Source organism: Pinus tabuliformis, chromosome 9 (genome assembly GCF_031772625.1).
Source record: "Pinus tabuliformis cultivar Carrire ecotype Pingquan chromosome 9, CPIR1, whole genome shotgun sequence".
NCBI lineage: Eukaryota > Viridiplantae > Streptophyta > Pinopsida > Pinales > Pinaceae > Pinus > Pinus tabuliformis.
Genome location: NC_142307.1, coordinates 559,409,204 through 559,481,292, shown reverse-complemented (window position 1 = coordinate 559,481,292; position 72,089 = coordinate 559,409,204). Strand labels below are relative to the sequence as shown.

Here is a 72,089-nt window from a genome sequence, read left to right as displayed (position 1 = left end):
GCTCAAAATCCCTATTATGACCTATTTTCAGAAATGGAATGAGAGCTGATTTTAAATCAGCGATATCTCCCTCATCCGGACTCTGATTCGACTGATTTTTTTTTTTTGAAATTGGGTATTTTTCACAAAGAATCCAAATATACAATTAGGATTTGTAGATTTTGCCCCAGAACGTACAGATCTGTGCCGCAAACTCGCTGCCCCGCAAAAATGTCTACAACACCACTAATTTTTAGATCAGCGATATCTCCTTCATCCGGACTCCGATTCGGTCGATTTTTGTTTTTTAAATCGTGTATTTTTTTCACAAAGAATCCAAATCTGAAATTAGATTTTGCATATTTTGCCCCAAAATGTACAGATCTACACTGCAAACTTGCTGCCCTGAAAAAATGTCTACAACACCATTGATTTTTAGATCAGCGATATCTCCTTCATCCGGACTCTGATTCAGCCAATTTTTGTTTTTTGAAATTGGGTATTTCTTCACAAAAAATACATATCCATAATTAGATTTTGCAGATTTTGCCCCCCAATGTACAAATCTGATCTGAAAACTCGCCGCCCCAAAAAGTGCTTGCAAAAAATAAAAAAAATTCTCCACTTTTGCCCAAGAAAGTGCTCTGATACCACTGGTTATAGATCTAATATGAAAATATATGAAAATAATACCAATATACCCAATAATTGCAAATAATCACCAAAAATAACAAGATCTAAATATAGAAATGTCTTCTCTATTAATCAAAACCCTTATGGTAGGGCAACACCATACATTCACTCCTTAAGGAAGGAGAACACTCCATAAGCTATATGCCTGTTCATACAATAATCCTTGACACCTCTCAATGTGGAGTCTCTAGCCTCTATATAGGCCTTATACATACAATACCATGGGTCATTACCATGGTTCCCTCAATACAATCTATCTAATACCATAGGCCCATTACATTATTACTAACTACTTGTGGTCCCTTACATGATATGGGTTAACCACCTTATTTATTACTATGGCCCATCCCATTATTACATTATTCCCTTGGGTACCTCCCTTTGTACACCATATAATCCCCCTAGGTATATAACATTATGAGATACTAGGAAGAATGCTATGACCCAGACAAAGAAAAAAATTTGGCAGCCCCAATGTGGGTTAGGTTATTTGGCCTCCCAATGGACTTCTGGGATCTAGAGATACTAGAGGGCATAGGAAACATGATAGGAAGGTTTGTCAAAATAGCAATTACGACAAAAAAAGGAAGATATACTTCATATGCTAGAATATGTGTTTACATGAATATAGCTGAACCCATCCCAGACTCAGTAGAACTAGAGTACCATGAAGAGGTCTGGCAACAAACCCTATACTATGAACATATCCCATTCAGATGCAGAAGATGCCATGAGTATGGCCACATATTCAAGGAATGCCCACTGAATGTAGAAGAGGGAGAGAGCATGCATAAACAAAAGAGGAAAAATCAAGAAGACAAGGACGGGTTTCAAGAAGTGAAAAGCAAAAGAAACAAGCAATAGAGGATACCAGCAGGGGGGAAATAGAAAAACAGGCCTAGCCAAGTAGAACAAACAACTTTGATGTACTACAAGAAGAAGAAGAAGATAACGAGATCCAAACAATCGACTATCAGGGGGGAAAAGGAAAGGAAAATAGCTCGAGTCAAGGCAAACAAAAACCTAAGAGGAAAGCCCAAAGCAAGACAACAGAAAAGGAGGAGAAGAGAGATAGAGAGAAGATGGATAATACTACAATGGAAATAGACACAAGTAGGGGATAAGAACTAAGCATGGAAGAAGAGGTGCTGAGGAAATTATTGAATGAATAGAAACATCTAGATGAGCGATTCATTCCAGAAGACCAAAAACGACTATACAAAGAAACATTCGAACAATATCATGTTAAATAGGGATAGGGGAAGGTGGAAATGGCAGAACAACTAGGGTTGCATTAGGACATCGACCAAGATTATCCAAATAAAACGAAAGGTGGGAAGAAAAGAGGCCAAAGAAACCTACAGGAATCTATACAGATTATGGGAGAAATGCTAGTGAATACAAGGAGGGTAGTACTGCTATCGGCGTTATTCCATCAAATAAACCAAGTAACCCAATGATAATTACATCTTGGAGTATAAGAGGCCTAAATAGTAAAGGAAAACAGAGACACTTAGTGGAAAGGCTAAGAAAAGAAAAACCTCAACTCATGTTGCTACAAGAAACAAAAATCACAGGAGGGAGAATGGAGGAAATATTAAATAAAATAAAACCAAGGTATGAATGCATGACCATAGGTGTGAAAGGCAGTGCGAGAGGTATAGCAATACTGTGGAACCCAGTAGAGATCATAGTAGATTATTGGGTGGGCATGAAAAGAATATTCATGGGATGATTTCGGCTAATTGGAAACAAAGAATGATTTCTAGTCTCTGCAGTATATGACCCTCATATTCCAGTGGAAAAAGGAAACTTCCTCCATCAAATACAGAAGCTAGGAAAACTTCATGAGGAAAAACTCTAGCTGATAGCAGGGGGCTTCAATGTGATAAAATCAACAGAGGAGAAAAAAGAAGGATTGCAAAGAGAAGAGCCCAAAATGGAGAGTTTCAAGGATCTTCAAGAAGAACTCAAATTGGTAGACATCGCAACCATAAATGGAAAATATACATGGAACAACAGAAGGGGAGGGAGTAGACAGATAGCCTTCAGTGTAGACAGATTCTTGGCAACAGAACACTTCATTGGCAAGACATATTCTATGAAGCATCAATTCTTCCATGTTTAGGGTCAGATCACTAGCCTATTAAACTAGAAATTGAAATGAATCAAAAAAATTAGAACAGACCCTTTAGGTTTGAGGCATTTGGTTAAGAAAACTCACCTTTATAGATAAAATGAAGGAATGGTGGAAAGGGAATGAGAAAGAGATGGGAGGAAGAAACTAAATGCACACCTTTCAACTCAGACTAAAAGATCTAAAAGGGAAGATAAAGAAATTGAACAAGGAAGAATTTAGTAGCATATAGAAGGAACAAGAGATAATTCAGACAAAGATGAAGCACATACAACAACAGATAATCGAGGAGGGTAGAAGTGAAGAGCTCACAGAAGAGGAGGGGCTGCTGATTAACAAATTGAAGGAAAGGAGACAATAAGAGGAAATCCTATGGAAACAAAAATCAAGAATCCAATGGTTAAAAGAAGGAGAAAGACATACAAAGTTCTTCCATAAAGCAATGATATGGCATAGGAAACATAATAGAATCTTCTCCGTAATGGATCAGCAAGGTAATCGGTTCACCCAAAAGGAAGAAATGGAGAATCTACTAGTTCAGCACTTGAAAGGGATTCTGACAAAATCAAACATTAGAAGGGGGCATAACATTAACAAAATCATTCAACATATCCCCAAATTGGTGAGCAGAGACCAAAACCTGGCTCTACTAAGAGAAATAACTAAAGCAGAGGTGGAGGAGGTAATTAAGAATATGGCGAGAAACAAAGCACCAGGGCCAGACAGATTCACTTCAGAATTCTTCCAAGCGACCTGGGCCTTCTTAAGTGAAGACATAGTGAAACTAGTGAGGAGTCCAGATGTACTAAAAGAATGCACTAGGCCCCGAATTCAAAAATTCTAGCCCTAATCCTGAAGGCAGAGCACTCGGAAGAACTGCAAGGGTTCCAACCAATAGCACTCTGCAATGTCATATACAAAATCTTGGCCACAATAATGGTCAACCGGTTGAAACCCATACTACCTGGCTTGATATCTTGAGAGAAAATAGGGTTTGTCAAAGGTAGACAAATAACAGACGGCATAGTGGTGGCACAAGAAGCAATCCACTCCTTAAAATAATAAAAAACCAAAGGAATGCTGGTAAAACTAGATTTGGCCAAAGCTTATGGTAGATTGAATTGGGAGTATCTACAAAAAATACTGAAGACATTTGGCTTCGATGAAAGATGGATGAACTAGATAATGTCCATGGTAACCACCCTAGTTCTATCAATTATGTTCAACGGATCCCCTACAGAGGCATTCAACGCCACCACAGGGCTCACACAGGGTGACCCACTATCGCCCTTCTTGTTTATCCTAGCAGCAGAAGGTCTAGGAAGATATATAAAAGCGAAAGTCTGCAATGAACAATATATGGGCCTAAGACTATGGGGGAATGACCTTCCACTAACCCACAAGAAATTCGTAGACGACGTAATGTTATACGAACATGCATCACTCAAGGAATCCAGGAAAATTATGGAAATCCTCACAGACTTCACTAGTGCTTTAGGGACAGAGATAAACAAAGAGAAGTCAGATATCTATTTCTTCAACACCCCAACACCCTCTCAAGCCTTCCTAGCAAGATCCATGGGATTCAGAATAGGAAATTTCCCTATGAAGTATCTAGGAATTCAGCTAAATGACCAGCAGAACAGAGTGGCTAATTGGAAAATCTTGTTGGAAAAGATCCAAAGGAAAATGAAAAATTGGACATTCAGAATGTTGAACATTCCAAGTCACGTAATACTGCTAAAGTCAGTATTACAATCCATTCTGATATACCAACTAACTAGTCAAGCGACCCCTAAAATAGTTTGCGAGAAAATGGTAGACATGTTCAAAACATCCTTATGGCAAGGACCCAACATGGTAAAAAAAGGGGCACTTCTATCCTGGAGCTGGCTCAGCAAACCCCTAAAATAAGGAGGCCTTGGACTCCATGACCCTTACATTCTGAATCAGGTAATGGGAGAAATGTTGTAGTGGAGATGGATATAGGGAGGGGTAGATATTTGGAAAAAACTATGGTAGAGGAAGTATGACATGCCCAGGTCTCTCTAAGGAAAGCTGAGAAGCCAAAATGATAAGAAAGGCTCCGCACTATGAAACCTAGCCAGTGCCAGTAGGAATCTGATCAGCAACCATAGCTTCTAGGAAATCAGAGGAGGGGATAAAGCCAACTTCTTGGAAGAAATCCGCCAATTCACCGATCTCCATGGGGGAAACACAATACAAAACTTCTGGTGCATAGAACCAGGACGATACTGGAGAAAGTGGAAATAACAACAGGATTGGCCAGAAGCGCCAGAAACACCCCAATGGAAGCTATACAAAAAGGAAATGGCAATTAGGAAAATAGCGAAAAAAGAAGGATCAAACATCCTAAGATGGGGCTATAGAATCAAAGGAATGTCTACAATTGGAGAAGGTTATCAATTAAAAGTAGAACACATCAAGCATCTAGAAAAAAATAATTGAGAAAGTATATGGAAGGAAAAAACATGGCCAAAGATCGCTTTCTTCGTTTGGATCATGAGCCACGAGCGAGCATTAACATGGGACCAACTGCAAAAAAAAGGGATGAAAGGCCCATCGATATGTGTCCTATGCCAAGAACAGGAAGAGACAATGGAGCACCTTACCAATGCTTGCAAATATAACGATAACCTATGGAAACAACACCATCAAATTTTTGAAATCAGTGACAGGAATCCAAATAACATTCAAATAACAATAGAGAACTGGAGGAAAAAATCATACCAGAACATAATCCTGAACCATGCTTGGAGACTCTCGTTAGGATTTGTCCTATGGAATATATGGAAAGAACGAAAAAAATTGATCTTCAAGGAAGAAGGCAGAGAAAAAGTAGAAAAATGGAACCAGATAATCCAAAATATTTGAGAGACTATTCTGATAGAGAAATGGTTCGAGGAGGACTGGAAAACTAACCCGAAGGAAGAAAAGATAATGACCCGCCTGAAACTAAAACCAGGCATGCTGCATATATCTTCATGGAAGAACCACACCACCAAAGGAGAGGAAGTAAACCAATTCAGAAGACCACATAAGGAATTCATCAAACTTAACTTTGATGGTGCTGCAAAAGGGAATCCTAGGGAGGCAGGGACAGGAGGGGTATTTAGAGATGATAGGGGTAAGACACTCAGAATCTACGCAATGGATTGTGGCAACGTGACAAATAATCAATCAGAGCTTCATGCCTTGAAAAGGGCTGGAAATCACGATAAGAGAGCAATTTCAAAAATTATAGGTAGAAGGAGATTCAAAAGTGGCAATTGAAATAGTAAAAAAGCTACAACAAGGAACACAGTGGGAGAAGATCAGCCGAAGCTGGAGAATTGCTTAGCTAGTTCAGGAGATCAGTAAACTAATTAGACAGATAGACTACATCCTCCCGACACACGTTCGAAGGAAAGTCAATGCGGCAACGGACAACCTAGCAAATTGGGGAAGCGGCTAGGTAGGCAGAACTGTAGACATAAACGCGGAAGAACTACATCAGATGGAGGAGATGGAAAACTTAGTGAAAATCCTAGAAAAAGACAAGGAAGGGGAGGAGAACCCCCGATCAGGGTGTAGCACAATGGAGGAAGTGGGACAGGGGAGATGGGACTGGGAAGTGAGAAGCAGCGTCCAAGTGAGTGAAAGGACAGGAGAGGGAAGTGGAGGTAGAGGACAAGGGAAAGGGAAAGTGGACAGATAGGGAAGGAAGGAATAGATCTCGAGAGAAGGTTGGTGGAGACCATAAGGAGGACGGCGAGGAGAGCAGGAGGACCAGCAGGAGGGCGGGTAGAAGGATGCCAGCAAGTGGTAGGACGAGGGACGAGACCATACGACAAGAACAGCAGGGAGTAAGTGAGTGTTAATGAGAGAAAGTGTAAGACAGGATGGAGGGTCACCATTCCAAGGTGATGACGTAGGGATCAGTGAGGGGAGTAATGACGATTGACAGGTGGACAAAAAGGGAAAGGACATAAAGGGGAGGGGAATAAAACATAAGGGAAAACAGTCCATAGGCAGATGCACGCAGAGGGAGGAGACAAGAACCAAAGAGAGGAAAGGTGGCTGAAGAATGACATTGCAGCTTGAGGACAGAAGAGGAAACAATTCTGCAAGTTGGTATGTTTCTCCTCTAGCCCTCAACATCTTAAGGAATAAGATGTCTTTCTGCATTAATCTAGGAAATTTGTACAGGATAGGGATTGATTCTGATATGGAGGAACCCAGGGATTCCTGGGACCCTGGATAGTCGAAATGTATAGAATGTGTAATGAAAATCATGGGGAGTAAGCTAGGAGAGGAGGGGGTAGAAACCAGGAAAGGAGATGTCTCCACCACAGTAACCCCAAGAAATGAAACGCGAGAGAGTGAGGCCATAATGACTCCTGTTGGGTACTTCTCAAAAAAACCAGAGGGAAGAAACAAAGAGTCTCTGAGAGTAAAAAGAACAGAGAGAAGATGGAAGCAGGGAAAAAATAATAATAATAAAAAAAAAATAAAAAAAAATAAAAATAAATAAAATAAATAAAATAAAATAAAATAAAAAATAAATAAAAAAAAAAAATAAAAATAAAATAAAATAAAAATTCCACTAGGGGTGGAAGAGAATAGGGCCAGGGTTCTGATGCCTAGACCCCTAGAAAACATCCCCACGGCCAAGCCTCCCTGTGTCACAAGGAACAGTAACCTAGTCTATCCTAGAGGCTATCCTAAGCGGATTCCTCTGTCGTGCTATCTAAGTGATGGATATCATCGAGATAAAAGCACGACGGTAAGAGAAGAAAGGATTAGAAGAACCCAAAACTATGAGAGGAGATGGGAAAATCTAAAAGAAACCATGAAAATCCTTAGTTTCGGCACTGAAAGGGATAACAAATGCTACACAGGTAAATGGGAAATTGTTTGGATGTTTGTTCATTATCAAACTGCCAATTGTAATGGTTATGTGATAGGTATCACCTCAAAATAAGCCCAGTACAGTGAGAAGTACAACAAATAGAAAGAAGAAACCAACAACAGGTATGCAGACAACATGGCAACGAGGAAGGGTAAGAGAGACAAAAAGATGGAAGTGGGGGCGAGCGGCTCAAACAAAGAGCAAAGAAAGAGAGGGCAAAAGTTTGGATGCAAACACATGAAAACCCTCATCGACGCTTACATGGCAGGGAACTCACCAAAATTCAGGGCTCAAATTGCTGGCTGGGAGCGAGAACTAAACGACAACATAAGGAACCAAGACATCCCCATGGAGGAATGGGAGAGCATGGTTCTAGACACAGGGAACTCCCGAGGATGGCACTCTCTCTTCAGACAGACAATTAAATAGTATTGGGCCATGAAGAACATGGTGGCTCGGCCTATGACTCTCAATCAGGAACAAGCAGCAAGCAGAGGACCAAAGGTAAAGGAGGACACCAAGGAAAAGGATCCCGTCAGGGAAGAACTCCTCAGGGAGATTGCAACAACCCAGATACAAACTTATAGAAACAACTTGGCACTAGGAGAATTGAACAAACACTTCAAGACATGAAGAGGAGCGAGATGCTGGGCTCAAGTGCCAAAGCACCAAGCCCAGTAATATCCTCGGATGGGGATTGAAGTAGAGGTCTAGTACATTTTTCTTGAAGTTTTATGATGAATAGTTCTTACTTGTTTAAATGGAATAGTAGTATAGATAGTAAAGACAATGCTGCTAGATGGATAGAGAAAGACCTTTTTAAATTTTGGACAGGGTTTAATGCAGACAAGTGGCTACTTGGTTTCCTTCGGGCAAGTAAGACCACCTGGAACAAATGGAAGATTTAATTTTGAATAGTTAATATCAATAGAGGAAGCACCACCAAGTTTACAAAGAAAAAACATTAAAAATATACAATATATATATATATATATGGAGGGCAAAGAAAAGTCATAACATAAGAAAAAAAAAATAGAAACAATTTTAAATAATTAAAAAAAAAACTAAAATTAAATTATAAAGATAAAAAATAAGTAAATAAACATTATAATAAAAACTAAAAACAAAAAGCAAAATTAAATTAAATTAGGGCACAAGCCGATTCTCGGAATCGACCTTCCAAGCCCGAGGTCGTTGGGTTGTTGGGTTGGGCTGCCTTGGCAGCTGTACAGGCCACCAAGCCCAATGACCCAATGACTATAGGCTAGCTAGCCAAGGCCTCCCAACCCAACGTCCCAATGTAGCTGGCTGGCTGATTTCGAGAATTGGCCAGCCAACCCAGGGTTGTTGGATCGTTGGACGGCCTTGGCAGCTGAGCATTCAGCTTCCAAGGCCGCCTAATTCGGCGACCCTAGGCTTAGCAAATAGGCCTAAGGCCCAGGCCAATTCTCATCGGTCTACCAAGTCCAAGGCTTCAAATTTTTATTTTATTTTTTTTATAATGTTCATAAATGTTTTGTTTTTTTTTTAATTATGTTTTCTTTAATGTCTTTAATTTTTATGTTTTAATTATGGTTTTTAATTTTAAAAAAAAAAAAATTATAATGTTTTCTATTTATTTTTTTCTCTATTTAATTTAATTTTTATGTTGTTGTTGTTTTTTTTCTAATTTGGTTCTATTTTCCCTTTTTTTTGTTATTTTTATTTTTTTTTAATTATGTTTGTTTTGAAAGATTTTTTTTTTGTATATTTATTTATTTATTTTTATAGTTTTTTTACTAGATATCATTTTTGGGATTCAACTGCGTTAAGTAAGTAATTCATCTATGACCATTTCCATGAGAGGTAGTCGTAACTGACTAATTTCTCATGATTTTTGAATAGTCCACTTAGCGTTCATACCATTTCCATGAGAGGTAGTCGTAACTGACTAATTTTTCATGATTTTTGAATAGTCCACTTAGTGTTCATTGCATCGAGTGATGCTCACAGGGGTGGAGAAGTGAGATTGAAACTAGTGAAATGAATCACATAGCATCAATCACTTCCAAGGCTTGCACCCGGTAACTAGGACTTCTTGGGAGGTCACCCATCCCAGATCACCTTTGGCTCAAGCGCACTTAACTGTGGAGTTTTCCCCACATTCAAGCCCCCTTACCTTGCTACCCCATTTGCAAAACGTTAGCAAGTATTGTGCCTCATGAACCATTCAAGTAAACCTCCCTTCACTCCTTTGAGTTTTTTTCTTTACTTTTTTATGTTAATTTTGTTTTTTCTGTAACTTTTTTATGTTTAATTTATTTTTTGTCCTTTTCTATATATGTTTTTATATTTGTGTTTTTTCTTTCCATGTTTTATACTTTTTTCTATGTTTTTTAATTTTTTTTAATGAATTATTATTATTTTAAAAAAAAAATGTGCTTTTCTTTTTGTTTTTATTCTTCTCAATGTTTAATTTTTTTATTTCCTTTTTTTTGTCATGTTTTTTTTTATTCTTTTATGTTTTAATCTATATTTTATTTACTTATTATTATTTTGTTAATTTTTTGTGTTTCTGTTTCAATGTTTTATTTTTTGTTTTAATTTATATTTATTATTTTTATTTATTTTATTTTTTCCTACAGGGTTTGTGTCAATCCTTGACTAGTAACTTGATCCCATTATATCTCAATTTGATTGTTTATTTTAAATTTTTTGTTATAAAGGATTGAGTCCCCTCTCACACTGTGCAATTTAATGGTTGGTATTTAAGTTCTCATTGCAATGGGTCGAGTTAGCTTACACGGTGTGTAAATTTGATGGTTAACTTATAAATTTTTGTTGCAATGTGTCAAGTTGTCTTAGGCTAAGATTTTAAAGTCATCATATTTTTAGAATTTAAAAAAGAAATTACTCCTCGTATAATGACTCTTTCATTCAAGTGTTCATTTTAAAAGTTTTTTTAGTCAAAAAAAATTTCCATAATGTTATGGTTGAAAAATTGTCAAAATTTTAAGGTTTTCTGACATTCCAACATCGAAATTTTTTGTTTTTAGGTTTTTCTTCATGCTTTTTTGGGTTTTTTTGCTATAGTTCTCATTTTGAGTTTACATTTCTCATTTCAAAGTTTACATTGTTTTTACCTATGTTAAATGACTGTCACACCTTTAATGAAGATGAGATGCAGTAGCATCGCAACACATTTACTGTGCAACATGTGATTTCACAGGTTGAAACGCTCGACACCTATGACATTCACTAAAAATAGGCCTTTTTGAGATATATAATCTAGGATTCTTATACTTAATGAGAGGTCACTTTTCCATCTTTCTTAGGGATTAATGACAATAGTTCTTCAGATGGAGAAGGATTTGTATTTAGCATACTTTTCCTGAATACGACAAAATGATGTGTAACATAAGTTATCTTTTTGATGGCGCCAACATTGATTAGGTTTGACTTCATCAAGTATATATCTATCAAGTTTTCTTTCACATAAAAATATGATTTTATGGCTTATAAATCCAAACTTGGACTATAAGATTGCCCAAGATTTGGATCAATAAATGAAATGGATAAAACTTATGAAAATAGAGAATATAAAGAAATACAAAAACACCATCCACATATACAAAATATTTTCCCTCGGAAACCCTTGTGAGAGAAAACCCAACTAAGGTGAGGTTTCTCTACTCTCTTTTCTCTGGTATGGAATATGCAAGTACAAGGGAAAAGGAACTTTCTATGGAGTTAACTAATACCTATGGCAAGTAATGTTTCTATAAATATTTAAGCCATATTTAATTTTTTCTTTAACCACCAAATCCCAGTTTTCGTACTCAAGTATGGAAGAACATACAATAACATAGAATGGAACCCCTACTCCTCCTAGGCCTAGCATTTAACATATCCTGATATCCAACTAGGGGTGAAATTTGAATCCCTAAACCATTAATTAGAGTTATGATCTTAGATCTTCTAGAGTATTATTCAAACCTCACATGGGGCTAGCCCCTCACGCATGAGTAATGGGGGTTGATGTGGCATCTTCTCATGCCATGGTGTTAATATGATAAGTCAACTTGTAGGAGGCATAATGTTTGCATACAAACTATGTTTTATTCAATTCTTACGTTGTCAAAAATGTCTTTGCATGTAGAACAACAATAAAAAGTCCTATGAAATTGTAATTTTCTTCACCCTATAAATCTTCATTTAATGCCTCAAAATGGCTTTGGAAGGTTTTAAACCCTAGTTCTCCAAATTGGGGCTTCTTGTTAAAATGACCCCAATTTTTTCCAATTTGAAAGAATTAATATAAATGAAAAATAAAATAATGATCCCATTTAGATCATTCATTCATTAGTGAATGAGTGAGTGTCTCCTAAGTTGTTTCCCAATTCAGACATCTACAATTCTTTATATAAAAATAATGCTAAACATTTGGTTCTTAATTGAATTACAATGGTGTTATGAGACTTGTGCCTTAAAAATGATAAGACGATAATTAATATAGTCTTGTTCGAGGGGGAAACATCCTTTTATAATGAATACAATGTACAAGACAATATTTGATGATTTTAAGACAAGGTATCCTTAGTATATATGTAAGAGAGAAGGCTATAATTATAATAAAATGGGGCCATGATTGGTTCTAGCCTACATAATAATATAACAATAGAAATGACATCACTCAATATGTAAGACTTAATAAAGGGTTTCAAGGTTAAAATAGGGCTTAACATGATCCTCCCCTTCAAAAAAGTGTTTTGCTTGTTGATTTTTCAAGTGAAATAGATACAAACACTAATTTCTGAAACTAATAATTACTTCTAATGATATAGATATTATCTTTAGGACTTCTAGTTAGTCATTATGAAATTATGCTTCAGAAATTTAATCATAAAAAGTAGTAGGATAGTATATATCACAATGAAACAATGATGCATAAAGATAATACAATATTTACCCTGGGAAAATCCACTTGGGGGAAAAACCTAGCAACCTTTTCCTTAGAGAAATTATTCAATTAAACAAGAGATACTTCTAATCCTTCTAGTCAAAATTCAATTCAAATTGACCGACAACAAAGCCTTGGTCAAACCTTGTCAAATTGCCTTCTTATCAAGTCAAACTTTGGTCCAAAGAGTTTGGTCAAGTCTAATATGCTAGGTATGAATTTCATCTTTCTTCTACACCCAAAAAATCCCATCTTGTTGCCTAGTGATATGTGTAGAAACTCAATGTGTCTTCCACACGTGTGAGATCAATGCTAAGGGAGAGAGAGAATCCACAGATGCGATGTCAAACACAGAGAGATAAGTTTCTTGGATTACCCAATCAACTTTTTCCTTCTTTTCTTGTGTTTCCTTTGCATAGATTAGCAGAAGATATTATGCCTTGAGTAAGATTCAAATTGTGTCAAGAAGAGGAGAATTATTTCCTTATTTATAGTCTTTTGGGAGTCTGAATGGGTGCCTCTACAAGTTGGGTCAACTTGAACACTTGGGGGCTTGACTTGATCTTCTTGGAGCCAAAAATTCATTGTAAATTATAAAATCCCTCTTTTGAATGTAGGTTTTAACCCCATACAGAAATTACCTGCATACTAATTCTAAAAACAGAATATAAACAGTGGTGAGAGGATAAAACATAAAACATATATACAAAAATATTTTCCCCTAGATCCCAAAACAAGGACTACTAGATCGATTTTTCATTATATTCCTTTCAATGTTAAAATACATATATATACATGTTGAAGCATCCATAAACCCCAATCCATTAACCCTGGATTAGAACATAACTGTAGTTCCCTTGACCGGATCTACAAAATACCATGGACAGAAAACCATCATGCCCAAAACCATGTGAAAAATTCATGCACAAAACCATAGGTAGGTCTGCCCACCCAATATAGGGTCCAAAAAAAATTATGCCCTGCACCCCATGTAGGGGGCTATTGCCCCCTTGTTGCGCCTGATGCAACGTACAAGGGGCCTTCCACCCCCCCACGATTGCGATAGTCATAGGAAGAATATAACACACAGCCAACATTCTCCCACTTATTGTTTTCTTTCCACAAGGGACCACAAGAGAACTTAGTCATTGGTCCAACCCTGCAACACCCATTGTTTCTCTACACCAAGAGAACTTCTCAGTGCTCACGAACTTTGTCAATGCATCTACAGTATTCTTCAAAGTGTCCACCTTTACCAGAAACACCTTTTTTTCCTCAACCATATCCCTCACAAAGTGATACTGAGCATCAATGTGATTTGTCTTTGAATGATAAGCAAGGTTTTTTACCAAGAAAATTGCACTTTGGTTGTCACAGTCTATCCTTATAGCTCATTGTACTAACCCCATACTTAAAAAAATTCTCTGCAACCAAATTGCTTCATTGCTTGCATGAGTGGCTTCCATGTATTCTACCTCTGTAGTTGAAAGTGCCACTACAGCCTATCTCTTACTCATCCAACTAACGGTACCTCCAAATAGGTTAAACACATACCCACTTGTAGATATTCTTTGATCCAGATCTCTAACCCAATTTGCATTAACAAAGTTATGGATGTCCAAAACTCTTTCCAATCCTGGTCTTCCTTGGTATCACAAACCATAATCACTAGTGTCATGCAAATACCTGCAAACCCACTTCACTGTTGTCCAATGCTCCTTCCCTGGTTTTTACATAAACCTACTCAATACTCCCACTGCATGTGATACAGGTATTGTCCTTGATGGCAACTTACTCAAATGAAAGATCACAATACAGCAAAAAACAGCAAAGAATTACAGATCAGTCTACACAGCATAAAGAAAGAGAGGTATATGCAGGTTCACCTTGAGCAAGTTGTGTATACACGCAGGTTCATTGACCACAAGTAGCGCATACGTACACACACACTTTCACTGAAGGAAAAGCACGTATACTTTGGAAAACTAAGTTTTTGGTCTGAAGTAATTGGTCAATGGTATTTTGATCCATGGTATTGGTCCAAGGTATCTGGTCCGAGGTATTGACCCTAGGTATTTGGTCCAAGGTATTGGTCCTAAGTGGCTTTGGTCCATGGTATTGAGAAAGGCCTAAAACTATAAAAGGAGGAGAAGATCATTAGGCCAAAGTGTGCAAGTATCAAATATCTTATGAAGTGTGAGATATAGTATGCAGGTTATTGGCTTATGGTGTTGTGCTTGATTTGAACCAGGGATGAACCTTAGCGATTGATGGTGGATAAGATCTAATGAAGGATCGTTATCTTAAGGCTTAAAATGAATTATCTTTATATGGTTTAATCATTTTTATCCTAGATATGTATACTGACCCATGCGTTGTTCTGTAAATATTATGATCTGGGTGTAATTGAAGTCTGGAATAGCTGCAAAATTAATATTTGCAGATGTATACGCTGGTTGTCTTTGAGAAAAGCACGTATACACGCAGTTTCGACACATGGAAGTAGCGTATACCTTATAAAATATGTTTCAGTTGTTTCTGTTTACTGTTGCTGAGTTCTGGGTTCTAGTTACTGTATTCTAGTGACAGTATTCTGAATGATCAGATTGATTGTTTGTCAAAGTGATTGATTGATTCGGTTATGGTTGGTTCAAAATGTGATTGGTTGATGCAGATGTATTTGATGATTGAATTACAGTTATGATGTTGTTGATGGATCTAGTCTGAACATTTATGAAACATGGTCCTTGGAGGAAGAAAGAAGGTCATAGCCTTCTGTAGGTCGCAGCCTACGTACTAGTAAATATATCGGCTAGTACAAGAGTTAGGGGGTTGTAGCTCCCTTCCAAGAGAAGCTGGAGAGTGAGAGAAGGTTGTAACCTTCTGCAGGTAGAAGCCTACGTACTGGTATAAGTCTGTACCAGTACAAAATTGTAAACAAATTTTCTTATTCTTAAAAGAAGACATAGACGACAGCAGCAAGTGGTTTTCACCCACATTGGGTTTCCACCTTATATCTTGGTGTTCATGTGTGTTGCTTATGTGTGATGCTTTATTCTGCTTTTATTGCATTGTCTAATAAATCTTTGATATACTGGCTAAAGTTCAATGCATGATAATTTGGGTAAATCAAAAGTTCTTTGCATATACGTTGGTTGCCTTAAGTATAGTCGCGTATACACACTATTTCACTTAGCTAAAGTACCGTATACAAATCTGTTTGGAAAATTAAATTATTGATCTAATAATATTGATTCACCCCCCCTCTCAGTATTATTTCCAACAATTGGTATTAGAGCAGGACCTTCAGAAGAAGCTTGATCGCTTGATGGGAGATCCATCACCATGAGTAATCAAGAAAGCATGGGATCCATCAGATCGCCAGTATTTGATGGGAGCAACTTTGTTTATTGGAAGATAAGAATCACAGCCTATCTACAATCACTTGGAACAGATGTTTGGCAAATCATGGAAGGAGGATATACATTTCCATTAGCAATTCCTACAGATACGGTAGGTAAAAGGCAATATGAAACCAATGCTAGGGCTGTCAATACATTATTGGGAAGTCTGTCATATTCAGAGTTTTTCAAATTTATGCAACTCAAATCAGACAAAGAAATATGGGACAAAATTGTTCTAAGCTACAAAGGAGACTCTCAGGTAAAACATGCTAAACTGCAAACTCTTAGAATTCAATATGAAACTCTTAAGATGCACAATGATGAAAGTATAGCTAGTTACTTCTTACGTATAGATGAGGTTGTTAATTGCATGAAGAATCTGGGTGAAGAGAAAAAGGAAGTTACCTTAGTTGAGAAAGTTTTAAGATCCTTGTCTGCTAAATTTGAATCAAAAGTATTTGCCATAGAAGAAAAACAGGATCTACAGATTATCACTATGACATAACTTCACGGAATCTTAAATACCTTTGAGATGAGAAATGGGGCCCATCAGATATGAGAGAAGCCGCATTTAAAGCTTCAAAAAACGGAAAGGAAGAACTGAATCAGGACATATTTTAGAAGAAGAAGATGAAGTAAACTTTGTCAAGAAGCTTCAACAGGGTTCCGGAAGATTTAGAGGTAAACTACCTTTCAAATGTTTTTCCTATGGTAGAGTCATTCATTATGCTACCAAATGTCCTCATAAAGATAAATATGATAAAGGGGAGGAATCTGCAAAATGGAATAGAAAACAAAGTATAAGTAAAAAGAGTTACTATACTCATGAAGATAGTGATGGTTTATCAAAAAGTGATGAAGATGAAAATAGTAATGACTATAGACTTCTAATGGCTTATGAAGATGATAATTTTTGGGATGCTTTAGAAGAAGATGACCTTCATGAAGAAATCTCTAAACTCAAAATCTATTTAGAAGAAAAGAATATGATTATAGATACCTTGACATACCAACTTGTTAAAAGAGAAAAACACAATGAAAAACTAGAATGTGAAATTGTGGGTCTAAGAAAGGATCTTGAGAAAACAAAATCTCTCAATCTTAGATTTGCTAAAGGATCAGAAACCTTAAATGAAATTATCAAAGTGTAGCATTCTCCTCTGATAAAGACGGTTCTTGGATATACTGAAGAAGCATCTCAATCACAAAAGTCGTCAACCTCCACTAAAAGTTATCTTGATGTAGCAAAGAACAGTGAACAGTATGACAATCGTCAGCAAAGGCATAAAGCAGATCACCAGGTAAATCAGGATCAATTTGCTTCAAGGATGAACAGAAGCCACAACCAACCTCAGGTAAATCATACTCAATTTGCTTCAAAGATGAATATCAATAGAAACTACAATCACAAGGTCAATAGATTTGATAATTGCAGGAACTTCTTTAATGGTCAAATTTTCTCATGTCATAATTTTGGACACAAAGCTGCTCAATGTGTTGCTTAGAAAACCATCATGAATAGAGAAGCACGAAATCAAAGGAATGTTCCAAGGAACAAGAAAAGTTCCTATAATAACTTTTCTCTTCTTGAAAATGAAATAGAATGCTCAATCTATAACAACTTTGGCCATGAAGAATCTGAATGCAGGAGTAAATTTTGGCAAATATCTCAAAAGGAGCAAACTCCATTAAATCCCAAAATATGGAGAAAGAAAGAACCACTAACAGAAATATGTGGTATAGCTTTATATGCAGAAGGACAAGAAAATTAGTGGTACATCGACAGTGGATGCTCAAAACACATGATAGGTGACAAAGAAAAACTTCACTCATATAATGCCTTAGAAAAGGAAAAGAATGTCTCATTTGGAAACGACACTCCTGCTATCATAAAAGGTAAAGGCTTTGTTTTCTTGAAAGAAAAGGTTAAAGCTAGGAATGTTATGTATGTAGATGGTCTAAAGCACAACCTATTGAGCGTCAGTCAAATGTGTGATCAAGAAAATGAAGTGGTGTTTCAATCAAACGGATGTGTTGTTCATGAGCTTGATATAGGAGAAACCGTGATCAAAGGTACAAGAACTCAAATAAGAAAAACATGCAGATTCCAGGCTGTTTGTGATCTTCCAGATATCAGCATTCCTGAAAATACAATATGCAAACCATGTCAATTCAGTAAGCAAACCAGATCTCACTTCATTGAAAAAGAAGGGTCAGCTAGTAAGCCTCTTGAAATTTTTCATACTGATTTATGTGGACCATCAAGGAAAACGTCACCTCATGGAGAAGAATACTTTATATTCTTCATTGATGATTTTTCTAGAATGTGTTGAATAGGTCTTCTAAAGCATAAAGATGAAGCATTTGAAAAGTTCAAAGCCTTCAAAGCTTTGGTTGAAAATGAATCAGATCACAAAATCAAATGCCTCAGATATGATCAAGGAGGGGAATTTACCTTGGATGAATTCTTTGACTTTTGTGAACAACATGGAATAAAAAGGCAGTTCTCCACTGCAAGGGCTCCTCAACAAAATGGAGTGGTAGAAAGAATGAACAGAACTGTTCAAGAAATGGCTTGAGCTATGCTAAATGAATCTGGAACTCCTGCAACCTTCTGGGTTGAAGCTGCATTCACCGCCATCACTATTCTCAATCAAGAAAATGTTTGGGTAAACAACACTCAAACTCCATATGAACTTTGGTATGGTAATACTCCTACTGTAAAATACTTTAAAGTTTTTGGAATCAAATGTTACATCAAAAGGACTGATGAAAAACTTGGTAAGTTTGAACCCAGAGCAGATGAAGGTATTCTTCTTAGTTACTCTTCCCAAAGTAAAGGATACAAATTCTATAATAAAAGACTTGGGAAAATTATTGAAAGTATTGATGTTGTGGCTGATGAAGCATGCAAAAATCCAAAACGGATAAAAACCAAAGATTATGACAATGAAGAAGATGGGGATTATTTTCCCACATTAAATCACACTGATTCTGAAGAAGAAACCAATGAAGCACTAGAAGAAGAGATAATGGTAGAAGAAAAGACTCTATCCAGGTATGTCCAAAAATATCATCCAGAAACTCAAATTTTATGGGAAAAAGAGGTAGGTGTATAGACAAGAAGAACTATTACAGAAACCTCAAGCTATCTAGCATTACTATCCTCCATCGAACCTCAAAATGTAAATGAAGCATGCAAAGATGAATGTTGGGTCAAGGCCATGAATGAAGAACTTGAGCAAATTGAAAATAATAATACTTGGGAATTAGTTTCTAGACCTCATGATAAGAATATCATAGGAACTAAATGGATATTCAAAAACAAGCTGTTTGAAAATGGAGAAGTTATTAGAAACAAGGCCAAACTTGTTTATAAAGGATATGCTCAATAAGAAGGTATATATTTTAAAGAAACTTTTGCACCTATTGCTAGACTTGAAGCCATAAGGATGTTTCTTGCTCTTTCTAGTTTTCAAAAATTCAAAGTATACCAAATGGATGTAAAATCTGCCTTCCTTAATGGAGACTTAGATGAAGAAGTCTATATTGAACAACTAGAAGGATTCATTCTTGGAAATGATGCAAAACTTGTATGTGGACTCAGAAAGCCTTTCTATGGTCTAAAATAGGCTCCAAGGGCCTGGTATTACCATCTTGACAAATATCTCCACCAACAGGGTTTTTCAAAGGGGTCAGTAGATAGCAATCTATATACAAAGATTGACACTGATAAATTGCTAATAATTGTTGTTTATGTTGATGATATCATTTTTGGTAGCAATGAAGAATCTATGAGTCAGAATTCTGCTTCAGTAATGCAGCAAGAATTTGAAATGTCCTTGTTTGGTGAGCTTAGCTATTTTCTTGGTCTACAAGTTCAACAAAATAAAGATGGTATTTTTCTTTAACAAACCAAATATCTCAAACAGATATTGAAAAAGTACACCATGGAAGATTCTAAACTAGTATGTACCCCAATGGTAACAGGATGCAGTCTCGGCCCAAATGATGAATTAGAAGTAGTACATCAACCAACTTACAGATCCATGATTGGCAGTCTGCTTTATCTAATAGGTACCTAACCTGACATCATGCATGCAGTAGGAATAGTTGGAAGATTCCAAGCAAATCCAAAAGAATCACACCTTCAAGCAGTCAAAAGGATTTTCAAATATATTCAAGGAACATAGAACTTTGGTTTATGGTATCCTAGAGATACAGATCTTACTCTTCATGCATATACAGATGCAGATTGGGTAGGAAGTGTTGATGATAGAAAAAGCACTAGTGGTGGTGCATTCTATATGGGTTCCAGGTTAGTGTCCTAGTTCAGCAAGAAACAAAGTTCAATTGCATTATCTACATCTGAAGCAGAATATGTGGCTGTTGCATCTTGTTGCACACAACTACTTTGGATGATGCAAACCTTGCAAGACATTTAGATCACATGTACTCCACCCATCTCCATTCTATGTGATAATACAAGTGCCATCAGTATTTCAAATAATCTAGTCATGCACTCCAAGACCAAGCACATACCCATCAAATATCATTTTCTACATGAACAAGTGCTTGAACAAAAGGTCAAATTGGAGTATGTTCCCTCCAAAGAACATTTTGTTGATATATTCACTAAACCACTGTCCAGAGAGACATTTGAATATCTCAAACAAAATCTGGGAGTAGTTGTTGCATCATCCTACTATTAAATCCTATTTTTCAAAGAAAGGTTGTTATACACAATTTTCATGAAGCGTAGTCGCATACATATGCGAGTTTCTGTGGGCACAGTCGTGTATATGTTGGTTTGAGGAAAAGCAGTGAGCCAGACTCAGGAAAAAGGGGTCTGATATGGTTCTGTCAATTATCTACTCTGTTTGATGATGGTTACAATTTGCTGATAACATGTGGAAATATATTGGTCCTCATAAAGTTGTTGATAACTTGATGTATATCTGATTGATGATGATGCTTTGATATTTCTTACTGATATATGCAATAATCAGATCTGACAATAAACATCTGGCACAGGTTCAGGGGGAGCATATGCTTCTAATAATGCATTGTTGGCATTATTTTAGAAGATCTTGGCACAGATCTGCATAATTGTTTTGATTCAGGTGACTCTTTTGATGATGACTTTGTTGATCCTGATGTTGCTGATGGTATAGATCATATATGGTGTATGATAGTTGCTGATGACTATCATGGTATTGTTGATGTCCTATTATAAATGTCATGCATATCATTTAATGTAAAGGTTCTTGAAAATACCTAATTTGTAACCCCACTATGCATCGGATGGATGATGTAATATTTCTTGTTTTTGTCATGAATAAACAATTGGTATATCCCAACTTGGTTGGGTGGATGAGTCAAATTTGGTATATCCCCAGTTGGTTGGGAGATGGATGTATGTATGAGTCATTGGTGATGTATGTATTGAGTCATGTTATTCTTTTAGAAAATCTTTTTGCAGACTTTACTTGTGCTCAGGGGGAGCATGGACTCAATCATGGGAGCTCAATCAGTACACTTCAACATATTAGAGAATTCAACATGTACTCAGGGGGAGCATGACCAGCATAATGTATGTCAGAAGGGGAGCATGACCCTTTGCCCTTGATGTCAAAGGGGGAGAGTGACTTGGAGTTGTTGTTGCCATCAAGTCCAAAAGGGGATATTGTTGGCATTATGATACAGGTATTGTCCTTGATGGCAACTCACTCAGATGAAAGATCGCAGTACAGCAGGTTAACAACAAAAAATTATAGATCAGTCTACACAGCATAAAGAAAGAGAGGTATATGCAGGTTCACCTTGACCAAGTTGCATATACACGCAGGTTCACTGACCACAAGTAGCATATACGTACACACGCACTTTCACAGAAGGAAAAGCGCGTATACCTTGGAAAACTAAGTTTTTGGTCTGAAGTAATTGGTCCATGGTATTTTGATCCATGGTATTGGTCCAAGGTATTTGGTCTGAGATATTGACCCTAGTTATTTGGCCCAAGGTATTGGTCCTAAGTGGTTTTGGTCCATGGTATTGAGAAAGGCCTAAAACTATAAAAGGAGGAGAAGCTCATTAGGCCAAAGTGTGCAAGTATCGAATATCTAATGAAGTGTGAGATCTAGTATGCAGGTTATCGGCTTATGGTGTTGTGCTTGATCTGAACTAGGGATGAACCTTAGTGGTTGATGGTGGATAAGATCTAATGATGGATCAGGATCTTGAGGCTTGAAATGAATTATCTTTATATGGTTTGATCATGTTTATTATAGATCTGTATATTGATGCATGTGTTGTTCTGTAAATATTATGATCTGGATGTAACTGAGGTCTAGAATAGCTACAGAATTAATATTTGTAGATGTATACGCTAGTTGGCTTTGAGAAAAGCACGCATACATGCATTTTCGACACATGGAAGTAGTGTATACCTTATAAAATATGTTTTAGTTTTTTCAGTTTACTGTTGCAGAGTTCTGGGTTCTGGTTTGGGTTCTGGTTACTGTATTCTGGTGACAGTATTTTGAATGATCAGATTGATGGGTTGTCAAATTGATTGACTGATTCAGTTGTGGTTGGTTCAAAAAGTGATTGGTTGATGCAGATGTATTTGATGATTGAATTACAATTATGATGTTGTTGATGGATCCAGTCTGAAAATTTATGAAACATGGTCCTTGGAGGAAGAAAGAAGGTCGTAGCCTTCTGGAGGTCGCAGCCTACGTACTAGTAAAAATATTGGCTAGTACAAGAGTTAGGGGGTTGTAGCTCCCTTCCAGTAGAAGCTGGAGAACAAGATAAGGTTGTAACCTTATGCAGGTAGAAGCCCACGTACTGGTATAAGTCTGAACCAGTACAAAATTGTAAACATGTTTTCTTATTATTAAAAGAAGACAGAGACGACAGCAACAGGTGGTTTTCACCCACATTGGGTTTCCACTTTATATCTTGGTGTTCATGTGTTTTGTTTATGTGTGATGCTTTATTCTACTTTTACTGCACTATCTAATAAATCTCTGATATACTGGTTAAAGTTCAATGCATGATAATTTGGGTAAATCAAAAGTTCTCTGCATATACGTTGGTTGCCTTAAGTACAGTCGCTTATACACACTAGTTCACTTAGATAAAGTAGCATATACAAATCTGTTTGGAAAATTAAATTATTGATCTGATAATACTAATTCACCCCCCCTCTTAGTATTATTTCCAACAGCAATGTCTGGTCTAGTACAGACCATTGCATACATCAGGCTACCAACTACACTTGCATATGGAACATGGGACATGTCCTCTTCTTCTTCTTGTGTCTTGGGACACTGTTCAGCAGATAACTTTACACCTACAGGAATAGGAACCTTCACCGATTTACTATCCTACATATTAAACCTGTGCAGTATTGTCTCGACATACTTCCTCCGGTTTAACTAGAGCTTCCTTTTTGCCTGATTTCATTTAATTTCCATGCCCAAAATATAGTTTGCAAGACCAAGATATTATGTTGAATTTGAAGGAAAATTGGGTCTTCAATTCCTTTATAATTTCTTTGTTATTTCCAATCACAAACTTATCATCCACATACAAGACCAAATAAATAACATGGTCCCCAATTAATTTGAAATACATACAGTGATATGATTTTCTTTTGGTGAAGCCAAGTCCTCGTATATATGTATCAATTTTTTGATACCACATCCTTGGTGACTATTTTAACCCATAGATACACTTTTGTAAGTGCATACCAGTTCTTTCTTACCCTTCATTGCAAATCCTTCAGGTTGCTTCATGTAGATCTCTTCTTCTAGATCCCCATGAAGAAATGTTGTCTTCACATCCATCTGTTCTACATCAAAATCAAAAAAAGCAGCAACATATAAAAGTAATCTAATAGAAGCTACCTTGGCAACATGAGAAAAAATATCATCAAAATCAATTCCCGACGCCTGGGAATAACCTTTTGCTACCAACCGATCATTTTATTTCTCCACCTTTCCTTCTGCATTCATCTTTTTCTTAAACACCCATTTGTTGCCAATGGGTTTCCTTCTAGTAGGCAACTCAACCAGATCCCATGTCTCATTTTTGTGCAAAGATGCCATTTTATCAACCATGGCATCTTTCTAGAGTTTTCCATCCTCAAAATCTATTGCTTCCGTGACAGTTCTGGGATCATCATCAGTAATAAATAAAGAAAAATTCGAACAAAAAATAAATGGACTATACCTTTTTGGATTCCTTCTTTCTCGAACTGATCTTCTCTCAGCTGTAGTTTGTGGCTCTTCATCTTTTGATTCCTCTTCTGCTGTAGAGTCGAACTCCTCCTCCTTTAGCTCAAACTCTATCTTCTTAGGTTCCTTTGGTAGGAATTCATGTTTAATAAAATCTTTCACCTCTCTAAACACCACATCGTGACTATAGACAACATTCTTTGTTTCCAGGTTCTAAAGCTTATAAAATTTTAAACCATCCTTATACCCAATAAAGATACACCTTTCATATTTACTATCCAACTTGGTTCTTTTCTCCTTTGGAACATGTACATATGCATCACAGCCAGATAACCTCAGATGTGAAAGAGAGGGTTTCTTACCAGTCCATACCTCTTATGGAGTCTTATCCTCCTACACTGATGAAGGTGATTTTTTGACCAAGTATGCAGTCTCCACTGCCTCTGCCCAGAATTCTTGTCCTAACCCAGCACCACTGAGCATGCTTCTTTCCTTTTCCATCAACGTCATGTTCATTCTGTCTGCAACTCCATTTTTTTTAAGGCATGTATGGAGTAGTCTTATGTCATGCCATGCCACACTTCTTACAAAATTCTTCAAATTCCTTCTTGAAAAAGTCTCCACCATTATCTGTCCTCAACAACTTTATCTTATTCTCTGTCTGGTTTTCCACCATAGCCTTAAATTCTTAAAACCTGTCAAAGACTTTAGATTTCTTCCTAAGGAAATATATCCAAGTAATCCTTGAGAAGTCATCTATAAATGATACATACTACACATAATTACCCAGTGTTAGAACCAACACAAGTTCAAACACATCACTATGCACAAGCTTTAATATATGTTTCACCCTCTTAGCACCAGAGGGGAAGCTCACCCGATTCTTCTTCCCATATACACATTTTTCACAGAAATCAAAATCCATAGAGAAATTAAACATACCTTCTACCATACCATTACCATGAAGTATTCGAAGGGCATTCTCTCCAATATGTCCAAGCCTTTGATGCCATAGCATGGTCTTTTCTCTAGAGACCAATATATTTTATGCTATACTTTCAGGAACCACAAAATTTTTGCACTCATCCATAACAGTGCTACCCTTAAGCTTGTACAAATTTCCAATCCTAACTCCCTACATCAATACCAGTGCTCCCCGAATCATCTTTCAGGTCTCTTTCTCGAACATTGTTTTTACACTTGCATCATCTAGCTTGCTAATAGAAATTAGATTTTTGGCCAATGAAAGAATATGAAGAACACCTGGAAGTGTTATAATCCTTCCACCTTGCAACTTCAACTTGAATTTTGCACAACTGATGATTCTAGCCTTCCTGTCATCCCCTGAGAAGACATCACCACCATCATATTTATCATACTTGCAGAACCACTCCCTGTGAGGAGTGAAGTGGAAGGATGAGTCAATCAACCATGCCTCATGATCTACATGTGTACTTGAAGAAGAAGCCAAGTACACATCCCCACCTTCATCTGAGGTGGTTTTCACCTCCGCAAAAGGAGCATCATCAAATCCCTTTCTTTGTTAGAAGCTTTAGATCTACAATCCTATTTGAAGTGCCCTTCCTTTCCGCATTTGCATCACACCTTTACAAGTTTTCCAGGAGATTTATATCCCCCACTTGAGGACTTATTTTTTCTCTCTGTTCTGAGACTGTCATCGTACATACAAGGCATCGCTATTCTGGCCCTCCATAGTTTTTCGTCTCATCTCCTCCGACAACAATGATGAGACTATTTCATCAAACTGCAAGGAAGTTGCATTGCTACCTATTGCAACAACCAAACTATCCTATGAATTTGGTAGAGAACACAACAAACTGATGCACTTATCTTCATCTGAAATTTTAATATCAACAGATAACAATTGGCTTACCACAATATTAAAGGCGTTCATATGCTCCATCACCAAGTCTCCATCCTTCATCCTCAGGTTATACAACTTTTTCCATAGGAAAATTTTATTTAGAAGAGACTTAGATTGGTACAAATACCCTAACTTGTGCAACAAATCCTTCACTGAAGCTTCCCTTGATACATTCAACAATATTGAATCTGAGACACACAACCGCATTGTGCTCTTTACCTTCTGATCCAACTTCTTCCAGTCTTCATCGGACAATGTCATTGGTTTAGTACCCAGATCTACCATGATCCATTATCTTTATCCACTAGCAGATCCTCCATCTTGAGTTTCCACACCTCAAAACTCTGACCATTAAGTTTATCAATCTCTATCTTTCCACTACTCACCATCTTCTTTCACGACAAGAATCGATCATGCAGATCTCCCACTCAATAGGGTCTACCACAGGCCCGAGAAAAACCCCTCCACAACAAAGGCATCCCCTTGAAGCCGAAACAACTCTGATACCAAATGTAGGTTTTAACCCCATACAAAAATTATCTACATATGAATTCTAAAAATAGAAAATAAACAATAGCGAGAGCATAAAACATAAAACAGATATACACAAAGATTTTCCCTCGGATCCCAAAACTGGGACTGCCATATTTCTCTTTCATAATATTCCTTTCAATGTTACAATACATATATATACATGCCGAAGCATCCATAAACCCCAATCAATTAACCCTGGATTAGAACATAAAAGTAGTTCCCTTGAAAGGATCTACAAAATACAATTGACAGAAAGCCATCATGCCCAAAACGATGTGCAAAGCCCATGCATAAAACCATAGGCAGGTTCACCCACCTAATATAGGGTCCAAAAAAAAAATTCCCAGGGCACTGTTGTCCTCCCTGCTACACCTAACGCAATGTACAGGGGGGGCTTCCACCCCCCCTGTGACCTCCCTGCATGTGGGGTATTCATGGAAAGAATATAACACACACCCAACATTGAAACCAACATGAAAAACATACTTTTTACTTATTATTACATATAATTTGGAGGGTTATATCATTAATTATGAATACTGACCATAACTACAAAATTCAACACTCCCTCTCACCGTGAGAGGAATTCTCAACAATCCAAGCTTGTCCCTAAAATATAAAAACTTTGCTATGGATAGAGGCTTTGTGAGAATGGTGTCTATCTACTCATCTATCCTGAAGGTTCCTAAAAATTGTTCCTTTCTTTCATGAAGGTTTTAGATTTATCCGCTTTTCCTTAGGTACATGAATGTAAATTATACATCTAAAAATCCTCAAGTTCTTGATCTCTAGTTTCTTGCATGTGAATGCTTCTTTAGTAGTCCTATCTTCCAAGGTTTGTTGAGGATTTCTGTTTTGAACATATATTGCTATTATGGATGCTTCTCCCCATAAGAACATGGGAAAATATTGAACATGAGTCATTTCCTTAACAACTTATTCAATAGACATGTTCTTTCTTTCAACAACTCCATTTTGCTAGGGGTTGTAAGGGACTATCAATTCCCTCTCAATCCCAGCTTATTTACAAAAGGCAACAATTTCCTTGGAAGTGTATTCTCCTCCATTATTTGATCTCAGAGTCTTGATTTTTTCTTTGGTATTGAGTGCTCTACATAGGATTTGAACTCTTGAAATTTGTTGAAGAATTCATCCTTAGCCTTCAAGAAGTAGATCCATGTCTTTCATGAGAAATCATCATGAAAATTTCATAGTACAAAAATACACCTAGAGATGATATAGACATTGGACAACTCAAATTAGAATGGATTGGATCTAATATTTCCTTGGACATGCTATCACTACTTGGAAAATATCCCTTAATGTTCTTACCTAGAGAACAACCTTTGCATACTTCCTCGTGTTCTACCTAGAGCTCTATATAACGGTCACAATGTTCCTCAATGCTAGGAAAGCCTTGTATTGTATGTGAGCATATCTTCTATTCCATAATTCACACAAATCATTTCTATTATGCACTAATTCTAGAGTTGGTAATCCTATAAGTCTATACAAACACTCATTCATAGACTCCAATTACTTTAGCATAATCTATACTTGAGCCTTTGGTCCATACAAGGACTTGACCATCAACAAATGCTATTCTATATCCTTTATCTTCCAAATATGAAGTAGAAACCAATTTTTTTTCTCAACCCAGTATAGTATCTCATTTAGATGAATATTTCCACATGGCTCTAGTTTGAAATATGTTAACCCAACACCTTTAGCCACATATTCGTTGTTGTATCCAAGTTCCATTTTCTGTGTTTATTTATTCTCCACCAATTTTGTGAGACTATCATGATCTCCTCTCATATTTCTAGATGCACCACTATCTATCAACCACATGTCATTGATGTCAATAACAATACCTGTAAGTGAAGAAAAGAAGAAATAATATGTATCACCTATACTCTCATTCTTGGGTTTCTTTTGATGTGGAAATTCATTATCCATTTTTGTTGTTGAAGCATGTTGCTTTCATTTCCTCTTTCTATTATCCATTCCTTCGGGACATTGGTTTTTGTAGTGACCAAATTTGTGACAGTGATAACATTGAATTTTAGACATATATTTCTTTTCTTGAGGAGTATGTATTCTACCTACATTTCTTCTTTGGAAGTGAAAATTCTTCCTTCATCCAACATTCTTGTGTTGCAAATGCTTGGGAGTCATTCTCTTGAGGCATTTGAATATTTCCTTTTTGATATAATTCTAGAAATTTTTTACTGAATGAGGCCCATAGTTCCTCAAGACTTGTAATTTCTTTGCTACCACAAATAGTAGATGAAAATGAGTCCCATGATTCAAGAAACCCATTAATAGTATTAGTCACTTATTTTGATCCAGAAATAATTTCTCTAATGGATTGAAGTTAATCTCTTAAATGATTTGTCTTCATAAATTAAGAGGCTATAATGTTTGTCCTAGACATTTGAATGTGATGAAGTTGATTCCTCAAGGACATTTTCTCCTAGACATTTAAATGTGATGAAGTTGATTCCTCAAGGACATTTTCTTTCCAATGTTGTCGATATAATATAATCCTACTAGGACATAATAAACTTGTTTTGAATATTGCAATTCTGAGAGAAATGAAAATAAGTGAACTTTAATGGATTCAATAAGAATCCTTTGTGCCTTTAATTCAGCCTTTCTGTACTTAAATTTTCGTACATCATCCTCTAGTTCAGACACCTTATCTTTTACATATTATAATACATCATTTTATTCAAGAACAAGATTGATTCCTTGAAGTTTGATGCACCTTCTATCTTGTTTCCTTTGTTACAAGAGGGATCCATGTGCTCTGAATTATTGGACATAGATAGAACTTTCGAAAAGGAGAGTCTTCTACTTCGAAGAGAGAGAGAGAGAGAGAGAGAGAGAGAGAGAGAGAGAGAGTCTTTAAAGATTGATATCAGTTTCCTTTCTTCACCAAAGATTTAATACCATGTTGATTTTTCAAGTGTAATAAATACAAACAGTAATTTTCATAACTAATAATTACTTCCAATGATATATATATTATCTTTAGCACTTCCATTTAATCATTAAGAAATTATACTTCATAAATTCAACCATAAAAAGAAATAGGGTAGTAGATGTCACAATGAAACAATGATGCATAAAGATAATACAAGATTTACCCTCGGAAAACCCACTTGGGGGAAAATCCCATAAGCCTTTTCCTTAGAGAAATTATTCAATTCAACAAGAGATATATATAATCCTTCTAATAAAAAATAAGTCAAACTAACCAACAACAAAGCCCTAAACTTGGATGAATTGTCTTCTTATCAAGTCAAACTTCTTCCCAAAGAGTTCAGCCAAGTGTGATATGCTAGGGCCAAATTTCAACCTTCTTCTGCACGTAAAAATTCTCAACCTACTGCCCATTGATATGTCCAGAAACTCATCCTATATTCCACACATGCGAGGTCAACACGAAGAGAAAAATTCCACACATGCAAGGTCAAACAAAGATAAAAATTATGCTTGGATTATTTGATCAATTTCTTCCTTCTTATCTTGTGTCTCCTTCGTGTAGAGGAGAAAAATATATTATCTATTGTGTGATACCTAAATTGCGTCTAGAGGAGGAGAACGAGTGCCCTATTTGTAGTCTCCTGGGAGGCTGAATGGGTGAATCTACAAGTTGGGATGACTTGAACACTTGGACGACTGACTTAATCTTCTTGGAGTTGAAAATTCGAATTTCAAAATTCCCTCTTTTGAAATCGACATGAAAAACATACTTTGTATTTATTATTACATATATTTTGGAGTGATAAATCATTAATTATGAAGACTGACCATAGTTAAAAAATTCAATATTCCTCAACACTTAACCATCTATGGGTGCTTCTACATGAACAAATCATCTTCCAGTGCTATTTCTTCCACTGGTAGGTTCTTCCATTTGATGAGGTACTTAGTAATTTCTCAAATTCTTGGCTACCTAGTCCTTATTTCTAAGTGTGTTTCTTGTTTTAGTATTCTTTTCCCTTCTTCATTAATCTTAGTCCTTGTTTCCATGAGTGTTTCTAGTTTTTGTATTATTTTCCCTTCTTCTTTAATCTTTGGTAGAATAGTTTGTACTAGGATCTTGTCATTAATTACCTTCCTTCAGCAAGAAACATGGAAAACAAGATGTACATGTGAAGATGGAGGTGACTCCAATTTGTAAGCCATAGTTCCAATCCTCTGCAACACCTTACAGGGGCCATAATACCTCAATGCTAATTTATTATACTTCTTTTGTTGCTTAAGGGACATCTGTTTATATGGTTGTAGTATCACAAGTACCCAATCCCCAACTTCAAATTCTCATTCACTATGATGTTGATTCGCTGCTTGTTTCATCCCACTTTGTGCCATAACCAAGTTTTCCTTTGATAGTTTAAGAACCTCTTGTTAGTGTTGTATGTAGCCCTTTCCTCATTGATTCTTCATAGTCCTTTTCAAGGGTGATGTGATGTATGGAGGATGATATCCATAAAGCTCAATAAATGGTGAATTTTTTTATGAGGTATGGAAGGATGTGTGCACCACCATTCTTCCAAAGGAAACCATTTTATTAATTTTGTCTATTATCATATACAAAGAAATGTAGTTGTCCTTCTAAACATTTACTTATAGTTTCAATTTTCCCATCAAATTGTGGATGGTAAGATGTCAAACTATGAGACAATTGATTACCCAAATAAGAAAATAATTCATTCCAACATTTTCTAGTGAAATTCCACTAAAATTCAAGCCTTTGTCACTTACAATAATCTTTGGTATTCCATGTAGGTTTTGAATTGTTTCCGTCCATGTTTCCACCATTCTAGTTGCTTTAAAAGGATGAGAAATAGAAAAAATCATACTTTGTAACTCGATATACCGCTACCACAATGACACTCTTTCCTTCATATTTGGGTAAACCTATAATAAAATCCATTGAAACTTCTTCCCAACGTTGTCTTGGTATGACCAATGGATGAAGAAGCCCTAGGGCATTGATTGTCTTTCTCTTAGTTTGTTGGTATACCATACATTTCACCACAACATTTTGCACATATGCTTTAATACCTTCCCGAGAAAAATATTTCTTGATCCTATGGTATGTCTTAAATAACCCTGAATGTCCTACAGGAGAAGTGTGTAATTTCAGAAGGACCTTCTGTTTGAATTGAGAATTATTACATAAATATAAACGATCATGATACCATAACGAATCATTTTTCCACATAAAATTTCCTATTGCATCGGGGTCCTCTTGTAGTTGTCGAATGATCTTGCATGCCTTCTCATCTTGCCCCCATTCTATCCTTGCTTCTTCCACCCTATTAAATTATGGAATGGAAATACCACATTGTAAACCATTTGTGTCTCCTTCTTTCCTTGAGAGTGCATCTACCACAATATTTTGTTTTCCCTTTTTGTAGATAATTTCAAATTCATACCCCTAGTATCTTTATGAATCATTTTTGTTTTCTCTTTTGAAGATAGTATTTGCTCCAAGAAGTACTTCAGACTATCATAATTTTCTTTTACCTTAGTGTTTTCTATTAGTATGTACACCATTTCTTAATTGCATGTAGTATGACCAACACTTTTTTTTTCATAGATGGGCAGTGAGTAAGTTCTTTCCATTAATGTTAGATCTAAGACTTATGTGATCCATAATGTAGATATCAGTCAAAGGCATCAAAACTACATCAATGCCATGGTCAAAGGCATCACAAACCACACTGGAGGTTTTTGTGAATTCAGGGGTTGCAAAGATGAGATTTTTACACATAGCCTCATGAAGCTCTTCGAAAACTTTAGTTTCTTATTTACTTGTATAATGTGCCACATACCCAATCCTTCAATTGTAATTTTGAAAGTTTTACCACATATTTTTGTATGTCTCCTAAAATCCTTGAATATTTCATAGCCTGAAAGTTCTAGAAAAGAAGATATAGAAAAATAACTAGCTGACCTATTTAAATTTTATTTCAATATCATTTACAAACCTTAACTTTCATAAGACATAACTCCAAAAATATAGCACACCAAATTTTGAAATTTGAATAAGATGTTCCCAGATATTGCTCCTTAACATAATCCAAGTTTCATAATTTGAAATCTCCTAGAAAAAAAGTTATTCCAAAAAATTCAAACTAACTTATTTGAATCTTATTTGAGGACCATTCAAAACCTTAAATTCCATAAAACATATATTCTAAATTATATTAAACCAATATTTGAAATTTGAAATAAATGTATCAATATTTATAGTTTACATGGTTCAAGTTTCACTTGAGATTTTGTTTCATTGAAAGATTCAAAACACCACTGTTTTTTATATACTAACAATTTGAACTAGTTATGTGAAAACATTACATCCATCATCAATAGTATCACATAACATCCATCATCAATAGATACTATTAGTACTAGATTTTTAGATATTTATATATAAAATATTACACTCAATAATAAAGTGGATAAAATATTTGGTAAAGTGGATGAATTATTTGCTTCATTTATAGATATTATGTTTCTAAAATTTAAACTTGTCATTTTAATCATCATTTTATTTTTAACTTCATTTTATATAATTTGTGAAATAAAAAATGTTTCATTTATAAGATCTTTATTTTTTTTTCCAAATCAACTTGATTTGGTTTATAAATAGCTCTCAAACCTTTCCTTTTTTGTTATTTATTTCATTAATTCTTTGAACTATTTATTTATAATCTTTGTTTTATAGTTGTTAACCAATAATCGTAAAAACATACTACTAAATAATAAAATTTTTATAGATTTTTAAGCTTCACATATTACTTAAGATTTATTTTGAACTTATTTTTATTTTTATTATGTGTTGTTGCATAATATTATTAGTCGCTGCCTGGGACAAATAGCGATCGATCGTTGACCATACATTAACCGGTTCTTTGACCAAAAAATTTGTGCACTATCAAAGTTTAACCAAAATTTATTTCTGCAAAAATCGGTGTAAGAAATTTATAACCAAAGTTACAAATTGGAGGTCTTATTGCAGGCTTCACGTGCCCCGATGTTATTTATGTTATTTCAGTGCGGACAAAATATTTTACCATTTGCACCCAGCGTACATGATTAGACGGCTGGGGCGGATGGCTTTCGCACCCCAATGGCTTTCGCACCCCAGCCGAGTTCGGAGGTTCCCCTTCGGATTTGTGACAGCTCTGTCGTATCTGCCTGGCTTCGGTCACATTTTGCCTGGCTTCGGCTGTATTCTGACTGGCTTCCGCCATATTGTAATCCTGAAGGCTGCGGTCATATATGAATTTTCTCTCTCAAAAAAAATATTTTACGATAAGTAGTTTTATGTTTTATGTTCAACGTGTGCATGTTCTTCTCCGTGCCCTGCATGAGCGCGTGCATGCAGCCAGTGCCAGATGTCTCTCGCTTTCCATTCTCAAATTGCAGTCGGTGTGGAGTTCTGTATAGCCCTGAAATCAATTTCCCCTGTTTTCCCTGTGTGTTTGAATGTTCTGTGCAGTTTGTTGAATGATTCCCATAGTGTTTTGTATAGAAATCCTGTTGTGTATTTTTTGTTAAACATAAATTCATTTGGGTCGTCATCAGATTTAGCTCTTTGTGTCCAGATTGAATCCCCAACTTGTCAAGGGTTCAAGGGTTTCAATTCAGTATTCATTTTCAAAAGAAAACCCTTGTGTATATCCAGATATAAATTCCCGCTGCTTAGATTGTCTTGTGCGTATCTGCAAGAACTTTCTGTTGGGTTTATTGACCCGCTGACACTCAAAGAAATCCCTGCTGGGTTCATTGTTTTGTGCATACCCACGTTTGAATCCCCGCTTGATTAAAATCTGTTTATACTGTTTTGATCAGTTATTGTGGTTTTTAACTGGATTCGGATAAATCCTTGCTATTTTTAGTAGATTTTGTTTTGTGATTCTCGAAATTCGCAATCATGTCTTTAGGAATGCCTCCTCAAATTGGCTCATTGGTATCCCCCGATAAGCTTTCGTATTCCGAGACGTCTTCTGATTGTTGCCTAGATGATGCTGGAAAGCATATATCAGCTCAATGGAGGCTTCTTCAGGTCTTAATTGCAAAACCCAGAGACCTAAAGTAGATTTTGATATGCACTCATTGCAAGTTTCTTCTCCCCCTGTAAGTCCATGTAGTTCTCCGTCTGCCGAGGAATGGTGGAGGAGGACTGTTCATAGCCCAAGAGGACAAAATGACGGGCTTCAGCCAGATTTGTCGGTGGCGTGCCAGGCATTTGAGGTTCAAACTCAGGCTGTCACTGCCACAGATGCGGAAGCCGGAGTTGGTGCCCAAATTGAGCAGAGTTTTGAAGAAAAGTTGCATGATTTGCCTCTGGATGCTGTGAAAAAGCATGGAGCGGGTGGGGTCCCTGTGTTTGTTATGCTCCCTCTGGATAGCATAAACCATAACAATACGGTCAATAGACAGAAGGCTATGAATGCCAGTCTTCAAGCCTTGAAGAGTGCTGGTGTTGAGGGAGTTATGGTGGATGTTTGGTGGGGTCTTGTTGAACAAGAGGCTCCAGGGCAGTATAATTGGTCTGGGTGCGGAGAGCTGCTGGAAATGGTCAAGAAACATGGATTGAAAGTCCAGGCTGTAATGTCATTCCACCAGTGTGGAGGAAATGTTGGGGATTCTGCCAAGTATGAAAGCTAAATTTTCCATTTGTACAGTCTATTGTTTCCTTGTCCATTTTATTAATGTGGAAATCATGTTTTTCATGCCTAAGAATGTTTCAGAACTTAGAATGATTTAGAACGTTTTTGTGATTTGTGATTGTGCAGTATTCCATTGCCAAAATGGGTTGTCGAAGAAATAAACCATGATAATGATCTAGCCTACACGGACCAGTGGGGCAAGAGAAACTACGAGTATATTTCGTTGGGATGTGATAATCTTCCAGTTTTGAAGGGAAGGACACCTGTTCAATGCTATGGTGATTACATGCGGAGTTTCAAGGAGAATTTTAAGGATCTTTTGGGGCAAACCATTGTGGTAAGTTCTTGAAATACGTCGTATTAGGGACAAGTGCTTCTTCCTTCCCTTTTATTCTCTTAATTAGTTTTGCAGTGTTAGTTCTTTTCTGACATCTGTGATCCGACAGCATATCTTGGTTTTTTATTTTCTTGTCTTTTTATAAATGCAGTAGGTCCGATCTCATGGAAATCTATTTTTAGGTTTTGATTTTGAGCTACTACCCTGCTTGTTATTTTTTCCATTATTTGATCTTTAGTAGTCTTTGAAAATATGTGTTTTAATTGAAAGTGCAGTTACTATGTGATAGGCCTCAAATTTAACTCTGTTCACTATCCCTTTTCTTATCAGTTGCTCATGTCTCGAACTTAACTCTATGCTAAATTGTCCTGGACGATCTCAGTGTGCCTGGACGATCTCAGTGTGCCTTGGTATTCACTGGATCACGAACTCAAAGGATGTGGAGAATCCACATCCTATTTAAAATTGAGATCTGGATCACGAACTCAAAGGTTGTGGAGGATCCACATCCTAGCTTAAATTGAGATATCCCTGCAACTGAGAACTCCAGAACCCCAGTCGCAGTTGTGGGTAGTTATTCTGACAAATTTATTGAAGATTTTGCAGAATGAAAGATTGAAGATTGCCCACGGTTGGGCAAAACTTGTCTATGGGAGATCCAAACTTCCCAAACCTTTCTCTATGGGAGATTCAAAACCTTAGTTGTGCACACAAAGATAAATATTGCCATCCAAGCTCAAATAAAAGGATCCCTGTGACTGCAGCTGGGCGATTATCTACCAAACTTGCCCAAGATTTGCACGCCCATCAAACTTGTCTCAGGGAGATTCAAACCTTTTATATGTTTGAAACATCCCTACTTTACCAGCTAATCAAGACCCTGATGACTATCTTGTCTATTTTGCCTCGTCCAAATATCCAACATCTCAATTTTTGGGCATATACTTGGCCTATCATGCCCACTCTGAAATATCACTCTGAAATGTTGCACCTCTTTTAAACCATAGAGTTTGCACTTCTTTTTAACCAGAGAATTAACATACTGATTTGTTTGCCACCAACCTCATATCATACAACCGACATCCTTTTTACTACAGATGCCTGTCCCCAACCTCATTTTTACCACAAGATTTTGCTTACTCTTTACACCCGGCCTATTTTTAACAGAGAGATCGGATTGACCATACATTAACCAGGCCTATTTGTGCACTATCAAAGTTTAACCAAAGTTTATCTCCGCAAATATCGGTGTAAAAAATTTATAACCAAAGTTGCGAATTGGAGGTCTTATTCCACGCTTCACGTGCCCCGATGTTATTTCAGCGGGGACAAAATATTTTACCGTAAGTTTTATGTGTTTTATGTTCAGGGTGTGCATGTTCTTCTCCGTGCCCTGCATGAGCGCCTTGCATGCAGCCAGTGCCAGATGTCTCTCGCTTTCCATTCTCAAATTGCAGTCAGTGTGGAGTTCTGTATAGTCCTGAAATCAATTTCCCCTGTTTTCCCTGTGTGTTTGAATGTTCTGTGCAGTTTGTTGAATAATTCCCATAGTGTTTTGTATAGAAATCCTGTTGTGTATTTTTTGTTAAACATAAATTCATTTGGGTCGTCATCAGATTTAGCTCTTTGTGTCCAGATTGAATCCCCAACTTGTCAAGGGTTTCAATTCAGTATTCATTTTTAAAAGAAAACCCTTGTGTATATCCAGATATAAATTCCCGCTGCTTAGATTGTTTTGTGCGTATCTGCAGAGAACTTTCTGTTGGGTTTATTGATCCGCTGACACCCAAAGAAATCCCTGCTGGGTTCATTGTTTTGTGCATACCCACGTTTGAATCCCCGCTTGATTAAAATCTGTTTATACTGTTTTGATCAGTTATTGTGGTTTTTAACTGGATTCGGATAAATCCTTGCTATTTTTAGTAGATTTTGTTTTGTGATTCTCGAAATTTGCAATCATGTCTTTAGGAATGCCTCCTCAAATTGGCTCATTGGTATCCCCCGATAAGCTTTCGTATTCCGAGACGTCTTCTGATTGTTGCCTAGATGATGCTGGAAAGCATATTTCAGCTCAATGGAGGCCTTCTTCAGGTCTTAATTGCAAAACCCAGAGACCTAAAGTAGATTTTGATATGCACTCATTGCAAGTTTCTTCTCCCCCTGTAAGTCCATGTAGTTCTCCGTCTGCCGAGGAATGGTAGAGGAGGACTGTTCATAGCCCAAGAGGACAAAATGACGGGCTTCGGCCAGATTTGTCGGTGGCGTGCCAGGCATTTGAGGTTCAAACTCAGGCTGTCACTGCCACAGATGCGGAAGCCGGAGTTGGTGCCCAAATTGAGCAGAGTTTTGAAGAAAAGTTGCATGATTTGCCTCTGGATGCTGTGAAAAAGCATGGAGCGGGTGGGGTCCCTGTGTTTGTTATGCTCCCTCTGGATAGCATAAACCATAACAATACGGTCAATAGACGGAAGGCTATGAATGCCAGTCTTCAAGCCTTGAAGAGTGCTGGTGTTGAGGGAGTTATGGTGGATGTTTGGTGGGGTCTTGTTGAACAAGAAGCTCCAGGGCAGTATAATTGGTCTGGGTGCAGAGAGCTGCTGGAAATGGTCAAGAAACATGGATTGAAAGTCCAGGCTGTGATGTCATTCCACCAGTGTGGAGGAAATGTTGGGGATTCTGCCAAGTATGAAAGCTAAATTTTCCATTTGTACAGTCTATTGTTTCCTTGTCCATTTTATTAATGTGGAAATCATGTTTTTCATGCCTAAGAATGTTTCAGAACTTAGAATGATTTAGAACGTTTTTGTGATTTGTGATTGTGCAGTATTCCATTGCCAAAATGGGTTGTCGAAGAAATAAACCATGATAATGATCTAGCCTACACGGACCAGTGGGGCAAGAGAAACTACGAGTATATTTCGTTGGGATGTGATAATCTTCCAGTTTTGAAGGGAAGGACACCTGTTCAATGCTATGGTGATTACATGCGGAGTTTCAAGGAGAATTTTAAGGATCTTTTGGGGCAAACCATTGTGGTAAGTTCTTGAAATACATCGTATTAGGGACAAGTGCTTCTTCCTTCCCTTTTATTCTCTTAATTAGTTTTGCAGTGTTAGTTCTTTTCTGACATCTGTGATCCGACAGCATGTCTTGGTTTTTTATTTTCTTGTCTTTTTATAAATGCAGTAGGTCCGATCTCATGGAAATCTATTTTTAGGTTTTGATTTTGAGCTACTACCCTGCTTGTTATTTTTTCCATTATTTGATCTTTAGTAGTCTTTGAAAATATGTGTTTTAATTGAAAGTGCAGTTACTATGTGATAGGCCTCAAATTTAACTCTGTTCACTATCCCTTTTCTTATCAGTTGCTCATGTCTCGAACTTAACACTTCGGGATTAGTCTTCCACAATCTCTCTTTTCTTATTAGTTGCTCAAGGTTCAAAATTAACTCAATGTCTCGAACTTAACTCTATGCTAAATTGTCCTGGACGATCTCAGTGTGCCTTGGTATTCACTGGATCATGAACTCAAAGGATGTGGAGAATCCACATCCTATTTAAAATTGAGATCTGGATCACAAACTCAAAGGAAGTGGAGGATCCACATCCTAGCTTAAATTGAGATATCCCTGCAACTGAGAACTCCAGAACCCCAGTCGCAGTTGTGGGTAGTTATTCTGACAAATTTATTGAAGATTTTGCAGAATGAAAGATTGAAGATTGCCCACGGTTGGGCAAAACTTGTCTATGGGAGATCCAAACTTCCCAAACCTTTCTCTATGGGAGATTCAAAACCTTAGTTGTGCACACAAAGATAAATATTGCCATCCAAGCTCAAATAAAAGGATCCCTGTGACTGCAGCTGGGCGATTATCTACCAAACTTGCCCAAGATTTGCACGCCCATCAAACTTGTCTCAGGGAGATTCAAACCTTTTATATGTTTGAAACATCCCTACTTTACCAGCTAATCAAGACCCTGATGACTATCTTGTCTATTTTGCCTCGTCCAAATATCCAACACCTCAATTTTTGGGCATATACTTGGCCTATCATGCCCACTCTGAAATATCACTCTGAAATGTTGCACCTCTTTTAAACCATAGAGTTTGCACTTCTTTTTAACCAGAGAATTAACATACTGATTTGTTTGCCACCAACCTCATATCATACAACCGACATCCTTTTTACTACAGATGCCTGTCCCCAACCTCATTTTTACCACAAGATTTTGCTTACTCTTTACACCCCGGCCTATTTTTAACAGAGAGGTCGGATATAGACTGTCCCTAGTACAGAGGTTGCATATGCTAGTGCACAATCCTGGCATATAAATTGGATGACTGGGGTATTTGTATTTAGCGCAACTTTAATGATCAGAGGGTTGATCAGAGGGATTCTTTTCCATCTGGCCACATATGATGGTTTATGAACAATTGCAATTTACCATGACCAAACTAATTTGGTACAAGACATATCATTAGGCTGAAAATGCCATAACTTATTTTGGCCGCAGCTTTTATTATCAGAGGGATTCTTTTCTATGTATCCATACAGATTTTGGTCCAATTGCTTAGAAGTAATTTTCTTGATCTAATCTCTTTTGATATCTCCAGTTTCTGAAGATATTATGAGGCTTCTATCTAGTGTGAACAAACGAATGGAGATTGTTCCATATTAGTGTTGTAGGGTGAAAGATTTCAGTATTAGTATTAAAACTGTCTGCTCCATGTGCTGCCTTATTTGAAGGATTTTAACATTTTCTTCCCTTATTTGCTTTCATGCTTACATATATGCAAACACATTTATGTTAAAAATGTTTTAACCTATGTCCAACTTGTTAGAAGAAGAAGCCAAGACTGTCATGTAGGTGTTTTGCATGCTACACATATTACATATCATATCAATTGAGTCTTTTATGTCCAAACTACCTGATCACCTGATCTGTATAAATCCTGCTTGTTATCACCATGCTTTCTTTTTCTTCAAATAGGATTGGCCCTAATGCCTGCTGTCTATCTGTCTGAGAGTTGTTTGAACTGTTATCTTTTGGTTGCTGTCAAAGCCCATAATCTGAACCCAGGGTAAAAAATCTGTCTAACATGTGTGCAATCTGTCCCATGATACAGGAAATTCAAGTGGGAATGGATCCTGCAGGAGAGCTGCGGTATCCATCTTATCCTGAGAGGAACGGTACAGGGTTTTCTTGCTTCACTGGGGATGCCATGGGGATGAATATGGTGTCCAAGGGTGTGCAGAATGTTTTAGATTTCCTTCAGAATGAGTTTCCCGACATGGATGTTATCAGTGTTTCTGGTGAGTCTGTCTACGCAATTCTGATTGGTATTCGACTTTTGGGTCATCTCTGTTTTGGGTTTTGTTTACTCTTGGTTCTCAATTCAGTGGTCATTTTCTGGGTTTTGCTGCCATGGGCTTTTTGTTTTAATGTCAAATTTTTGGTTTGTGGTCAGGTAATTTCTGTGCAGACAAGAAACCCACAGCTGTGAACTGGATTGAAGGGCGTGGGAAATCAGTAGTGTGTGAGGCTATCATCACTGAGGCAGTTGTTAGCAAGGTCTTGAAGACTACTGTTCCAGCTTTGCTGGAACTGAACATGCTCAAGAACTTAACTGGGTCTGCACTAGCAGGTGCCATAGGGGGCTTCAATGCCCATGCATCCAATATTGTCTCTGCTGTATTTATTGCAACTGGTCAAGATCCTGCCCAAAACATTGAGAGCTCTCATTGCATTACGATGATGGAGACTTCCAATGGTGGCAGGGATCTGCATGTATCAGTCACAATGCCTTGTATTGAGGTAAGTAATCTCCATGATTACTTTCATGCCCAATGTTACTTGGGAGCGGGAGCGGGAGTGGAAGCGGGAGCGGGAGCGACCATTTTCAGAAGCTCCCGGTTTGGGAGCGAATCCTGGAGCAATTTTTTAAAAATATATATATTTTTTATATTTTTTAATTTTTGATACATATATGTCAACAAAAACATGTAGAATGATGAAATAGACATAAAAAACATAAATTGATCATTGAACCATATCACATCAATCATCTAGAAATTATAATCGTCATCAACCATGTCCACAAGTTAGTAAAATACATATTACAACTGCAACATATTGAGTCTTATAAATCATGATTCATCAAATTCAATATTAAAGTTTCAACTTCAAGCTTTCAGAATTGAAAATTCAATAACATTTATCATCATTGATCACCAAAGTTGTACTTGTAAGCCAAGTTTAACCATTACAAGAAGTAATATCGAAGATATTTCTAAGTCCTAACTTCTAACTGTTAACATGATATGAAATGTTAAAAATTTATAAAATGAAACATGAATAATGAGATGAAATGAAACAACTTTAGTCTTTCACAAAGCATCATATTCATAATTCACAATCATTACCAATGAGTTATAATTGCCAAGGCCCAACTTCAAACTTCAAATTTTCATTGTCACAGTGATATAATGTTTACAAAAAATATCATAATGTCATAATGATATGAAAGAGTCAAGAGTCAAGGACTCAAAACTCAACAGTTATGAAAACTAAAGTCTAATAGAAACTAAAAAAGACAAGTAAACTGTAAATCTACAAGTGGCCCTTGCCACGAGAGTCTCCAGGAGTATAAGCAGGTCGTGGTGGTCTTCTAGGAGTCTCCCGCACAGACCGACGACCAGAACTAGAACCTCCACGCGAGGGTGTCGATGGAGGTGGCGACAACAATGGAACAAGACTCGGGCTTCGAGCACTGCTACTGGATGGTGGAGGTGGAGGTGGCATGGCTGCTGCAGCTGCTTCATTTTCATCCCGTACAAGCTCCTCTTCTAGTTCTTCAATATGTACAATGCCATCCTCCAAATTGTCGTCCTCAGGGTGATTGTCCCAAATTTTATATGTGGGATCTTCATTAGCCCGATCACAGTAATGGCTCAACAACCTCAAGTTGCAGTGCACATAAACCAAGCTTTCTGCTCGGTTTTCGTTGAGTCTATTTCTTTTCACATTATGTATATAATTGTAGGTGCTCCAACACCTCTCTGCAGAAGAAGAATTTACAACCTGTGAAAGAACTTTTTTTGCCAATTTTGGCAAAAGTCCGTGGCCGCCATATGTTTCCCACCATGTGAGAATCAAATTTATCTTTGTCGTCCATTGCATGGAAGTTACCATACAAACCAGTGCCACTGAAGTATCTGCCTATTTCAAGGCGCACAGCTGCACATTCCTCCCTGTCAGGCACCAACTTTTCTAATGCTTCCAGATATCCTTTAGTTACCTCTTGATCTAAATGGGGTTTGGTCCTAACCCCACCCCCTGCTGCAGGTTGGCCCAACCAAGATGTAGAGTAGTATTTTGGCGTAAGGATATACGCCAAGCAATGTACTGGAAGGTTAAGCCTATTCCACCGTTCACACACAATCATGAATCAGTTTGTACAAGTTGGGATCTTTATTATGAACAATGTCTTTTATTTCCCCCAACATGGTATCCATTTGCTCATACACCTCGCCAATCACTGGTTTGTCTGTATCTGCAAACCGAATCATGTGATAAATTGGCTTGGTGAAATCCAATACCTGCCTCACAGTTGTTCAAAACTGCCCATCAAGAGTGGCCTCCTCAACCGTTTCAAAACCTGCCATGTCAGCTACATTTGTAGCCCTTTCCTTTAACACCTGCCAATGTGGATTTGATACCATGCTAGCTAATGCCTCTCTTACCTTCAAAAGGCGCCTGAAGGTGAGATAATAGCTACCAAATCTAGTCTTCGCAATCTTCAGCAACTCCAATCTCGAGTGACTGCGGAAAAGGCCATGGGTATTGCTATGATTTGTAATAAATTTTATCATTTGTTTTCCTTTCTTGTACAAATCACCAATCCATTGGTATTGTTCATTTTTGTTTTTGACAATATCATGCAACAGAAGGTTCAATGTGTGAACCAAACATCCAGACCAAAATATGTTCGGGTATTTATCCTCAATAATTGCTCCCGCTGCCTTACAATTAGGAGCATTATCAGTGATGACTTGGATGACATTGTATGGGCCAATACGCTCAATTGTTTCAAGTAATGCTTCTGCAATGTTGATAGCGGTCTTGAACTTGTCTGAGTAATCATGTGCAGCTAGAAAGATGGGACCACTAACAGACATAGCAAGAACACTTATCAATGGCTTGCCTTTTACATTTGTCCAACACTGTTCATGCCTAAAGAAAAACATTTGTGGTATTTTCTTTCTCTAATCTCTGGACTTTGTTTCGATAGCTAAACTATTTTTGAGGATCTGAGAGAAAATGGTTACTCCCCCTCAAACCCCTTCCCATTGTTCTGATTGTGGACATATTTGTATCCATTTATTGCAGGTGGGAACCATAGGAGGAGGAACACAGTTGGCATCACAAACCGCTTGTTTGAATCTGCTGGGAGTCAAAGGAGCAAACATGCAATCCCCTGGGGCCAATTCCCAACGCTTGGCCAAAATAGTTGCAGGAGCTGTTTTGGCTGGAGAGCTGTCTCTCATGTCTGCATTGGCTGCAGGCCAGCTTGTCAAGAGCCATATGAAGTATAACAGATCAAACAAGGATATCAAAGCAACCAGTACCCCATAAAGTTAGCATGCATTTTCTCAATAGTTCCCATCCCCTCCATGTGGTAGATATGTATGAATGTTCCTAGAGCAACCATGCAGAATTCAAAGCAGGAAGCTGGGAAGCTTCTTAAATCTTCCTTGTAAGAAAGGAAGGAGATTATATAGGATTATAACTTAAAATCTTCATTCGAAGAAGTGAAGGAGATTTAATATATTTAGAAGCTATTTTAAGATGCATATTTCACTGTTGCGATAATGCTTATGTTCACAATATCAATTCAATGACAAAAAGATTGAATTGAATTAAATATAGATATGAAAGAAGATTGTATATGAAAAGGAAGATGTCAATATATGTTGTCAAATTCATAGCCTCTCATTTTGCTATATCATTATGTATACCAATATGTAAGCATTTTAATTCGTTAGAGTATGGAATGGATGAGAGCTACAATTCAAAATTAATTTTATGATTATAATAGGTATTCAAAACAGTGAGGTTGAGTATACATTATTCAAAAAATGTTGAATGGTTTGAGCACTTGTATTTGTTAGATGTGTTGTTATTGATGTTAAGTTTAGAGAGAGTTTGCTGGTAGAAGATGGTTTTGCAACCCATAATCTTGCTTAAAAGAAAACAATGGTGAACTTCACATTTGAGTAGAATGCACAAAAACACCAAAAAAATTTATCAAAGGCAAAAAAGCTCAATACCTTGTCGACGGTCTGGGATGAGACTAATTGAACCGCCCCGGGGGACCTACGTTCGGAATCTGATAACCCGGTAGGCATCAAGTTCTGTTGTTAATTCCAAGTATGGTCTTTGCCTCTCCATGAGCGGACACACTACCTTCTTTTCAGTTAAAGTCTTCGGTGGTTGTGTTGAGGGTGACTGCAGTACACTGACACCCTTTGCTAAATGCAGAGCAACACGGCGACGGGAGGTCCGACATAAGTAAGTGGGGCTTTTTGTTTACAAAATTAACTCCAGCAAATGTTTTTTTTAGTTGCATGCCTAGAACAAACTAATTGATTCCACCAGTGTGGTGAATATTTTTCTGCAGGTAAATTTCCTGACTGGTTCTTGGGCGAGTTTTCTAATCTTCTCGAGGGCCTCTCATCCTTATACAAAGTGCTTGTTTCCTCCAGGTGCTACTTTCGACCTGTTTTCAGTAGTCCCAACAATTTAGAGTTTAATAACTTATTCGAGGGTTGTTCAGACTTGCAAATTTCCATGATATCTTATTGTTGTTTTATGTCAGGACCTATGACGCTTCAAGTCGATTGATAGTATTGGCTTGCGTCTTGAAGGGGTTTCTTTACACTCAGTTATGCAAAACCTCTGTTATTCTTAGTGTATAATTGAATATCTAGACAGTTGACATGTATACTTATTATCCAAGAGGTTTTTCGACCATTTTACTTCTATATTGACTGTAAAGTTTATATGTATATGGCAGCTCCTTTGATTTTTTTTAATACAACATTCACAATTGTTTTGACATGTTTTTAAAAGGAGTTTTTTACAACATTGCCTTCTCTATATCATTTTCTGTATGTACTCAATAGTTCTTTTCTTGGCTACGATTTTGACTCTTATCTGATTATGCAGAAGTCTAATGAGTCTGCAAGTGTGAATACAGAAGCAAACCTTTTCAGTAAGTTTGGAATAGAATCCTATGAAAATCCATTTTTCCCATAATTCAATCCACTTTCAATTCACTCCATAGGACAATATCCAGCACCAGCCCTGCTTCTAAATTTCACTTGTAGCAAGCTATTTGCTTCTTTCAATTTATTGAAGAGAAGAGTTTGGAATAGCTGGATCATTTCATTGACCCCCTGAGAAATCTGTGTAGTGAATTGAACTTTCAGTCACACAATTCCTTCAACCATGCGTGGATATTAGATATGGTTGGGTATGCATATACTAAATAGGCATGCTTCTGAGGTGGGCAATGACTGTCTTGGAGCATCCTTCCCTTAGGTATCATTTAAACATGTCTCTAATGAAATGTTAGGGGACCAAATCACTCTATTAGAAATAAAACCCGGTTTGACATGGGGTTCAGGGGAAGTGGCCTTTCTTCATCCAAATCACAATGGGACAGAGCATCCATTGGTGGACTTATCTTTCACTGATGCAATTAGTAATGGGAATTCTATACTTGAGCTTATCAAGTTCGTATGGCACTATCATTTGCCTTGGCATTGTAGGAGGTGTTACGATTTTGACTCTTATCTTGGCGAACACATGTGCGGGCAGGATGCCCTTCAACACCCGCTCCGAATGGCATCTCATCTGCCCAAAAACAGACTTGTGTTGTTGCTGTTGCTGATACTCACAGTTCTTCCATCTAACAATTATATCTGCGCCGCTTGGGTTTCCGGTGGAGGTCACAGAAAGCAACCTATAATACATATTCTTCCTCTTGCCCTCAGACATGACCGTGCTCGTCCCAGAGCGCTCATTGTTCCATTCACAAGTTTTGAAGTTCCTCTGTTGATCGTCCACCACATCAGAGTCTTTGCTACATGGACGGGCTCTTCCGTGTGTCTTGGCCAGGCCAGATCTCCCATTACAAGAATCCTTCCCTCCCGGTTGTGAACAGTGGAATTGTCCCCATCACCATCCAAGATCCCAAAATTTCTTGTGCCTTCCATCAATTTTGAAACAGAGCTGGAATCTGCTCGGGCCAGCCGGCCATATGCCCCTGTCTGGTAACAGAAGAAATGAAATGGGGAATTGGCATCGGCGAGTAATGGAATGGAACAGTTAGCCCGTTTTCCTACGAGGACCTTGCTATCTATTATCAACATCCCAAAGAGCACAAGTGAAACCCGAACATAACCCGACAAGCATGCTGTGATTTCTGGTACCAGCACAAGAGTAATGGCGAAATCACCCTTAATCACCTGTCGTTAGTGAGCATCAACGAATAACGTCTAGTTTTGGACAATTAATCAGGTGTGGTCAGTGAACATCAACGAATAACGACTAGTTTTGGACAATTCGTTCCAGTTAGTGCTTGCGGATCCCGTCTATTTTGCAACGGCAACAATTGTCACACAATTGCAACAGCACCTTAAAGGAAAAGCTCTGTTTTCTCTCTGGATTTAAAGGACCTTAAAGGCGTACTGCGCAACACCCACATGAATTGATGTCAGCTAGCTTCTTTGCCGAAAGCACGAGAAATGGTGCACAAATCAGAAAAGGGCTTCATTTGTGCTTGAGGGAGGCCATTCACTTACGGCAGGGACTACCGGCTGCATGTAGCACTTGTTTTCTAGAATCCTCTTTCGCTTTTCATAGCTTTTTCTTTTATCTTAATGAAGTAACTTTTCAATTTCATATTATCTTAAAGACTATTTTTGGTTTTTTTAACTTTTTTATTGTTGAATTTAAATTTCTGTGATTCATATTAAGAAAATATTATAATGTGATTTCTGTCGAAAAATCTTTTGATTAAACTTTTTAAATAATTAATTTTTTTCTGTTGTTTAGTCTCTGGAATGATTTTCAATTTGATATTTTTTCCCTTTAACCAAATAAAAGTTTTTTTAATTATTATTAATTATTTAATATAAATGATTTTAAAATATTATATATATATATATATATATATATATATATATAATACTACTTAAGCATCCATGGTCTATCGCAAGGAATGTCTTAACAGTGCATCCATTCATCGTCAATCCAAAGCCCCATGGGCGATTTTAAAATATTATTAATTATTGAGAAGTTTTTTAATTATTATTAATTATTTTATATAAATGATTTTAAAATATCATTAATTATTGAGCCGAGAGGCTTATTCTACAACCCATTATGAGGGGATGTGTAAGTTTGTCCATCTGTCCATACCCTCTAAAAAAAACTATGTTCTAAATAGAAAAATAATGTCGACTATAATTAAAAAAAATTGTTGTAAAATAATTAGAAGTAAAAAATATGTGTGAATCAGATGTATATTTTTATACTTCTGAAAAATAACACATTATATTTTATGCTATAAAAAAAAATTGCACTTAAAAAACATTAATCCCTCTAAACTTATTAGATCTGTACTTAAAATGAATCTATATTAATTCTATATCATTTAAAACATATTTTATAATATTGTAATAATACTAACATTATCCTTACTTTTCTAATAATTAAATAAATATTCATTATTGATCTCCTAACCTTAACTAAGTATGCACAATCCCATCCTCAATTCAAAATTTTACTACAAATATTAGCATTGTTTAAAAATCATGATACTCATTTTGGTATTGTCAACTTCTTGGATCACTCATCACATCAGATTGGTGATGAATTCCAACAATTTAGCTAATTGATATGACTCAACCTCTGAGATATACAAACCAACATGAGCATGACATACATTATTACAGTGAGCTACCTTCATTCTTTTAATATAGTCAGTATTGCTTCTACATTGATATATTTGAGGAACAAGAAACAAACATCACTTCCCATTATTGTTATCATAGATAACTTCTTGCATATAGAATTTGATATCTGCATAGGATAACTGCATCATTAACAATTATGCTACTCAGAGTAACAGCATAAACTAACTGTTTTATTTTCCTATTATATTATATTATGCAAGAAAGCTCTCACATACATACATCTACATGCAAGGAAAGGATGATATGCAAGAAAGGCCTGATATACATACATACGTCTACATGCAAGGAAATGATGATATGCAAGAAAGGTCTGACATACATACATACATCTACATGCAAAGAAATGATGATAGTTGGATAGAGGACTGGTTGAGAGAATGAAGTTTGACTAGTGATGCTGATCGTTAAAGAGATGAGAGGGCAAGCGCAGTGAGGGGATTGCAATTAACGGAGAAGCTCTCTGCAGGGTGATTCCGAACCTCTCACTCATGTCCATGGTGTCTGTTGTGATGCCATCTGGGAGAGACCAGTTGAATGAGTGGAGGAGAGAAGCTGTGACCACGTGAACCATCCGATGAGCCAGAGGAAGCCCAGGGCAAATTCTTCTTCCTGCTCCAAACGGAATCAGTTCGAAGTTTTGCCCCCTGTATTCCACCTCAGACTCCACAAATCTCTCAGGCTTGAACTTTGGGGGTTCATCCCAGATGGTTGGGTCTCTTCCTATGGCCCAAGCATTTACCAGCAGCTGAGTGTCCTTGGGTATCATGTACCCTGCTACTTCACAACTGCTCTCTGCTCTGTGAGGGACCAGCAGAGGCGCTGGCGGGTGCAAACGAAACGTTTCTTTCACAACTGCATGAAGATAAGGCAGGCTATCGATGTCAGTTTCTTCAACTCTTCTACGTGTCCCGATTACTTCATCCAATTCTGCTTGAGCTTTCTTCATTATGCGAGGATTTCGAATTGCCTCTGCCATTGCCCATTCAATTGTGGCACTGCTCGTTTCACTACCCGCCACGAACATGTCCTGCACATCAAGAATTTCAGCAAATTGAGTCTGACCTGATAAAAGTTGAAAATATCTCTTACACCATTAGAGAAATAGGTTTCAATAGTGAAGAATTAGACTTACATATAGAAAGGGGATAATGTCTTTCTTGGTGAAAGTTTCTCCGCTCTCGCTTTTGTATTCAAGTAACATGTCCAGAAAGTCTTTTGCCTTGCCACCGCTGTCATCAGTTCTGCCCTCTCTTCTACTCTGGAGGCGAGCCTCTACGGATCGATCCAGCAGCTCAAATACAATGGCAATATTCTTGCTTACATCGCTGCTCACCCCCTGAGGGTCCAAAATTCGGAGAAAAGGAAAGTAGTCAGCCAGGTTCGGCTTTCCCCCAGTTACCATCATTTTGGTGACCGTTTCTTTGAATTCTTCAGCGGCCTGAGAGTCCCGTCCGAAAATATTTTGAGAAAAAATCAAGTTGCCCAACAGATTCAGACTGGTAAGAAACGCAGTGTGCCCAAGATTCACCCCCTTCGCCTTTATAGAATCCTCAAAAATGGATTGAATGGTGGAAAAGACCTGATCTCTTCTGAGATGCTGCAAGGCCTCCAGTCTCTTCACACTAAACAGCTCGGTGTTGCAGAATTTTCGAAGCATACGCCACCGAGGCCCGCAGTTGTTCCATACCAAAGAAGTGTCGCTGTAGGAGAGGCATTTGGCCGCTTCTATAACAGTGCGTCCAGAAAAGATCTGGTCATGGTTCTTCAATACTTCCTTGGCCATGGCCGGAGATGAAACCACAACTGTGGTTCTCATTCCGAGTTGAAGGGTCATCAGAGGACCGTATTTTGCAGCAAGGCGATACATAGACTCGTTGGGCTTCCCCCCGAGCTGGAGAAGATTCCCAACAATGGGCCATCCGGGAGGCCCTGGAGGCAGCTTGCCTGCGCCCTTTCTTGACATATTAATGACCTTTAAGACCAACCATAATGTCATGAAAATCATGACATAGTACCAGAAACCACTAATTTCCTCCATCGCTCAAGTGCTCTCCAGCAAAACCTAAAAACACAATGGGGTTTAGACTTCAGAGAAATCACGAGACTGCGTGTGACCCTATACAAACATATCTATATGGTATATATAACAAGTTTCAGAAACTTACAATTGATGGTGACGTGATCAGCTGGTATGGCATTTCAAACAAAAAAAAAGAGCGTGCGTAGACTTGAATATCATTTTATTAATTGGAGTGAAAAGCCACCATTTCTGACTTCTTTTTTTTTCTACAGATTTATTTTGAAGTCAAGGGCTGGGATTAATTTCTCTTGGTTTCCAAAGAATCTGATCACTAACCTATTATTTGATCATTTTTAGAATTTGTCCTAAACTATTATTGTCATTTTTCCTATGTGTGGATCACAATTCATAACCTGTTTTTCTTCTTTTTCCTATATGAGGATCACCGGTCCTAAACTATTTTTTTTCTTATAAAAATTATAGATTCATTTTGAAGTCGAGGGTTAGATATGGGCGGCAATATTTGTAAAAATAATAAATTCTGTAAAAATTATAGATTTATTTTGAAGTCAAGGGTTAGATATGAGTGGCACTATTTGTAAATAAATTCTAACTATTAAAATTTTAGAAGTTAGAATTGGTGATAAGACACTTTCATATTATTTATATTTTTTTCTTAAATATTACAAGTTTATGAAGTTAAAATCGATGATAAGACTTACTTTCATATTATTTATATTTTCTTTCTTAAATACTACAAGTTTATAAATGACACTTCCACGATGTCTCCAGAAATTTAAATACAAATAATATTATTTATATTTAAACGCAAATGATATTATTTATATATTGATTAATTTCGAAACACCGAAACTCCAAGATAAATTTCTCTTGATTTCTGGATAATCCGATCACAACTTATAAACTATTTTTGTATCTGTGCCATTTTTCCTATGTGTGGATCACAATTCATAAACTGTTTTCTTATTTTTCCTATTTGAGGATCACAAGTCATAAACTATTTTTCGTTAAAGTGGCATCTGACCCCTTTGATATCCTCGAGAGTTGTTAAGGTCTCTCCGATGAAATTAAATAAAAACTTTCATGCCTTTGTCCGTAGTAGTTCTTATTTTCTCAGCATGTGCCTCTCGCGACGAAAAATCTTCCACAAGATTTGTATGGTACGTATTTTGCCAGAATGCCTCGTTGACCCATCGATCGTTCTCGTGCTTAACGCTGAAGGTTGGCTACCTAGATAAGAGATGGGTCCTCCATCTAGCTCTCTAGTTCCTCCACCATACAAGGTTGAGGAGCAACTTATCAACATGGATACTTTTTTATGGGCTTGATCGTTTGTTACAGTTTCATGTGAGTGATGACTTCTCCCACTAGACCTCAAGGCTACAATTATGTTTTACTTCAATTCTATGCTTAGTTTAATTTTATTGTGAGTTACTGTGCAATCCAATAGGGTTGTTATTTTTGTCTCTTGTTGTTGGTTTCCCTATTTTTTTGTCTCTGGGATGGTTTCCAAAGTGGTCGGCCAAGAGACATTGATTTTGAAATTTAGATGTAAATATTTTCTATTGCAATGCAAAGACATCATACAAAGAAGATAATAATAACTAAATTTTAAGGTTTTAATTTAGGGAGACATGAAATAGTAATAAGGGATCTTCAACTCATGGGTAGTTGACTACTAAAAACTTAGAGAGATATACATACTCTACCTCTACTAAATTTGAAAATATAAATATATATTTGTAATCATCAAACCCACTTAATTATATCTAATTATAGTCATAATGCATCATTATCATTATCATTATCAAATTATTAATTATAATTTAACACTTTTAATTATAATTAAAAAATAAACACTTTTATCATTTCAAATTGATTTTTTAAAATAAAATATAATACTCTCAATTTTAATCTTGATTAGAGATATATTTAATAACCTATCATATCATTTATTTTAACAAAAGGGAAAAAATAAATTAAAAATATCCTTAGCATTTGTTAATATACACTTAGTATGTCATTTTTTTAATAGAGGGAAAAAATTAAATAAAAATTATCCTTAGCATTAGCATTTGTCATAATATGGGTGGTAAATTCCCAAAATCACCTATCTTATTTTAATTTTTTTAATCAAATATTTGTTTCTTTTAATATTTATTATAATTTAAGTTTTTTAATAATTATTATTTCTAAGTTGTTTTTCTTTCTTTTGAGTTTTAAGACTTTGTATTATTCAAGAAAATTAAGATACATATATATAAATAAATTTATACGAGTACAGTAGTTCTAGAAAAAAATATCCACCTCTGTTGTATATATCAACTTAAACTGATTACATAGATATTGAATTTAAAAAAAAATGGCTCTCCTGGTTTGCATATTTTCAAACAAAACAATACTAATAACCAAGAAGAGGCTACACTTATAATACCATGACAATAACCAAACGTGCAGCCCTTGCGCTCATCTTTTGTTGCCCACCAAAAATATTCAAAAGAGACAAACCTCCATGGCGAAAACTCCAAACCTCCTTGTGTTGCGAAGAGCGCTCCAAAGCCAGCTCACAAGAGTATACCACCAACACCATATGCATTTGCTACGAGAGTCTGGGGAACACACAAAACTCACCAAAACATAAAACATCAAATACTAGAAAAGGCCATACCCAACCAAAAAACAAAGTTGTGATTTTGTATGTCATTGTAATCCCAAGGAAGAACTACCCACATAGGTCCAAACAAAAGCAAGAGACGGGTGATTAATGAAAGAGACTATACCCTTCCAGCCTTCATCCACTTTCACAAATCTCCATCCGACGAAGACATATTTGTTGGAGGAAGAGCGCTTGAATGATGAGGATCTCTAGAGTCTTCTCCATCTAACTCACAAGGGACATGGCTCTCTACATGCTTAATGTGGGCGTCAATTCCATCTACACAGAAACACAGATTCCTCAGCATCCTTTTAACATATTCCAATGGTGTGAAGATGAACTATATTTTTCAACTTGTTTATCTCTAAGTACCAAACCCAATAGTGTCTTCATTTTCCAATGAAGAAAAACTGGGTTTAGGTACTATTTATTTCTACCTCTTGAGTGTCTAGGATTTGGCACCCACCCAACCAGTTCTTCAAGTAATTCCAAATCAGACAATGACTTTCTCTCTTCCCCAACTTTTGTCTCTAACTCCCTTATCTCCCTATGCACTTTTGATGAAATTGCATTAAAATACCATGCCATAGACTCATGAGAAAATAACCTCACTCCCTTCTATCCATCTCATGAAGTGTCGCCTCCACCTCTTTTGCTCTTTTTCTCCTCCTCTATGACATCTCTGAGTCACCAATGGAATGAATTAGTGAGTCTCTATGGGGATTACCCCAAACTGTAAAAGGACATATAGAATAAACCCTATCCTTCTTGATTAAGTCTGGGCACTAGCACAAAAACTCGTCATAGTAACCCAGATAAAATGACTGAATTTTGATAACAATCCACTTGAGGATGTAGGGGGAGACACAAATTCAACCACTGACTTAATTTCCTCTACCATTGGACAAAGCCAAAACCACTCCAAGAAAACATACCTGCTACATCCCAGCAAACAGTGACCCAAACTACAACCCTTTTCCCAGACCCTGACTCGACAAGTAGATAGTACAACCCATAACAAACCACGTGTTCCCAAAGCATGACAACTACCAACAACACAACTCAATAAGAACAGACCCAAACACACCAAGACCCAAGACAAAACAAGAGAGAGAATCGACTTCCATATATAAATGAAGACCCAAAGATGAAAATGTGAGCTTTTGGAAAGAAATGCCCATAAAAATCCTTTGACACCTAATCTTTGGGATAGCTAAATTGATGTAAATATTGTAAATAGTAAAAATAAAATCCAATTCAATTCGTGGAGTTACCTCCTGGCCTGATGTGGTATCAGAGCCAACTCCCATTTTAGATTTCTAACTCTTATTCTTGCCATGAATCCTTGCCATAGATAGAGCATTCTCTGATTTATGCCTTGAATAGTCTAGTGTGTACATTGTCTATATGTACGTTGTCATAGTAGATGTGGAAGTCGAGACCTATCAAGCCTATGCTAGTGGTGTGGAAGCCGAGACCCTGTGTTGGTAGTGTGGAAGCCGAGACCTTGTACTGGTGGTGGTGTCATCCGGACATGAGCTCTAGAGCATTGGTGCCTTGAAATACTTTGGTATGATGGATATGGTGTAAGTTGTTGTGTTGAGGGGTGGAACCCACTTGTGCATTAATTTGTTTTTGAAGACTGTGAGGTATGTTTACGGTGCCTACAGTGTTAAATATGGAATGGTGCTATAACATTGAATATAGAATAGTATGTCGAATCGTTTTAAAGACTATGTGCATACATGTTGATTGAGAGTTGATATATATATATATTGCACGATACTCTGATTTTTTTAAGACTAGTTGATATATATTGTGTGACAGAGGCAATGCAAATTTTTTTTATGGTTAGTCTTATATCGTGCATGGTGCGTGAGCGTATTATGAGATTTATGCATTAAAAATGGTGTGATGAGCGGTTCTTTTTTAATGTTGAGGGAATGAATGCTTCATATATCATATGAAAGGTTGAAAATACAATGGTATGTGATGGTATGTCATATACTATGAATGGTGAGTGGTAATATTATAGGAGTGGTGATATTATATATGGATAGAATATAGCTTTTATCTTTGTATATTAAATCAATTTCTTACCTAATCAAGAAGGAGAAATAACGCTGTATTATTTTGAAGCACATAGCCCTTTCTTAAGAATGCATTCGCTCATATCTATTATGGGAGTAGTTCTCACTTGCAAGGAGAACTATCCTCAGTGGTTCTGGAAGATAAAACACACCCTCAATTTCAATGAGTTGTCGAAAGGAGTTTATGAAGGTGTAGGAGACAATGCACCTGAAAAGCCCACTTTAGACAAGTATCTTGCCATTTGGAAAACAAGAATAACAAGAACTATGCCTTGATTGCAGCATCAGTAAATGAAGAGATGAGTCACCGTATTTTTCAATTTTCAAATGCCTTTGAAGATTTAAACAAGTTGAAGGAATTGTATGACTCACACTCTAAAATTGAAGTTGTTCAATTGATGATTAAGTTGTTCAGTCTTGAGTTGAAAAATGATGACCCTCTTACCTTAGCATCAGATGTAAGATCCATTATGCATGACATAAAAGCCACTAGTGTTGAAATAAATATTCCTATCATAGCGTATGTCAAGGCACTATATCCCACCTATTCATGTTATCTTGAGTCATTTCAAGCAAGCGACAACCTTAAGGAGATTACCTTTGACTCCCTTGAGAATAAATTTGCTGAGAGAGAGAAGGCTTTTGGGAAGAAGATAACTCAGTCTACTGAAGAAGTTGTATGCCTTGAAAAAAAGGATAAGAATCATGCACAAGATTCTTCTAGAGGAAGAGGTGGCTGAAGAGGAAGAGGAAGGAGGAATTTTAGAGAAAGGAGGGGCAAATAGTTCCAAGGAGAATAGTTTGAGATTCATTGCATGCGATGCAATAGGCATGGACATGATGCTTCTACATGTAAGCTACCTTGGGACATAATTGAGCAGGAAAGAAATGAAGGAAACGATAAAAAAAACTGACAAGGGGAAAGGTAAAGCACCTAAATCCACTCATTATGTTGTGGCACATTGCAACATTGGAGTAACTAAAGACTTATTCAATGCTTCACTTTCTTCATGGAAGGATAATTAGTTGCTTGATTCAAAAGAAACTTGCCACATTAATTTAAGGAGATATTTCTTTGAAGATTTTATTGACAATGTTGATGGAGCAGTATACTTTGCAAACAAGTCAAAACCCAAGCCATTAGGGCTTCGCACCATCAGGCTCAAACTTCCTAGTCTTTCAGACTTTCATCTACATGACGTTCTATAACTCCCAGAGTTGAGGAGAAAGTTGTCTTTGGTCCACATCCGACAACAAGGACACTCCATTCATATATTTGATGGCAAGGCTGAGGTCAGAAAAGTATCAAATCACTCACTTGTCGTGATGGGGATAGAAGAAGAAAGACTTTTGAAGTTGCAAGGAACATTTGCATGTGCAAAAAACTTCTCATAAAATTATCACTATGATGAAGGTACGTTTCCATCAATTCTTTTATGGCATGCTAGATTTGGACACTTCAACTATGACAACCTTCGTTTGTTGAAGAAAAATGGTGTTATTGGTTTGCCTACAATTCCTAGGAAACTTAAGCAATGCGATGCTTGTATCTTAGGAAAGCACACCAAACAATATTTTCATGATTCTCGATCCAAAGCACATAGAAAACTTGAACTCATTCATTCAAATTTATGTGGCCCAATGCATGTTCCTTCTACAAATGGTAATAAATATATGATGACATTTATTGATGACTACACTAGAATGTGTTGGGTGTATTTATTGAAAAACAAATATGAAGCTTTTGAAACATTCAAGAACTTTCATGCATGGATTGAAAATGATGCACAATCTCATATTGGCTCTATTCGCACTAATAATGGAAAATAACACAACTCAAATGAATTTGAAAACTATCTTCACCACCATGGGATCAAATAACTGTGCCTTATAATCCCCAATAGAGTGGAGTAGCTAAAAGAATGAACAGGACAATCTTAAATATTATACGTTCCATGATGTTTTTCAAGAATGTTAAACTGATATTTTGGGCTGATGGAGTTCTATGTGTTGTGTATATAAAGAATAGGTGTCCATCTAATGCTATCAAAAATAAGACTCCCTATGAAATGTGGTATGGCCACATTCCTTCGGTGAGGCGTCTTAGGGTTTTTGGTTGCACCTGTTATACCTTGATACCTAAGGAACAAAGAAACAAACTCAGTGCAAGGAGTCATAAGTATATCTTCTTGGGGTACTCAAACACCTCCAAGGCATACCATCTCTATGATGAAGTTAATAAGAAGTTTATAATGTCTAGAGATGTGATCTTTCTTGAATCTTCCAAGGCTGACAATGTTGTTGAGTTGTAGCTTGATCGCTTGGATAGATTCAGAGATCCAAAATCTTTTCAAGAATTTGATAATGAGATTCCACATCTAGAAGGGGGGATTCCTACACTAGAACAATATGTGGGATATTCTCCCCCGCATGAAGCTCTAGCCATTGATCCAGATGACACTTTGAGTGATGTGATTAAAAGAATTGGGAGACTAAAAATATTGATTCAACCCCAACTCAGTGAACTGAGCATCCTGGGTCATCTCAGTAAGGTCCTCCAAAATGGATGACAAAGACACTTGGAAATGTTCATCCTGATGAGGTTGGAAAGACAGGAACAAGAATCTCAACTAGACATAATAGAGGTGATGTGGACGATTCTGCTTCACCTGTTGATATGGATGTTTCTTATGATTGTGAACTAAACTTTTCTACAGATTTTGAACCAACTTCCTTCAACAAAGCCACTTCTCATGATGAATGGAAAGAAGCGATGCATAAAGAATATGATGCTTTGATAAAGAATGGAACCTAGAAGCTATTTGATCCTTCATTAGGAGCCAAACCAATCAACTAAAAGTGGGTCTTCAAGGACAAGTATAAAGCAAATGGCTCACTTGATAAGCATAAATCCAGGCTTGTGGAAAACAGTTTTGCACAGAAGGAAGGGGTTGACTATGAGGAGACATCCCCCCCCCCCAAACAGTAAAATGGGCTACCATTTGGACACTATTTTCCTTGGCATCTCAAAACGGTTGGAAAGTCCATCAAATGGATGTAAAAACTACTTTCTTGAATGGAGATCTGAAAGAGAATGTTTTTATGTCCCAACCAGAAGGATTTGTTATGAAGGGTCAGGAAAACAAAGTATGCAAGCTTGTAAAGTTGTTGTATGAACTCAAGAAAGCACTGCAAGCCTGGTACGAGAAGTTAACTAAGAATCTTCTAAAACTCAATTTAAAACATTATGATCTTGATGATGCAACTTTGTTTGTCACGAAAGTTGGAAAAACAATTGTATATATTGTGGTGTATGTATATGATCTTCTAATGATAGGGAACAATTAGAGCTACATTGCATCTGTAAAGAAAGAACTAAGGAAAGGTTTTGAAATGAAATACTTGGGCTATGTTCACTAATATCTTGGTATTGAAGTAACTCAACATCTGAAGTTTATATTCCTCTCTCATAAGAAGTACACTAGAGATCTGTTGAATGGGTTTGGCATGGCTGAGTGAAATCATTTGACTACTCCAATGGAACAGAACTTAAAGCTCACATCCATTGAAGGAAAAGAATTTGAGGATGCAACAAAGTATAGAAAACTCGTAGGAAGTCTCAACTACCTCACTACCAAAAGACCAGACATTTCATTTCTATTGGAATCCTCTCCAAGTTTATGCAAAATCCTTGTGAGGGTCACTGGTTTGCTACGAAACGAGTTCCAAAGTACTTGAAGGGAACTCAAGACTTTGGACTCAAGTATACATAGGTGGGTGAATTCATCTTGACTGGATACTTTGATTCAGACTTCGATGGATAAAGAAACTGGGGTATATACTTCAGGTTGTGTTATGAGTCTTGGATTATTAGTTTTCTCCCAGAGGTCACACAAACAATAAGTTCCAGCAGATTCCACAACTGAGGCAGAATATGTGACAGCAACTGAAGCAACAAAATAAATTATGTGGCTCAGAAAAATTCTGGAAGATTTGCAGGAGAAACAAGTGCATTCAAATCCTCTTTTGATTGACAACACTTCAACAATAAAGTTGGCCAAGAACCTAAAGTTCCATGATCAAACGAATCACATCAATACAAAATAACATTTAATTCAACAACATGTCGAGGCCAAAACAATCCACCTACGACATTGTTCCACAAATGAGCAGATTGCAGACATCTTTGCCAAAGCACTTAGAAGGGAAAAGTTTGAAAGATTTAGAATGATGCTTGAACTCACCAACATCCCTTCAGATTAAGGGGGGGAATGTTGGCATCTAATCTTTGGGACTAGGTAAATTGAAGTAAATATTGTCAATAGTAAAAATAAAAGGGAGTTGGAAGATGAAGAAACCTTGGAAGATGAAACCCAATAGTCTCCTTCTCCATGTATATATTCATGTTCTATCTTAATGAAATCCAACTCAATTCGAGGAGTTACCTCCTAGTTTGAAAAAATCTAAACAAACTACTAACCTAGCCCTACAAAAAACCAAGACAAAAGAAATGGAATTATAGTCGAGGATTTATAGTCCAAAAGGAGTAGAAACAACTTTGTTAACCAACAAGATTCATGAACATAAAACACCACCTCTATGCACCAAAATGTGAACAACCCCGAAGTTATGTTCCACCTTGTTACACAACATTTTGTCACTGCCCCTATATTCCCCATTCCATGATCTTGGAGGACCTATACAGTGAACCCTACATGCTTTCCCATCATGAAGAAACTCCCATTATGTCCCTCTTCATGAGCAGAACAATTCCCTTTTGCATCATTTCCCAAAAATATTCCTTTTACCCCAGTTTACAGGACCGACGCTAATGACAAGTTCTCTCCTCACACCGATTTGCAGAGATTAAAACCAGGATTAACGTCGTACAATGCAACTGAGCCTTTTCTTAGTCACGCCAATCCTCTTTTGGATTTTTTTTTAAATATGGAGTCGAAGCTTCTAGGTCTAGAAGCTTCGTAAAAGAAGTCCGGTAAATGATTGGACTGGATGGAGCCGAGGAAGTCAGTTTGGGCTCCTTTCCCCTATTAGGATGGAACAAACCCAAGAGGTAAGGCCTCTCCCATGATAAGATGAACCATCTCCCCTCCATCCGAGCTATATAAACCCCTCCTTTTACAAGCTAAACTAGTTTTAGTCTTAGTCTTTTTGGAGCTTGAATAACCAACAAGATATCATAGCTTGTAGCCTTCTAATTTATGTTTGTGGAAATAGAATAGTGTGTTTGGTTTGGTTTGGAACTAAAGGGAAGAAGCCTTAAAACTTCCATTTTTAGGGTTATCCATGAGATGCTAGCGGAGGCGTGGGAACCCAAATACGTCGGAGGAGACCAGCAATGTCAAGGCTTTGGTTGTAATCTCTTTCTGAACTTATATGAATACAACTATTGACTGATTTCCTAAATTAAGTGTTATCTCACATTTGATGGCTTAAGATTCCTTGACCTTTTAAGTAGGTTGAATGCAATTTGTATGCTATCACATTTTTTGTTGTTGTTTGTTTTCTTGTTTCAAGTATTCGAAGGAAGGAAATGAAAGGTAGCTAGAGCAAGGAAGTTGGATCATCATCAAGTGGAATAACGTTCTAAGAGGTAGGCCATCTTATTTTATTCTAGCTTAAGGAAGTTTTCCATAGATTGTTTGTTTGTGGCTAGACCCACTCTCTCAGGCTAGAGGAATTGTCTTTGTCTACATCAAGAATTTACCTACACCACAAATTGGCAAATCCGCTGGGGAGCCAATCCTCTCGTTTGATTGATTTTCATTTCATGGTTTCATGTGAACTTTTGTAGTGTCACCTTTTCCCTTTGGTTTTCTCTGCTTTGCTTGGTTTACTACTTTGAGTTTGAAATTTACAGTGGCAGGTCTGGTTTTGGCCTTTGAAAATTTTTATTTTTTTCTTGAAATCCTCAGTTAGCGCGTTTAATTTTCTGACAGTCGCGCTGATCAACACGAGTTGCTCTAAAACAGTTACGCTGATTCCTGTAGGTGAAGATCAGGGTTTCTCCTGAATCATAACCAGTGTGTCTTGCCCTCATCATTTCTGCCTCTTAGCCTATTTGAAGGCATACAGACACTAGCCCACCCTCTAATGTGTTAAGTTTGGCCCTGTGTGAAGTTGTTTTTTTTCCTTTGAATCCCTCGATCAACGCTAGTTGTAGGCCGGCCAGTCATGCCGATCAGACCTATCCGCGCTAGTTGTAGTCTGGCTAGTCATGTCGGTCATGCCGATCAGCGCTAGTTGTAGTCTGGCCAGTCGTTCTAGTCTCCGAGTTATGAAAAAATCAAAATTTCTCCCATTCCAGTGCTAGTGTGTCTTGACCCTCAGACTCTCTTCTTCCACCCAGAAGTGACTAGGATTCTTTGTTTGCTAGTTTTGATTGATTGGTTGGCTTGAAGTTTCATTCCTTGAAGCATCTAAGTCAATTACCGTTCATTTGTTTATTTTCTCATTATGTCAAGTTTCTGATTTGCTGCTTCATTTAATCCATCTTTTAGTCGCAACATCTTCATTACTTCATTTTCAATTGACTGAGTGAAAGAGTCTCATTTGTTCTCTTATTTCGAGTGTATCTTTTCTCGTTCTGAGCATAGATTACATTGCTTGGTTTGTCGATTGAAGCATTTATGTGTTTGGTTTGTTCGATTTAGGGAAGAAGTTTTTTTTAGTTTCATTTATCATGCTTTGGATTTGATTGATGCTTGTTTGTTCGGAATTGTGAAATTTTCATTAAAAATGCTCTATGTGAAAGATTCATTTTTCATTTTATGAAAAGAAGAACATCATTCTAGTTTACTTAAGCGAAAATATTGCATTAGTAGCGTCATTGAGAAGCTAGAATTGCATCATCATAAGCATTGGAAATGAAATGAAACTTCTTTTGTTGTTAAGGGAAGATTAAGTTCATTTAGGACATGTATTAGTGAAGGATTTCATTCTTTTATTGTTGCATTGATTGTGTGCTCTCTATCCCTCAATTAGTGTTAAATTTCATTAAAGAAAGATTTCTTTTCTCATATAGCTGCATATAGGATTTTTCAGATGACAGTGGTAGGGCCTTGAAATTGAAACCTAATTCAAGATAAATCATTAAAATTTATTGAATTAACCTAAGGAAGCATTGAAACTTAACACTCAAATTTAGAGGTCTTAGCTAGAGATGTGTTCCGTCGTATTTAAACCTAGCAGCCGTCATTTTCTTCGGCATTAGATAGGGCTAGTACGAACTTGTGCTCCCCGTACCATCGCGTATATAAAGGGAAACCCCTATAGGTTGCAATCCTTTATCCATAGGAAGCCAAATCTACCACCTTGTAAATGTGATACATCGAACACAAAATTCAGGGAGATTTCCTACCTGTAATTCTCGGTTCTTCAAAAGGTATTCTGCAATTCACGATTACCTGGTAATCCCTTTTGCCTAGATTATCTTGAGCAGTCATTTTGGTCTTTTTGACTTTTTAAATTTAAAATATCATTTAGCACTTGTCCTTTCGAGCTTGTTAACTCTAAAAGCAACTAGAGTCACCTTTCACTCTTTTCTCAGCTCTTAAAATATGAAAAGGCAAAATTTTATTTCAGTGTCTTAAAAAATTAACTACCCACGAAATATTCTTGGTTAAAGTTATCTTCCTTAGTGTTTCTTTAAGGTCAATTCCAATGGCAACATTTCTAGAGTCTACTAGTCAAGGATTCCCCTCAGATGGGAATCTTGGTCCTTTTCCTTCTTTTGGAAATGCTATTGCTCCTTATATGAAAACATTGTCCCTCCCTGGGTTAACCATCGGTTTACCTATCTAGTTATTTTCGACCTCAGTGGTCCCGAGTGTCCCAACTCTTACCCAGCCATCTCCTTCATTTGAATCATGTCACGATGACTAAGGTTGACCTCTCACCTTCTTCCCCTATTTCTTCACCCTCCTCTTCTACTTCGCCTGGTGACAATTTGAAATCCAGTAACCAGGGGGCTAAGAAGAAGAAGAAGAAGTCAGAAAAGCAAGAGGCCAAACGTGCAACTATTTCTCCAAATGCACCTCTCATAGACAAACCTTCTGATCCTCCATGGAAGGTCAAATTCCCTTGCAAGTTTTGTAAGGGTGACCATCTCCTTCAAGACTGTCCTAGCATTTCCAATGTCTTAGAGGTATGGTCTAAAGACCTGAATTGACCATCCCCATCGACCTCTGGAGATCATGTCCATGCTACACCTTTGGCCAGCGATGGTAAGAATAAGGGAAAAATTAAATTCCCCTATAGGTTATGTGACAGAGAGCATCTTCTTCACCTTTGTCCTCTTATGGATAAAGCTTCCACAGTTTTGGAAAACTTTACAGCTCCTCAAGTCCAACTCCCCATTCATTATTAGAGGCTTTCTTCAAACCCTCTCCTAGTTGTTAAAGAGTCTGTGTTAGATTCATCTCTTGCCCATCTTGCTCTTCCTGAGCATGACTCTCTTGCATCTTTTCCTGACCAACCATTAGTATGAAAGAGTGTCGACTTGGCTCTGCATCTTTTCCTGACCAACCATTAGTATGAAAGAGTGTCGACTTGGCTCTGCCTTCTTCTCATCTCCTCAGATTATCATGAATTGAAGAGTAACCCTCCCATCCCGATTGTTCAAGAGAGTCCTTCTCCTATTCCTGTATAGCATGGGGGCAATCATATGATACGCCCACCAAGTAGTTTTTTTGTTTCTTTTGATTGGAGTCAATTGACTGCATTCTATCTCCCATCTTATGTGCCTTTCCAGATCACAATACAAGCCTATAATATGGTCGTACATGGCACTATGCGAGATGAAGGTGCGTCCGTTAGCATCATGTCTTCTAATACTTGCCAAGCTTTGGGTTCCCCATAGCTTGTTCCTGTCACCTAGGATCTGTTGGCTTTCAACGGAGGAACCAATCAACCCTTAGGGATCCTTCCGAAGATCCCTATTACTTTGGGAGGAAATACCATCTATATAGACATGATGGTAGTCCAAGAAACTTTAGATTTCAATCTTTTCCTTGGACACGACTATGTTTATGTCATGGGAGCTCTTGTTTCTTCGCTTTTCCATGTGATTTATTTTCCACACGAAGGGATAATAGTGACCACTGATAAATTGACGTTCATTGGTCATCAAGTGCCTATTATGCAACCATCGTCCCCTATTGGTTCTTGTTTGCAAGCAGTGCCCTCCCCGCTGTTGACTCTTAAGAAACCAATTTCCTGGCTGTGTAGAAATTGTTCTTAAGACATTAATGTTTATTGTTTATGTCACTTAGTGGTCACTTAATTATATATTATACTTTCAAATGAAGAACCTGAAACACCTGGTTTTTAATCTTCAATACTTAAGTGACATGAAAGTATTAGAATGCCATTTGATTACTGAATATAAATGCTGAATGAAGAATGCTTTGAGAAGTTAGAGACAATATGTTGCTTTTCACAGAAAATATTATCTGTAATTAGAGGAAATGTAGAAGTAGGAACTTTAAATATAGGAGTGCTCTTTTAATGGATTTTAAATTCATTCACATAAGTAAACAAAGACCTCCAGCTTCATTACCATATTTAAAGAAAGGAAGACACATAATGACACATAACAAAGAAATTACAAAATCATACCCAACAATGTGTGGAAAATTCCTGATTCTTTCATTAATCATCAACTCATATCAAAATACAATAGTATATCCCAGGTCCTTCAAAATTCGAACCCTTTTTTCCATAATTTTGCCTCTTTTTATACATCATGAAACAGTTGGTAACCACCAAAACTGCCAAACTGTTTAACTATCTTCCTAACTATCTAAGGTAAAGGGTCATTACAAAATATTACATGGAGGGTAAAAGACACCTCATTCTTCTTAAGAAAACAAGAAAATAAGAAGTGACAGAAATCAGAGTATGATTGGTGATTGCTGCTCGTTGTTCGGATCTGTGGCCTGAGTATGTGGTCCTGCTGATGCATCTTTGTTCTGCTCTATCATCCATTCCTTACACTTTCTCCATAGTGGTACATTTGACTTTGGTGCTTCCTCTAACTTGTCGAGTGCTATTCTGCAAGCTGTAATCCTACCATAAGTAGGTTTGTCAGAAAATAGAGTCTTCACCATCCAGAGAAGTTTAAAATCTTTGTTCAGGAAATTCACAATGGTGGCTCCTTTTAATACTGTTGTCCTTTCATGAGTGTTATCAACTTTGCTTTTTGCCTCAACCAGCAAAGTCTCATATGTTTTCCATGGCAGCAAGTTTCCCTAAAGATCCTAGCAAGAAGGAAGTCCAACCCTAAACCTTTTGTCAAACATGATGTTAAACTTTGAAATTGCTTCCTTTGTCTCCTCTATCTTCTTTTTAGTAGTAATCCTGTAGATGTTTCTGACAATCATTTTATTGAAATCAATTGCACATGTTATTATGTCTGGCATGTCATGCTCCTTCAACTCTGTAGTAGACTTAGAGTTAATGAAGTCTATCATCCTCTTTGCAAACTTTGATCTATCTAGATATTTTTTCTTATTTTTAATGACCACCTCCTCCATATCCCGAATTATTGTTTTTTCTTCAGATATAATCACCAGAAACTCCCAAATACCCTTGATAACCTCAATAATTTCATCCCATAGGATTTCTCTGGCTTGAATTAAGGACATGTTGCTCTTCATTTTCTCCTTTAGCCTTTTGATTTCATTTTAAACCCTCAGTAGATCTTCCCTGTATTTCTTGGCATTATCTCTTTCTCTTATTGTTTCTTCTTCACTTAAATTCAATAATTTGCAAGTTGTTTCTAACTCTCTTTGACCTTTCTTCACATCATGCTCAACCATTTTAAGCTTTGTTCCCAATTGCAGATCCTGTGTTGCTGGATCATCTGTGTTGGATGGCATTACCTGTCTTTGTGGCTTGTCCAGAGTTTCTTTAAGTAAAGAAACTTCTTCAGTCTTCTGCAACACATCTTGTAGGAGCTTTTCTTTTTCATTTTCTACTTCAGCTATCCCAGCAGCTAAGGGATGCTCACCAATAGGTAGATTCAACTTCTTTGTCAAAATCCCAATCTCTGATTTAGCAGATTGCAACAACTTTTGAACAATAGGTTGGTCATTGGGATTGACCCCTATTTTAATGATAATCTTATTTAGCTCATCAACTTGAGCATTCAAATCTCTGGAGTTAGATTTCTCCAACTTCAGCTATTGAATCACTTTATTTAGCATTTTTTTGACCTTGGCAACTACTGCATTTGTCTTATATAGATCATTTACAATCAACTGCCCAGTTTTCATATGCAGATTGACCTTGTCAAGCATTAGAAGCTTGTGAATGTGAACATTCAATTTGATAGTTTTGAAATTGCTAGAAGATCCCATTCATATTTCTATAGGATGAGAAAAAAGCAATTTTGAGTTGACTCTTCTCCAAGTCCATGGCAGATAGCAATCTTGTTTGTTCAGGGGTTACCTGAGATTCAGCCTGAGCTTCCATATTTAAATCCATCTTCTGATTTTTCTCAACTATTTGAGAAAACATACTTTGAATTAAATGAACCTTATCATGAACAAGTTCTCTGGAGGATGGTGAAGTAGGGGCACCCTCTGTCTCTCCTATTTGGATAATCAAACCAGGTTGAGCCAAAGACATTGCATCCTGAAGCTTGATTCTTTTTGTTGCTTCAGATTCTTCTTCATCTAAATCAATAATTTCCTCTCTAACTCTCTTGACCCCTTTTTAAGTAATTCTAGGGGTTTCAATCTCTACTTCTTGACTGCTTTGCAAGCCTCCATTTGCTAATTTTTTTGCTTCAGTTCTACTTTCATGCACAAAGTCTGAACAACGATTCTCCACTCTTCTCTTTGAAATAATTTGGTGAGGGTTATAAGCCCACTCAACCTCTTGTAAAAGACACATATCATTCAATAATCTTTCAACTTCCTAAGCAGCTTGTCTGGTATTTACAATGAAGGGTCCCATTGCTTTAGGCAGCTTGAAGAAGAAGCCTTTCTTCATAGGGACAAAATGAACTTGATCAACATTTAAGCTTTGCCTTATAAATTCCAGGGCAAAAAGCCTCATTGGCACAAACTTAGGTAATCTATAAGGCTTGACAAAGGCTCCATAAAGCCTAATCTTTGCATGCTCTTCAAAGATGAACCAATCCCCACATCTCACATCCTTACTCAATTGAAGACACTCTTGAGCTTTAGGAAAGAAAGTTGGGGGTAGGCTTCCATTCAAAATTTTATAAGCCACTAGAAGAAATAAGGAAGTAAACTCAAATAAACCACTATCTCCTGGATCATTCCTTATTAGGTTTGTCTAGAAAACCACTGATTGCTTCTTTTTATTGATATCAACAACATTTAACCCCAAACCAGAGAAATGTTCAACATTCTGGTACAAAAATAAATAAGTAATGACTAAAGGAAATTTGAAAGAACGAGTGAGAGGCAAAGTCATAAATTGAGTATTGATAGCATCTACCCAGAATGCTGGGATGTCTAGTACAACCTCAGGCTTCATCATTAAGGAGAAAAATCCTAGAACAATTTTATCTACCTGCTTGGAGCCTTCTTTCCCTAGAATCTTAGCAATTACTTACAACACAGGTCTTATATCCACTGCAAACATTTCTAAAGAGAAAAGATTGCCATCTAAGGAGAATTGGCTAGATTTAGGAGCTAAGAAAGAAGTGACATGAGAAAGCTCCTGAGGAGACATGCTATCATAATAAGAAATCATGGATTCCTCAGTAAAGGTGGTGTAAGTTCCTGACACAGGATAATTCAAAGCTTGGTGTATTAACTGTGAAGTCACTTGAAAAACATTTTCCCCAGACTAATTCATTACAAAACATTTCTTGGGGTACATTGTTGAGGCTAGCCATTGAATAAATTCAGGAAATAAATGAGTTCTAGGAACAAAAGTGGCTAGAACACCTGACCTAACCATTGCCATGAATATAGGAGACTTCTTATGATTCATAATGACCTCTTGATATAATGAAAGATGTTTAATTACATAGAGGGTATCAGAAATCTCTCTTTCAACATCCATTAAGGGGGTATGAGTAACTGATGAGGAACGTACTTGTTGGGCCATGGTGACTGTAGGTGATAGATATTGATGACAGTTACTGGCACGATTGCTGACTTGGATTCACTGAACTAGCTGCAAGACTGCTTAATATTAAAACAAGGCTAAAACAATGGGGTTTTGTTGATCTCTTATATATAAAATAATCGAATGGGGGGAAACAAAACTCTAATTAATGAACTTAATTAATGGAATGATAGGTGAAGTGATGGGGAACAATGGATGAAGCAGTTGATAATGAATGAGGGTGGTGGATGATGCGGAGGGGATGAGACAGAGTGAAGATATGAGGGTGGCCCGTTGCGGGGGTAGGGAGTGTACGGGATATTCATTAGGTTTGAACCCTCGTAGTAATCTTGGGCCATAGATCTTGGTCCGGGTGTTGAGCCTGAGCTAAAACTCATGCTTGTTGCTGCCCCACAGAGCACTTTATCAACCTCTCGAGCCCATGTTCACTCAGATTTTACGATACCACTCGCACTTTAATATGGGTCGGGGCCCACCTTACATCGGCTTTGAATGCCGTCATCAATAAATAATTGCTTTGGACTTCTTATTCTTTTTTAATTTTTGGAATATAATATCTGATTTTTTTTTATTTTTGTTCATTTTATATAAAATAAAAAAATTAATTTTAAATAACAATAGATGCTACAACATCTGGCTCCACTTGGGGATAGTGCTTTTGCCACAAAAGCACTAAGAACTGCAAATCAGTGCCTTCACCTCGAGCATGGAGTCACATATTTCTTATCCAATAAAAATTCTATGGAATTTGTACAATGAATTCACTTTGTTATCTACAATGATAAGATGCTTGTGCTTCAAAATTGGAAATAATGTTTGAGGTATTGCCCATTGACAGGCATCTGTAAGGATTTACCATCAAGATTCTCCAGGAAGAATGTATTATTTTCCCTGGGTTCTATAATTCTAAATGGGCCATACCAAAGAGGATCAAACTTACCATGTTTACCCTTATCTTCTCTTCTAGTATCCCACCTTAACACTATTTCTCCAACTTTAAAATCAGTATCCCTAGCTTTTCTGTCAAAAATACTCTTCATCTTTGATTGATACATAATCAAGTTGTCTCTTACCTTATCCCTATTTTCACTTAACTCTACTACCTTATTTATTCTTCTTATCAGGCCATTGGGTTCTTATTTTGCCTCCTGAATCATTGCAATCACAGGCTTCACAATCTGACTTGGGAATAGAGCCCGGGTTCCATAAACTAACTCAAAAGGTGATTTTCCTGTAGACCTTCTTGTAGTTCCTCTAGTAGCCCATAGAGCAAACTTTAACTTGGAATCCTAGTCTTTCTAGTTTTCTGCAATAGTTTTCTTAAGGATCTTCATCAATGTTTTGTTCCTGGATTCAGCCAATCCATTTTCTTATGGATGATAAGATGTTGAATGAGATATAATAACATTATACTTTTGAGAAAAAAGCACCAAACTTAGTTGAACTAAAGACTTGAGCATTGTCTGTTATAATTTTGACAAGGCATCCAAATATGCTGAAAATATTCTCCTCTAAGAACTTCATCACCACCTGGTCATTTGCCCTTTTAGTAGGTATAGCTTCTACCCACTTGGTGAAATAATTAATAGCTGTAAGAACCCACTTGTGATGTCCACTTGAAGGTGGGTTAATCTCTCCAACAAAATCTAATCCCCATTTTTTGAATGGTTCTTCTATGAAGACTGGGATTAAAGGCAAGGGAGTTAGCCTCTTCTTCTCAGCAAAAGGCTGACACTTCTGACAGCTTCTAACACACTCATATGTATCACCAAATAGAGTGGGCCAATAAAACCCTGCCTTGAGGATTTTATGTGTAGTATCCTTCCAACTATAATGTCCTCCACATAACTTCTCATGATAATCTTTGATGGTTTTTGTGAATTCATCCTCTGTCAAACATAACAACAAAATTCCTACAGGATCCTTCCAATACAATATGCCCTCAACAATCACATATGGATGTTCTTTGATATTTAATGCTCTATACTTTGTTCTATCCAAGGATTGAGGACAAGAGAGAAAACACAAATAATGGACTATATGCTTGTACCATTCTGAACATAAAAATTTATACCTGATCTTCATACCTAGATACGGTTTTTCTTCACCTTCTTCAATTATTCCTTCATTCACATGTGTCAGAAAGTTGATTCCCAATGCTTGAAAGTTCAAATTTTTCAACATATTTTCCAATCCTTGCCCTTTCACCAGCTTTGTGAGATTTATGTCCAAGTCATACTCTTGGATCTTGGCTATCTATTTTCCTCTTTTTCCTTCTACATCACTCTGGACTAATACTGGACAGAAAATATTTAGACCTTTCAATCCTCCCATTAAAGACCATCGGAAGCAAATCAAATCGAGCTGGTGCCAAGCGCCCTCATAACATTCACAATTAGGTCCGAAGAGAAAGGGAAACAAATTCTGAAAGGATATTGGGTCCACCTATTAACCGTGCTCAAGACATTGATTCCTGCCAGGGAACTATTACTCATCCCGACTTGACTCTTTAATCTAAACCATCCAATTTTCTCTCCAGATCCAACAACATTGGAGGATATCGTGGTACCAAGCTTTGCGGCACTTAACCCTCAGACCCACCAACATGCACGATCATTCCTGACCATCGATCCACCTTGATTAATCCAACGGTCAAGGCTCATATTGCATGGGTCAAGTGGACCGAACAATATCGATGAGGGCGGTATTCGGTCCCTCCCCTTGGCCACGTGTCAGTAGATGAATGGAATCACTCCCAAAACTTCAAAATCGCTTCCCACTTAGAATGCTTGCGATATACCATGAACCACTCCAAGAGCAGTATAGTGTCTGTTATAGCTCCAAATCTCACTCTTATGGTTTGTGATGCTGCACTCATGGCCTAGGGCAACCCCTCCTTCCAAACCTGGTCCTAAAATTTAAAAAACAGTGTTTTATCCCTTATACGCGACATTGCCCTGAGTTAAACGCGTGTACACGCGGGTCTGTGTATACCCAACCCGCGTGTATGTATTAAAACACTTAAAAAAGTAAATAATTCCTTATTTTCAGGCGGAGATCGCGGGTTTTACCTGCTGATCACCTGTTAGTGCCCGTGGCCCAACTGTTCCCAACCAACTCCTAACTAAAAAACTACTTTGGAGATGGTATAAAAAGACATCGAAGGGAAGGCCTAAAAAGGGAGAGAAAAGAGAGCAAGATTATTATGCTGAGATTTTTCCCTTAGACCAGGTCTGAAGTCCTTGGTGCATTCTGCACTTCCCCCATCCTGCATAGGAAACCCTTGTTTCCATGTGTATTGGTGATCACTCATCCTTTATATCACCATTGAGTAAGACTTGGAAGGAGCTCTTGTTGGAGGCT

The 72,089-nt window shown here is 37.1% G+C and overlaps 3 protein-coding genes across 3 annotated transcripts; 2 read left to right on the top strand and 1 right to left on the bottom strand.

Moving 5' to 3' along the window:
• The first annotated feature begins 34,071 nt into the window (after positions 1-34,071).
• Positions 34,072-38,284, top strand: LOC149149736 (beta-amylase 1, chloroplastic-like). Its single transcript, XM_089441062.1, has 3 exons — positions 34,072-35,413; positions 35,555-35,765; positions 37,734-38,284. The coding sequence occupies exons 1-3, from the start codon at positions 34,806-34,808 to the stop codon at positions 37,809-37,811; spliced, it is 897 nt and encodes a 298-aa protein (XP_089297188.1). The 5' UTR covers positions 34,072-34,805; the 3' UTR covers positions 37,812-38,284.
• On the top strand, positions 38,186-45,059 carry LOC149149735 (3-hydroxy-3-methylglutaryl-coenzyme A reductase 1-like). The gene is made up of 5 exons (XM_089441061.1): positions 38,186-38,448; positions 38,590-38,800; positions 40,894-41,080; positions 41,236-41,582; positions 44,157-45,059. Exons 1-5 carry the CDS (start codon positions 38,186-38,188, stop codon positions 44,400-44,402), a joined length of 1,254 nt encoding a protein of 417 aa, XP_089297187.1. The 3' UTR covers positions 44,403-45,059.
• Positions 45,060-48,772: 3,713 nt separating this feature from the next.
• Positions 48,773-50,941, bottom strand: LOC149149734 (geraniol 8-hydroxylase-like). The gene is made up of 2 exons (XM_089440004.1): positions 49,944-50,941; positions 48,773-49,838 (listed from the first exon to the last, which is right to left on the bottom strand). Exons 1-2 carry the CDS (start codon positions 50,847-50,849, stop codon positions 49,200-49,202), a joined length of 1,545 nt encoding a protein of 514 aa, XP_089296130.1. The 5' UTR covers positions 50,850-50,941; the 3' UTR covers positions 48,773-49,199.
• Positions 50,942-72,089: the final 21,148 nt, after the last annotated feature.

Coding starts and splice junctions, on each gene's coding strand:
- LOC149149736 (XM_089441062.1), top strand. CDS start 34,806: ATGGAGGCTTCTTCAGGTCTTAATTGCAAAACCCAGAGACCTAAAGTA. Junction 35,414..35,554: donor AATGTTGGGGATTCTGCCAA/GTATGAAAGCTA, acceptor GTGATTGTGCAG/TATTCCATTGCCAAAATGGG. Junction 35,766..37,733: donor TTTTGGGGCAAACCATTGTG/GTAAGTTCTTGA, acceptor TCATGTCTTTAG/GAATGCCTCCTCAAATTGGC.
- LOC149149735 (XM_089441061.1), top strand. CDS start 38,186: ATGCTCCCTCTGGATAGCATAAACCATAACAATACGGTCAATAGACGG. Junction 41,081..41,235: donor GGATGTTATCAGTGTTTCTG/GTGAGTCTGTCT, acceptor GTTTGTGGTCAG/GTAATTTCTGTGCAGACAAG. Junction 41,583..44,156: donor TCACAATGCCTTGTATTGAG/GTAAGTAATCTC, acceptor CATTTATTGCAG/GTGGGAACCATAGGAGGAGG.
- LOC149149734 (XM_089440004.1), bottom strand. CDS start 50,849: ATGGAGGAAATTAGTGGTTTCTGGTACTATGTCATGATTTTCATGACA. Junction 49,839..49,943: donor ACATTATCCCCTTTCTATAT/GTAAGTCTAATT, acceptor CTTGATGTGCAG/GACATGTTCGTGGCGGGTAG.